Source organism: Eutrema salsugineum, unplaced genomic scaffold, assembly GCF_000478725.1.
Source record: "Eutrema salsugineum unplaced genomic scaffold, Eutsalg1_0 scaffold_23, whole genome shotgun sequence".
NCBI classification, from domain to species: Eukaryota; Viridiplantae; Streptophyta; class Magnoliopsida; order Brassicales; family Brassicaceae; genus Eutrema; species Eutrema salsugineum.
Genome location: NW_006256805.1, coordinates 656,602 through 728,690, shown reverse-complemented (window position 1 = coordinate 728,690; position 72,089 = coordinate 656,602). Strand labels below are relative to the sequence as shown.

Here is a 72,089-nt window from a genome sequence, read left to right as displayed (position 1 = left end):
ACTATGAGAGAAAACTGGTTTTGGCAAATACAATCCTACCTTCTCTAAAGTCTAACCTTGACTTTTGTTTATCGTCATTGCAAAAGTAAGCGATACTGGAAATTGTCTTTTTCGCATCTTGAAAGGGAATCTTGCATCTGCTGGAGTAACAAACATTCTTGGGATTAAAACCTTCTCATCTACATCACTATTAGATTTTCCTGTAATCACTCTTGCCTTGATAACATGATTTACTAACTGAGTGACAATAAGCCGTGTGCTATTGCAAAATCCTCCTTTTGGGTCAATGTTTCTAAGCAAGATAATAGAAGCTCTGATCTTCAAAACCAGTCTACGATTAGACAAGCCTGAAATTTTGATGCTGTTCAAGAATTCTTGTGTGTAGACAATATCTTTCGGGAAATCTTTGTCCAAAGTATCTATATCATCTTCTGGAATTACCACTCTTTCTGATGGGTCGATACTATCAGCGCTCAAATAAACTCTTTCCACACCTATAGAATTATACAATTAGAGTGTTCTGAGATATTCAAAATCTAAGTAGGAAGGCGTGTTAACATATATTGTATTGTCAAATAAATAATACTTGTTAATTGTTAAAGCATATACTCGTTAATTTTCTCGATATCCAGATTTGTTGGGGCCAAAATAGCTCGTTCTTTCAAAAACTTGGGGTCATCTCTATTAGCAAAGGATTCTCCATATATTTCCTTTAATATCGTTTTTACTGGATCATCACAGTCCTTAATTAATAAGTCTTCTGGAATCTCTATCTCAGTTTCTCCATCATTAGGCTCATTTATTTTCCCTTCTCCATGTTTCAGAATCCATTTTGAAAAAGAGCTTATATCATTTGCATCACTCTCACTTAGACTGGTGTGTAGTTGCATGATTTTGGTCAGCCGTAGAACCTTACATTTTTTCCAAAGCTTTGATGCATTCAAGTCTACTAAATGTGTACCATATTTCATCGAGCATGTTATGCTGTCATTGATATTTATGGGAATTCCAAACCTAGAATGGGCTGTCCTACCCCTTTGTAATAGCAATGAAGCAATTTTGCTTGATGCAACATTTAGGACTACTTCACCTTTTGATGCGGGTGTTTCATGTGTGTCGAGGGTTGTCAAGTTTTACCCTAAATGAAATCAATAGCCGCAGGTGCACAGCTGATCGATAGTAGTACTTAGGGATCAAATCCACAGGGAAGAAGGATCTTTCCTGCAAAAGCCTTCGAAAGAAATATGAAGTAAGGAAGTCTAGAACTAGGCGAGTTTTGTGAGGATTTTGGTGGTGTGTTTAAAATGTAAAAACGAATCCTAAAGAAAAAATACGTTAATTAAAATGACCTAATAACTAAACTTAACGAAAACGGGTAAAAACGAGAAAAACGGCTAACATAATTGCTTTAATGAAAATCGATTGAAAGAGTAAATAAACTAGACTAAAGCTTGAATGAAAATCGGTGTGAATCTATAAGAAAAGAGGCGCTGGGGTACAGGGAAGTTTTCTCAGGGGTACGAACGATTCAAAACATTGCTAGAGAGTAAATTTGATAAGATCTTAGCTTAAACTTTTCGAACTGGAGTCACGGACGTATGAATACGCCACTGTCGTGATCATAGACAACTATATCTCTCAACCCTGACCAGTAGGTTTCCACTCTGGCCCTGGAAAAGAAGAGATGCATTATATTTAAGACTCGTCAGCATTCACAAATCGCCCATAGGTAGGTTTCCACTCCTATGTTTGTTTTGCTCTCCCAAACTAGATCTGACACCGGATGAACAATTTCGTGTCATCAAGCATCTGGATCAGATTGTAGTTCATGACGCTACTCTCATGCAGTAAAAACGAATTCAGAAGAAAAAGTTCTAAGATTCGGCTCAAAAGCTCATGGAATCCTCATCGAACATAGATATCCCCATCGAAAATCCCTTAGACCCAACAATAAAACTACTCAGACATGATAAACGAAATCAAAAACATAGTATTAAAAAGTAGAATAGAAACCGAAATTGAAAAAGAAAGAACAAGGGTTCAAGAGATAGATCTCTCTCTCCCTAAAACCTAAAAACAAAGCTTAAAGTAAAATTTCTGTAAAGTATTTCATCTCTCTTCTTCTCTCTTAAAAAACGACCTAAATGACATGTAATTATAGTCTCCAATACTGTCTGGTGTCTAGGGTTCCGGAATTGAGGCTGGGAAAATGATACGGGCTTCAGAAATGGGCCTTCAAAGTCGGAGTTAGCTGGCCGCGGTCGGGATGTACGTGACCGCGGGAAATGGGTGGCTGGCCGCGGTCGGGATGGTTGTGACCGCGGGGATTGGTCTGTTGGCCGCGGGTGGAAACGCTCTCCGGCTGGTTTACAAGACATCTTGCTCTTCGCGTATCTTTTGATTGAACCGTTGGATTGCCAAGCTGTAAAGTGTGCTGGAAAGCTGATACTTCCATCTTTAAGATATCCAAATTTGAGCTGGATCAGATGGTGAGAAGGCCTTCAATCGGAGGTGAACTTCTGATGGTTTGACTCTGAGCTGAAATCTGGTTTTCTATCCATTTTGTTAAGCTTTTCCCAAAGTTACCTGAAAAGAGTCTTGGAACTACAGATACTAGAAAAACGTAATAAAAGTACTTAAAAGCAATTAAAAACATAGAAAAAGTATTTCAAAACGATCCATAAAAGTGGTCAAAATACGGTGTTATCAACTCCCCCAGACTTAAACCTTTGTTTGTCCTCAAACAAAGCAAAAGCCTAAAATGCTTAAGTGAAAACAAAAATAGGGAATCCACAAATCTCAGAGACATGAACTCCTAAACTAGGACCAAAGATAGTGCATCAATCCACAACTTAGTCTATAAAATTCTCACCAATACACAAGAGATACTAGTCCACAACAATCTAAATCTTGATTCCAGTCAACTAGCTCTCTACATTCATTAAGTTCAATAATGAGTTTTCATTAAAGACATCATCCAGGGTAGACGGCGTTTGGCATTAAAGGGCTGTTTAAATGGTGGAGTTAAAGTGTTTCGGGTTACCTGAAGATCTGGAGGATGCAAAATAATATGCAAAACCGCAAGAGAGATAAGGACCTGTTGATGACCACAATTTTCAGTCACTTCTTCTTGCCAAATGTTGTTGCATAATCCTTCCTCCTTTATTGTAAACAACTATTCCCCCAGACTTAGATTATTTCCGGGAATCAGAAAATGATCTCAAAAACTCCATAAAATCGAACTCCAGTTGCCTTGGGACTTAAAATTTGATCTCTCTAGACTCTCTAAGGCTTTTATTTCCTTTCTTTTCTTATTTTCGGATTTTTTTTTTTTCGGAAAGGAAATGCCTTTTAAAGAGAGAGAGACTAGAGGACGAGATTGTACCAAAATTTGAGATTCTTCTAAGGCAAACTGAGCTTCCTCTTGTGTTGAATCCTTTCGGGAACTTTTCCGGCAAATCGCAGTTCTCTGTCCTTGGTGACTGAAAACTGCGTCGTTCCTCTTTCTCTCCAACGTTTTTGCACTTGTCTGCATATAAGACAATAGAAAATAAGAGTGCATGTGGTTTGAAAGAGGATTGGTTAAGGTGGAGAACTAGCTAAAGATGAACTAGCCATTCAGGATCAACAAAGAGTGGTAAAAGGATAAAAGAGTCCTGAATGTATGATTCGTTTCCCTGGTCTAATGCTTCAATGAGAAAGTTAAGTCCAAATTAAGTCCAAATAAAACAGAGCTAGTGTATCCCTCCATCTAAATCGAAATCATTCAAATTCCTCTGGGGTACTTCGTTTCAAATGTGCTTAGCTACCGCCTAGTCTAATCCTAAATCATGAATGAGCATGTCACTAGGAACAGTCTAAAAGCACACAGTCAACTATCATTGATTCATGTTCACCATTCCCTTTTAAAACGTATTTTGTTTTGAAAACCGGTTTTGAAAAACTTTAAGGAAAATGCAGAAAGTGTAGATAATGCAAGACTCATGAAAGAAAAGTGGTTAGAAAGGGATGAAATCCTCCCCCAGACTTAAATCACACTGTCCTCAGTGTGAAACAAGTCAAGATTGGATGAGAAAAATGCATAGATAATCGAATTGGTAAGGCCAAAGAGAACTTACCTGGATCCGGGAAGCTGGTGGAGATGAACCGGATTCATTCGAAGAGGTTTGGGAAGGTGATAGGTGGTGATGAAGATGGTGGAGGGTGATGAATGAGGTGGAGTGGGGATTGGTGAGGTGGAATGAGGTGAAGTGGGTGGTTTGGGGTCGGGTTTGATCTCAACGACCATTTGCTGCGGTCAGGAGCCACGCGACCGCGGCAAACTGGTGCTCAGCCGCGGTCAGGAAGACGCGGCCGCGGTCGATCATGCGTTTCCCGCGGTCAAAGCATCTGCGACTGCAGGGGCTTATATCGCAGCCTGTTCATGCTTCTCCTTGGTTCCTGCTGGGTCGAGTAGTCAGGGACCATCCTTCTTTTTGGTTTTTTTTAGGTTTTTTGATTTTTTTGCCTTTTTGTTTTATAAGAAATACCTGAAACTAAGAAAAAGAAAAAGATCAATAGAAAAAGAAAGAAAAATTCTAAAGAAAACAATACTTAAATGGGTTGTCTCCCATTAAGCGCTTCTGTTTTAAGTCGTTTAGCTCGACTTTTGGTGTTGGACGTGGCTTAGTCCAATGAAGAAGACCTTGTCCTGAGACAAGTCTTTTTCGACATCTCCTTGCTTTGCCTAGCAGGTTCTTCGTCACTCCAAAGCTCTTCTTCAAATTCTTCTGTTGCAGAACGTTTTCCCGCTTTGCTGTTGTATGGGACAGCTTCTGTGAAGACATCTTTGTCGATATTAGCAAACGAAATCCTTCGGTTTGGCCAGTCCATTATAGTTCCGGAAGTTGTTAGAAAAGACCATCAGAGAATCACTGGATATGTTGAGTCTCTCGTTTCGACAATGTAGAAGTCGACAGGCACTATGCAATCTCCTATTCTCAAAGGAATTTCATGAGTTATTCCTTGAGGTGTTGCATTGGAATCATCAGCTAGACTAATCTTTGCTCTAGTCATGCGCATGTGTTTAATACCAAGTCTCAAAGCAATTGCTTTGGACATCATGTTAAGACAAGCTCCAGAATCACAAAGCACGTTTTTGAACATTTCTCCTCTAATATAACAAGAGATGAGAAACTGACCTGTAGTCTTGACCTTATGGAGAATTCGAACTTGCCTTTCTCTGTAGGTGTTGGCTGGTGTTTCAAACGCAGAATAGAATTCACAAAAGAAAGATGCAGCATCGTATTCAATGATTGAATCGATGTATGGCATCTTCATCTTGCTGCATATCAGGTCTTCTTGGATTGAAGAGTCAGCTGAGTCTTCAACACATTCCCTTGCCATCATACAAGATAATGATTCCAGCCAATCTGTTTCTTCATCTGAAACTTGGTTTTCTTCTTCCTGAGTTGCTTTTTTAGGTGCTGGAGGTTGAAGTTGGGACAGAAGATGTATTAATTTTCTCTCAAATCCCGGAGGTGAATCTGAACGACCAACTCCTGCGGTCAGAGGCATCGCGACCGCGGGAAAAGGGGCCTTGGCCGCGGTCGGGACGCTCGGACCCGCGGCTCTGGATATAATTCGCTAATAGTCCGTTTCTTCCTTCTTGTACTTGACACGAACTTCTCCAGCTTCTTTATTTGGTAGACCAATATCATATGAACTCATACCAGGGCGTTGTTGTGCATCTTCATCAGGATCTTTGGGAGATTTCTTAGAAAATCTCTCAATTTGCTCAATGTTGGGCATCTGTTCCATTCTTGCATCAATCTCCCGTGCTTTGAGCTCGAGTTTGTTCAGCCTGTGCTCGATCTCTTGCAACTCTTCGTCTGTCTTCTCTCTATACCAGGAGGCGGATTCTTTGACTTCTTTAATCTCCTGCTTTGATTCGACAATATCACTTGAATTCTGTATGATGTCATACCCTTGTCTTGTCTGCTCTGTTGCGACTTGGTGGATCATCCCAGCTAATGTTTGTGCGTCCTTGTGGGTTTGTTCTTCCAGAACTCCAACATGATTGGCCAGATCATCGAATTTTCTGTTGAACTCTTCAGAGATTGAATCAATTCTCTTGAGCAGGGTGTTTTCGGTGAGAATCTGCTGATCAAGGAACTGGTTTATCATTCCTTCGAGGCGTCCCAAACGTCTACTGATCCTCAAGTTGTCCTCTTGCTGATTAGGGTTCTGCGATGGAGGACTATAGGCGTGTGGCTCGAAGTAGATCGGAGGAGGACCATAAGGATCTTCTCGGCGTCGAACAGGCTCTCTGCGCCGGTGGTAAGGGTGGTTTGGCTGGCTGTATCGATCCATGTAGCTAAGGTCTCGGGCTTGGTGTTCTTCTCTGCGTCTGGTGGCTTGAGGAGTGTTGTAAAAACCTTCCTCATAGTGTGGATTTCGATTAATAGGATCCATATCTTCTGAAAGAGAAACAAAATAACCGAAATATGGAAATATGCAGAAAAGGGGTTCTAGAGTCGATTTACCAACTTTTCTTAGGATTTTGCGGAAAAGAAAACGCGTGCCTTCCCCGGCAACGGTGCCAAAAACTTGATGCGGGTGTGTCGTGTGTCGAGGGTTGTTAAGTTTTACCCTAAATGAAATCAATAGCCGCAAGTGCACAGCTGATCGATTGTAGTACTTAGGGATCGAATCCACAGGGAAGGAGGATCTTTCCTGCAAAAGCCTTCGAAAGAAATATGAAGTAAGGAAGTCTAGAACCAGACGAGTTTTGTGAGGGTTTTGGTGGTGTGTTTAAAATGTAAAAACGAATCCTAAAGAGAAAATACGATAATTAAAATGACCTAATAACTAAACTTAACGAAAACGGGTAAAAACGAGAAAAACGGCTAACCTAATTGCTTTAATGAAAATCGATTGAAAGAGTAAATAAACTAGACTAAAGCTTGAATGAAAATCGGTGTGAATCTATAAGAAAAGAGGTGTTGGGGTTCAGGGAAGTTTTCTCAGGGGTACGAACGATTCAAAACATTGCTAGAGAGTAAATTTGATAAGATCTTAGCTTAAACTTTTCGAACTGGAGTCACGGACGTTATGAATATGCCACTGTCGTGATCATAAACAACTATCTCTCTCAACCATGACCAGTAGGTTTCCACTCTGGCCCTGGAAAAGAAGAGATGCATTATGTTTAAGACTCGTCAGCATTCACAAATCGCCCATAGGTAGGTTTCCACTCCTATGTTTGTTTTGCTCTCCCAAACTAGATCTGACACCGGATGAACACTTTCGTGTCATCAAGCATCTGGATCAGATTGTAGTTCATGACGCTACTCTCATGCAGTAAAAACGAATTCAGAAGAAAAAGTTCTAAGATTCGGCTCAAAAGCTCATGGAATCCTCATCGAACATAGATATCCCCATCGAAAATTCCTTAGACCCAACAATAAAACTACTCAGACATGATAAACGAAATCAAAAACATAGTATTAAAAAGTAGAATAGAAACTGAAATTGAAAAAGAAAGAACAAGGGTTCAAGAGATAGATCTCTATCTCCCTAAAACCTAAAAACAAAGGTTAAAGTAAAATTTCTGTAAAGTATTTTGTCTCTCTTCTTTTCTCTTAAAAACCGACCTAAATGACATGTATTTATAGTCTACAATACTCTCTGGTGTCTAGGATTCCGGAATTGAGGCTGGGAAAATGATACGGGATTCAGAAATGGGCCTTCAAAGTCGGAGTTAGCTGGCCGCGGTCGGGATGTGCGCGACCGCGGGAATGGGTGGCTGGCCGCGGTCGGGATGGTTGTGACCGCGGGGATTGGTCTGTTGGCCGCGGGTGGAAACGCTTGCTGGCTGGTTTACAAGACATCTTGCTCTTCGCATATCTTTTGACTGAACCGTTGGATTGCCAAGCTGTAAAGTGTGCTGGAAAGCTGATACTTCCATCTTTAAGATCTCCAAATTTGAGCTGGATCAGACGGTGAGAAGGCCTTCAATCGGAGGTGAACTTCTGACGGTTTGACTCTGAGCTGAAATCTGGTTTTCTATCCATTTTGTTAAGCTTTTCCCAAAGTTACCTGAAAAGAGTGTTGGAACTACAAATACTAGAAAAACGTAATAAAAATACTTAAAAGCAATTAAAAACATAGAAAAAGTATTTTAAAACAATCCATAAAAGTGGTCAAAATACGGTGTTATCACCTTTAGATCTCAAAGTAACGCCTAGAACACTCCAAAGAAACGTCTTGCCTGTGCCTCCAAAGCCATAGACAAAGAAAACGCCGCCCCTATTACTCTGAAAAGCACTTAGAATTTCATTATAAACACCCAACTGCTCTTCTGTGATCATTGTCATGCATTTAATATGATCTTTGCGTAGTTGTTCCTGATCGTAACTCTTTTCGTCGCTGAGCAGTTAATTTTTGAATTTATCAATTTTGATATCGTCTAGCTTTGGCATATTGTCAAAATTTTCAAGAGTATTTCCATGAGAACGCATTCACTTTTTGATCTCAGAAAGAGTGAAATTCTTTATCTGTTCCTCTGTTAGCACAATATCTACCAAGAAATGTATAGTTGATTGTATCAGTTCGACTTACAGAATTTAAAGTCATTAATAAAGCAATATATTTTTTTGAGTTATTTAATTGTGAACATGTTAAGAGAAGTATATACCTTCTTTCTTCCGTATTTTCTTTTGTTGGTACAATATATCTTCGGAGAGTATTTCCCATGAAGCGCTCCAAACTCCAAGTACCAAACCTACACTATTTGAGAGCATCATGATAACACACAATTTGCGTGTATACCTAGCAGAACACCAGAAACTGGCCTCCTTTATTGCTTCAATATATTCTTTTTCATCGTCTAATAATTCGTGTGCATAGCAAGCATCTTTGAACGCCTCATAGACTACACCTTCGTAAGTTCTTATATCGTCAAAACACGTAGCGCCTTTAACTTTGTTAAGCAGTAGTCGTAAGTAATAGATTTGACCTAGTGTTTGAGATATGGACACAAGCCTTCCTATAAATTTTTTTTCCCTTTTCTTGTCCTTGGTTCCTAGGATCTTGTTTTTTGGTGCCAAATAAATTATGATGGGAGATCAGGGTATGTCAGGTCTGCTGCCTCCTTGTGATTTATATAAGGCTATATAGTATATGTTAATACTTGTTTAGAAAAACATTAGTTTATGTTTACCTGATAACTCCATGAGTTTTTAGTTAGAATGAAGAAGAAGGAAGAGGTACAGTTTTAAAAGTCGTAAGAGAAGTAGAAAAAAATAGCTGATATTTACACTGAACCATAAGAAATTGAAAACTCTATAAACATAAAAAATCGTAAACACTATAATAATTAGTGATATTCATCATAAATTTCTTTTTTTTTTGTCTTTGAAATGACATCCTATTACTTTTTAAATAGATTCTATTTTTTTGTTTCTTTTAACATTTTTGTTAGATTTTTTTATAAATTTCGGAAACATAAGAAATGGTAAACACTAAAAGATATATATTCTATTTTTTGTGTTAAAAAAAAACGTTTTTCTTTATTTTTTCTAATTGGTTTTATATAATTTTTAAAACGATTTGATTGACTACAGAATTAAGCATTAAATCATAATTTAGACGGGTTTGTTTTAAGTTTTTTTTACACATCATCATAAGAACCAATAAAAAAATGACACGTAACTGCAAAATAGGGCTAAATTGTTTATTTTGCAGCCGAAACTCATTATGAAGCTGACACGTAAGCGAAAGACTGAAACTCACTGTGAATGCGACACCTAAGCAAATCACTACACAAATAAGTATATATATTTTTGTTAGATTTTTTCTAAATTTTGGAAACATAAGAAATGGTAAACACTAAGAGATATAGATTCTATTTTTGTGTTTTAAAAAAAAAACGTTTTTGTTTAATTTTTCTAAATTTTGGTTTTATATAATTTTAAAAACAGTTTGATTGACTACAACATTAAGCATTAAACCATAATAATTTAAATCGGTTTGTTTTAAATTTTTTTTACACATCATCAGATAAGAATCAATACAAAAATGACATGTAACTGCCAAATGGGGCTAAACGGATTTTTGTAGCCGAAACTCATTCTGGAGCTGATACGTAAGCGAAAGGCTGTGAAACTTGCTATGAGCACGACATCTAAGCAAATCACTACACAAATAAGTATATATATAAGAAAGAGTGAATAAAAAAAAATTAATGACTAAATTGAATTAGTTTACATTAATGGTTTAAGTTTTTAATGACTAAATCGAATTATTTTATTTGAAAGATATCAAATTTTCAATTTTCTGTGATAAAAAGATCAATTTAACTTAATTATTTTATTAAAATAATATTTATTTATATTTATATCAATTAAATTAGATGAGATGTTTTGATTGGTTAAAAAACAAAGGGGTGAGTAAAAGAGTTCACCCCTATTGGCTAAACCCATCACCACTCAAAGATCCGAGTTGATTCCACCTTTCTAAGGAACGCATAGTTCACTTTATTTCGCTCGTTTTTCGATTTCTTTCTACTCTCTGATTAGCCACTTCATGGTTTTTTTCACCGTTTTCTGACTTGAACATCGGAGAGCTTTCGAAAAACACACTCCCATCGTGTTTTCCAGGCTTTCACGTATTTCTAGTTTTATAGGAGACTTGCCCCCGCAGAAGACTAAAAATCCCTAAACAACTAACATTTGAGATTTACAACTGCTGAAACGTTACCCCAAAATTTCTTCACATATCTATCAAATCTTTAAATTATATCGTTGCTAGAATCAAGCGTTTTGTCATAAACAAGAAAAATCTAAAGATTTCTACTATATGAATCTTGTGGAAGGAAAAGAAAAATTTTTTAATAAAGAAAAAAACGAATTAAGATATTATTTCATATCATTGAAATTTAGAAAATAGACTTTCAAAACAAAGTAATATCCGGAATAACAAATTGATTTCTTCAATTTTGATTTTTAAAGATTTTGAACGTTTGATATTTTGATTTTCAATGAGAGTATTATCAAGAATTTCGTGTAAAAAATTAGATTAGTAAATTGAGAAATTGATTTTAGATTTAAAGTAAAACTAATTCTATTTTTTTAGTTTTCACTGATTGATTATTTGTTTCAAAAAATAGATGACTTATGGCTAATCTCTGATTTATTGTCTAGTAAAATTTTTAACATTAGATTTTGGGTAATAGAAATTATCAATATAGAAATATTTCTTAAAAGTTTTCACTTCACATATTATCCAATGTTCATTAGCTTTAATACCACTAAAGCGTGCAAAAAACAAATACAAAAAGAAAAGTCATAGCAAAACAACAGGTCATAAATACCGTATACTACTATATAGTCTTATAAGAATTTACTTACTGAATTTAACTCTTTTACCTTTTGAAGTGAAAAGAGACAAGACAATGGACCGTGGGCGGATCCAGAGTTTCAGACCAAACATCACGTTTTTTGCTCACTCACTCACTTGTTGTACTACTATTTAACTCTTTTCTCTAGACTGTTTTACTGTTTTCTTTCGCTGCAAAAGCTTACACGTGCACCTGTCTCACCATTTGTTTTTTAGGAAAATGAAAAAAGAAAAAGAGAGAGATTATAGTTCAAATAGGAGACAGAAGTTCTTATAGTGGTTTAGTTTCAGGGACTTTTATTGTTCTCGATATTGTTTACCTCACGGATTCACACACATACAATTCACATTAAGAATGGCTTAAAACTCAAGCTCAAGCTATTTAGTTAGAGTCCGAACTTAGACAAGTTATTGTTAACACAATTGTAGATGAACTAATTAATTATATTATCACCTATGTGTTGTGGATGTTAATTTGTAGATGGAAAGAATTGAGGCGTTGATTATTAGTCTCATCAATTATATAACAGTGGTCCTTATCTTCCAACAAGTCTTTCATGATTCCGATAACAAAGACAAAACAAAGAATCGAAGAAAGAGACAATTGTGTTATTAATTATCAGTAAATTTATTATAAAAGACATAATATTTAAAACACTATTATATTCGGCGTAAATTGGCTCCATTATTTTTGATTTATTTTATTTTATTCTGCTTTCCCCCGTAGAACGAACATTCAACGTTTCCCACCAGGAAATTCCATGCAAATCCAGCCTAAAAAGCCAATACTTTTGAAAATCAAGAAAGAGATCCCTGTAATCTAAGATTATAACTAAAAGCCCCCAAATTTAATTCTTCTAAGTTCATATCCTTTTCTGTATTATTAATCATTTGCAATTTTCCATAGTCGATTAAAACATGCTAAATACATTTCGAGTGAAAAAGGTATTGTTAGAAGAATTTAAACACACAATTTTTCTTATAAAAAAATGCCGAAATCTAATCCAAACTATTTTCAAAACTCATAAAGCATTGGATATTTATATTATTTAATGCATTCATAGTAGTTGATCATGATTAAAATTTTGTGGAAAGGAAGAACAGTTACGTTCTAATCTTTCAACCACATAATAAATCTTTTAACCAATTAATCTCTATAAATTGGTTTTAATTTTTATGGCAAAAAATCATTGTTAATATATTATAAGATATTATGATACAAAATACTATGAATTATTATCTCATTATTCAATCATATGATTTTTTTTATGATAAACAAAATTATTATAACAAAAATGATCCGATTTTATTTTCAAACCTTTCATTCATTTTCAATGTATATATTAGAATAACCAACTATGGTACAAAAAAAAAATAGTAGCACATTGTTTATTCTGTTTGTGGCTGTTACCAACTAACCAGATTTTCAAATTTAGTCACGGATAGATTTTTAGTTATCCACAACTCTATTACATGGATATTTGACACGTAAGTTGTAACGCTTAGGAATTCTTAAGAAATGATTTGATTAATCAAAGAAAATAAGAAGAGTTTGGTCTAGGATTGTAAACCACTTGGCTGATGAGGAAACATATACATACAAATATAGATAAATATGAGATGAAAGAAAGAAAGTTCAAAAGCTAGGGGTTTAGAACAGAGATAACGAAATCCAGATGGAGTAAGTGTGACAATAGCTAAAAAACAAAATCAGTGATCATTTGGTGTAAAAATAGCAAATATTTTAATCTCTAGAACCAAACCTAGTGGAACTATAATTTTTATAAAAAACAATAAAAAAAAAAAAGTTAAAGCCTCTCGCTTTCTACTTGGCTGTTTCATCATCTTCCTCCTTCTCTCCAAAAGACAACAGTCAACACAAATTCATAGCCCCACCAAGAAAAAAAAAAGTTTCCCAGAATCCTCTTCTGAATTTTTTTTTCCTACATAAAATAGGAAAATCACAGATCAAAACGGGGTTTATTGGTGGTTTATAAGTAAAACATCAGTACAAGTTTGTTTGTTAGTTTATTCCATTTTCTTGCATAATTTATAATTTTATTAAGCAATGGAGCCCCACCAGAACGACATAGACCATCATCATAATCAAACCACTGGTTCAGCCCAGCTGGTTCCATTCATGGGACCCAACTCTGGTTCAATCTCAGCAACCACTACCACCACAACAAACGCAGTCTCCACCATCTCCGCCCCAAAAACCATCGTGAAGCGGCCGTCAAAAGACCGTCACATAAAAGTGGACGGACGTGGCCGGAGAATACGTATGCCGGCGATCTGTGCGGCGCGCGTCTTCCAGTTAACACGAGAATTACAGCACAAATCCGACGGCGAGACAATCGAGTGGCTGCTTCAACAGGCTGAGCCGGCGATCATCGCCGCCACGGGAACCGGAACCATACCGGCTAATTTCTCAACTCTCAACGTCTCTCTCCGAAGCACTGGCTCCACTCTCTCAGCTCCACCGTCGAAATCAGCTCCTCTTGCTTTCCTATACGACGGGACCCACAACAACACATCCTCTGATGATCCGAGGAAGTTCATCGGAAGGACAGCGGCTCAAAACGCTGCCGTTTTTGGTTTCCAGCAACAGCTGTACCCTCCTCAACACATCATGAATGAGTCTAATCCTCTCACTAAATCATTCCGTGAAGAAGCTCTCTTCAAAGATCCTAATTTACTCGATCAAGAACCCGGTTCAAGCTCGCCTAAACCTGAATCTGAAGCTCCTGATCAAGAATCCGATTTAACCCGGTCGAGAACACAGAACATGATACCGCCGATGTGGGCGGTGGCGGCGCCAACACCAGCTTCTACAAACGCTGGTAGTGCGTTTTGGATGTTACCGGTCGGAGGAAGAGGAGGAGGTTCGGCCATCACACAGGATCCGTCGCAGCATATGTGGGCGTTTAATCCGGGTCATTACCCGAGTCGAATCGGGTCGGTACAGCTAGGGTCTATGTTAGTACAACAAACAGTGGGAGGTCAACAAGTAGGGTTAGGTGTTGCGGAAAGTAACAATTTAGGGCTATTTTCCGGAGGAGGAGGAGGAGATGGTGGTTACGGAGGTGGAGGCGGAAGCGGTGGTTGTGTTGGCCTCGGGATGAGCCTCAAGCAAAAAGCTCAACGGCATCAACAGCATCAAGTGAGTGACACTACTGAAGACCAAAACCCTACTATTGCTGGTTCTCCTTGAAGTGTGACGTCATAATTTGTCTACTCTCATTTTTAGTAATTTTTTGTTGTTTTTGAAAAGTGTGAAGGTGTGTGATTTATTGCAACTTTTGTCGAGGATTCCGATGTTAATATGGTTTTTAGTTTTGGTTTTTGGGATTGCCAAATTGTTTATTTAAGAAAAAGATGGATTATTTTTGCTTGCGTAATTACTATTGATCTTGAATTAACCAAGATAAAGTGAGTTTTATAGCTCTCTTTTTCGACAAAAGCAAAATATATTAATGGACGAAAAATAGTAATAAATGGAAATCTTTTTTTCCGTTGTCTCTCTTAAATTTCAAAAATCAAAACCGCTAATATATTTGAAATATTTCGAATTGATTACGGTTCGTCAAAAAGTAAGGAATATGAATAAAATATATGGTGTAGGTAGAGATAAACTTTATTGGGTGCATGAGCACCACATGTTTGGATACAAATGGGCTTTTTTCAGATTATACTATTAATTTGAGAAAGCAAAAAAAACTTGTGTTTGTTTATCATAGCATACTATTGTAATATCTACAGAAAAATTGTCCACTTGTGGAGCAACATGGACACGTCAGAGAGAACTGTCCGAGAAATCATTCCAGTTTGTTCACACTTCAAACTAAACGTTGATATTCGTGAGACATGGTTTTGTGTGTTCCTTAGATTCTGTGAGCCCAAGTCCAAGTCGTGATCATTTATCGGATCATGCATATAGTCAATAAGATGAGATTCCAGATGGAGAGAGACGAACAAAAAGGTATAAATGTGAGTTTAGCAAGTGCATTGGGGTTACAATTACAATAAGACTTCTCTCTTAATAAAACTTCTGCCATGACCTTTGTGGCATACAATTATTTTTTTGACGCCGTGACGTACCAAATTTATTTGGGGAAGTTGAAAACTTTGTGACTTAAATAGATACAATCCTTATAAACTATGGTCTGAATGGTATACAGTATATGGTATGTAATGTTTTCATGTTTTCACATTTTGAAACCATAGTGTCGCTTATTACATACCATTCACAATTATAAGCACATAATGAAGACTAACAAGCTATTTTTAATCTATCTCGTATATTTTAAATGTATAACTAGTTCATACAAAATTTTATTCATCTAATATATAGTAGACTTTTGGTGTTTTTTAATTTTTCTTGCCCTATTGATTTTTTTATATTTTTTTATTCAACTATTCCAGTCAAGTCATATATTTTACGAAAGTATATATAGAGTTTGATTGGTAACTTTTACCACAGTGATAAATGGTATATCTTTTTGATCGTTATCAATCATAATTTAAAAAAAATGTCTGCACCAAAAATAGTATCATTTATCTCTTACTTATCACTGTGGTAAAACATATTTATGCTTTTTCTAAAATATTATATTGTGTATTATATACCGATATCTTGTTTGAGGAAATTTGATTAATATTCTAAAATTGCTATATATTTTGAAAATTAATGTCTGTTTTAATTTTTTTTGAAAACTAAAATTTAATTAATGTCTGTTACAAGCATGTTCGGCTGATTTCATGAACTTCTTGAGCTTAAACTCCCCCAAATGAGGATCTTTAATTACCGATGCTAGCGTATATCTCTATTACAGATAAAACATGCTTGTGCCAAAAATCATGTTACTGAAATTACCAGAAGATACAATAACATCGGTTATGTTAGAGGGAAGTGGTGGTGAATAACAACTGCTCATTTCCTTTCAATATAATCTGTAGAAGAATTTACACTCTATATTATATATTACACTAACGAAAAATTAATATAATCGTGTGCATGATACATTAAAGATAAGTAAGATATGTCATTTCTAAGTTCTAAACCTTGCATTTTTAGAACGCAGCCAAAGTAAAGATACATTGTAACATCGATTACGTTGGTATGAGAAATTTCAAATGATTAAATTAAAATAATAGATTTAAAACAATTTTTATGTGTTTAATATATCAGGGATATTTGGTCATTTTAAATTCAAAAGGTTAGTTTTCAATCTTTTTAAAACAGAGGTTAGCTTTCAAAATATATAAAATTTTCAAAATATTAAACCAAATCTCCCTTTTTTCTAGTTCCTCTTGTAGGATTTAAGAATATTAAACTAAATCTATTTGGTTGAAAAGAGCTATGCCAAAACAATCGTTTATGATGTGGATCTCGCAACTAGATAGACTTCCAACAAAGTTAAGATTGGCTTCATGAGGCATGTTGAACCCGACAACCTGCAGCTTCTGCTTGCTTCATGATAAAACCAGAGATCATTTCCTGTTTTGGTGTGACCTGAGTTCAACACTTACCCCATTTTGATGGTGGTTCACTCCGGTGTGTCTTTCAGCTCAATCATTCATTTTGCTTTTGCTTCTCATTTTTTTTGACCTTTTTAACTTTTGCTTAATGAGCCTATTTTATTGGACTCAGATTTACACGCCCACGATTAGTCGATTACATTACTGATAACTTTTACAATGACTGTGTTATTAAAATCAAATATCACAAAATTATTTCAAACCCTGCATAGGATTGAATTTAGTCCCTACATTAAAATGTTTTTTCTTAAATCAAAGATTTTATTGCAAAAGAATAGAAAATAATTACACAGTTGGCCCAATAGTTTTACAGGCCCGATAAGAAGAGCACAAATGGGAACCAAAATTGAATGAATCATTCACTTTTTTTTTTTCTGATAAACTCTTTAGGTTGATTTGGCCAGCCCCGGTAGAAACGTACCGAAGTGCTATAGAGCGGATTTCTTCCTGGTTCAACGGTTCAATGAACACCATGAACTTCGAGCGAACTCAAGTCAACGGGCCATGAGATCGATGAGATCCAAATGAGCCATCATTCTAGTTATCCCGAGTTTGAAATGTTTTCCGACTAATGCCAAAAGATAGCCAGATCACCTATTACTAGACTACCATGTAAACTACTTGGACCTTTGGCCTAAACCCAGATTTCTCAAGAGAAGATCGAACATGGATGGAGTATATACAATCTTTCTTACCATTAGACCACAATCATGCAAGCCAGATCACGAGTCATGCCTTTTCATATTTTAATAACTTTCCCTCGATGTTATTTCTAATACACTTAACATCCATTTAAGAAAAAAATGCTTTCTATTCTCTCTCTCGGTATATCTTATCTTATATATAAAAGACAATCAACTTTCTCCAGCTGAGTGACACATCAGCAATGAAGAGAGTGACATCTGTCAATTTAAAATATTAATAAATAAATAATTAATTAAATTTAAAGTAAATACATTAAAGAACATATAAATAAACATTAATATATATATTTATATATATATTACAATGAATTCAAATTGATTTTCAATATACAAATTTTATAAATATTATATAATACAAAACCTTTTAAATGCACCATTCTATTTTCTTTTTTAAGTGATTTAAACTTCATTTTCAAATTAAAAATATAATTGAAATTTTAATGCAAGTAAAAAAATAATAAAACTTAATAAGTTTTAAGTTTAAAATAATCTTTTATAAAACTCCAACTAATAAAATTATAAACACACAAAAAAATTAAATAAATGATTAAAAAGTTATTAAAAATAATAGTAAAAAGAAGGGCGTCTACATAAAAATATCATACATGCTTTTTTAAATTAAAAAAAGTTGGAATCAATAATATATATAACCAAAAAATTCAAAATATCAAATTAAGAAAGTTAACAAATATTATATTAGTAAAATTTACAAGAATAAAAAAATATGAGAATCGAATAACAAATAAATATTTATCTCTGATATTCAACATATATTTTTAAGTGAACGATTACGTTTTTATACAAAAATTAAAATATTAGTTTTTTAATTCCTTATTATCTTGTAAGAAAAATTATACTATTTAGCACATTAGGTGTAAAAGAGATTACAAATAATATATCTTCAAGAAAAAAAAAGAAGAAAATATAATATTTTAAATACAAACATTGATTATAAACATAAAATTCAATAAAAATTATAAAAATATATTATTTAAAATATAAATTAAAACAAGATCCGCGCATATATGCGTGGGTTCTCTCCTAGTATATATAAAAGTTGCTCAACTTTCTCCTTATGAGTGACACATCAGCATTTGAGAATTGATATGGGAATGACATGTGTTATTTTTTAATTTAAAATTATAGTTTTTAAAGAAAATTAATTAATAAATTTTAATATGAAGTGTTAAACCACTCAAAGAAAATGCAAAGTCTTTTTATTAATTGATTCTTAAATAACATTTATGTAAATATTAAACAAAAATTTATGTTATAATTAATTAAAAATTAATATTTTTAATAACTTTTTGTTTTTAATAGTATTATATTTTAAATTAATTGATTTATAATAATATACTAACAAATAACAAATGATGATCATACTTAAAAAAAATACAAAATATATAAATTTGAAATAGTTGAAGAAAAAACTTATTTAAAATTACAGTTTTAAAAAGGAAAATTAATTAATAAATTTTAATATTAAATTTTAAACCACTCAAAAATAAGAAAAAAAATCTATTAATTGATTTTTAAATAACATTTATGTAAATATTAAACATGAATTTATGTTATAAACTCTTGATTTTTAATGATATTACATTTTAAATTGATTGATTTATAATAATATACTAACACATAATAAATAATAATTATATTTTTTCAAATAATGGATCCATCGAAACTGGTTTGAAACGATGGCGACTCTGGAGATTTAGCATGCGATCCAGCAAGGAAGTTTACTCACGGTTGATCTCGGTAATTTTGGCACTTATACGGACCATATGGGTATGTCATAATCTCTGTAATGTAAGGACCCGATGGAGAAAAGTTTTTTTGGGAATGGGATCTGTGATTCCCAGATCGGACAGGAAAGAGGAATCTCTTCAGAAGATGTGGAGAGATCCACAATTAAAAGTCAGCATCCCAAATCACAAAGGATCAGCGCAGGAAGAGATTCGGGTAACACATGATTTCTCGGTATATGATTGCCGGATCTGCAATGGAACTAAATCGATTACTTTGACTATGTATAGAAGCCGGAATCTCGATCAGATACAGACGGTGTGTCGCAATCGGAATACTAAGTGGAATATTTGGGAACAATCTGGGATCTATGTTTGGAATACACTATCAAATCGAGGATTTGGCTCCACCTATGAGATTTGCTTTGTGCAAGCGAAGGGATATAAGAGCAGGGGGAGATCGTAATGATTTACATCACACAAACTCCTCCAAACATTTTTCTCTTTTCTCTCTAACACACGGTTTTTCAATAGCGGTTAAGGCAATGTCTCAAAGCAATTTGCTTAAACACCAAGGGTCGGGATCAAAAAGTTCGGTCTCTCAGAAGAGAATGAGAATCACGGTGCCACATTTCGACAACACCAAGTTGATCGAAGCCTATGCAAAAACACTGATTGGTCGATGCATGAATCCCCAAATGCAAGATATGAAAGCACTCTTGTACATGCTACCATGGATATGGAAGATGGAGGATAGAGTTGCGGGTGCTGACCTGGGTCTTCGTCGATTTCAATTTGATTTCGACAGAGAGGAGGACATCAAAGAGGTTATGAAGATGGAGCCATTTCATTTTGACTATTGGATGCTGTCATTAGTGAGGTGGTCACCCATTGTGGATCCAAGTTACCCATCGCAGATCAAGTTCTGGGTCAGGGTCATCGGAGTTCCACTTCATTTCTGGGCGGATCTAACTTTTCGCACCATTGGGAAAGGGATTGGGGATGTCAAAGCAGTGAACCTAGATGAAGGGAAAATTCAGGTTGTCATCGATGGCTTCAAGCCATTGTGCTTTGAGACACTGGTGGAATTCCATAGCGGTGAAGAGACAACAGTCTACTTGAGGTATGAAAGGCTATTTGGATATTGTCGGACATGCTTCAGTTTATGTCATGACCAGCAAAAGTGCCCTACAAATGCGGTTTTTGGCGAACAAAAATCAGGAGAGGATCGATTTGATGACCCACGGCAAGGGACTGGTGGAGCATCTTACAAAACGGCGGTGACCTATGGAAGTAAAGGAACTAAGGATGCAGGCAAAAATGGAAGTTACGGGGTTTCTAGCTACAATCAGTACAAAGGAAAAGGGAAGAACTATGAGGCCAAAGAAGAGGAAAAATCAAATCATGCGGAAGAGGGAAATACACAAAGGAAAGGGAGAATGGAGTGGAGGTATAATGAGGGACATAACCGATCGTACAAGGCATCAGGATATGTTCCCACAGGAGAAAGGAATGCAACACAAGCGGCGTCATCATCAATGCCGGGTACAGAGAAACCAGCGGAAGTGGTACAGGAGATTGCTGATACCAAGAAGTCATCCCACGCAGATGCGATCGAGGATTCTCTGGAGGATGGAGAGGTGGTTAAGCAGATGGAGAAAGAGATGACTGACGGTGGTGGAAAACCAAACAAGATGGTGAGGAAAAGTTTAACGTTTGAGGATGAAACCTTAGTGGAGCATGAAGCGATGGTCAATACTCTTAGAGACCAGCGGGAAGGAGTTACAGCCGATATGACTGGTGCAGCCGATATGATAAATGAGCTAATGACGGATGCTGATATTGAGGTTACAAATCTTGGTCTTACGGACAATATTTTGGAGATGGAAGGAACACAAATGCAGGAACTGTTCTTGGATATGGAATTGGAGGCATCGCAACAGATGCTAAGTGATGAACATTTCTTGGTGGAAAAGGGAGAGTGCGCCGTCCTTCGCATTCTTCGGAGCTCATCGGGTCGGTCCAAGACGGCAGCGAGACAGGGGTTTCTTCCGAAGTTATGGCGGAAGCAAATAAGGCAGAGGGGAAGAAGAAGATACTCAAAAAAACCACCAACCAGTTAGTTGGCGGCTCTAAGAAGCGCCTGGTGCAGGCACTGGTATCTCCTCGGAAGAAACATGTGGGTAAATGATAGCAGGAATTTTTCAATCCTTGATCAATTCCTCAACTACTCATGTCATTGTAGCACTTGAGGTATCAATCCAAATGGAGAGATTCTAGACACTAGAACTATGAGGAGCTATCTTAATTCAAGTCTAACAAGCGGATGAGTTGGTAACAAGGTGATCTAAAATATAAAGTAAACAAAAAAACAAGCAGTAATTTAAGAACAAGCAACAAGACAACAAAACAAAGACTCAGATTCAAAACAAAGAGAAAGCTAAACCTCTAGATGTGATCATTGATTAGGGTGCTTTAGAGATTTATTCATGATGCTAAGAACAATAATGCAATGCAAGTTACTCTTTAGTCTAGACTTCAAAAGCAGATTAATTCATTCCCATGACAATAAACTCTTTGTAAATCACTTAATCAAGATTAATTCACCTTAAGCAAGATCAAGCAATCAACAAGCATAAAGTATCAAGTCTAATAATGACCAAACGGTTTCTATTTCAAGGAGACCGAATCTTACACAGAAAGCAGCAACAAGCAATCACATGATCTCAAAACCAATTAACTTAGAACTCAAATCTAGACTAATCTTCTCATGAAGGCATTAATCTCTACACTAATCCACTTTCAAACCAAATCATCATTTGTGAAATATGAATCAGTGAGCATTAAGAAACAGTTCTAATATGTCATTCATGCATTTAACAAATCATTCCCATGATGAAAAAGGCATAAACCCTTAGCTTAGCTCATTCAGACATTTCATCAAACACCTTGTGGGTGGAGAAATGACTAAGGTCTAGATCAGAGTGATGTGCAAAGATCTAGCATTAAGAGCAGCTAACTAAGGAAAGGAGATGAGAATCTAGAACCTAAACATCATAAACTGATCATCTAAGCACCCTAATCTACACACCTAGAAGCTTAAAAGATAACTACTCACTAATCATGATTAACACACCATTTCCTTTGCAAGAGGTGGTGTTAATCATGATTAGAAGCAGAGATGAGATGATTAGATGATAAGAAATAGCTTTAAGATGATTAAATCTGCTAGATATCTCTTGATCAAACTCGTTTTTACACTAAGAAGCAGAGAAAAAACAAAAAGAGGCAGATTAGAGGATAAGATAAAGCATAACTAGGGTTTTAGTCTCTAAAAACTATTTATATAAAAGGGTGTGGGCCGGGTCAGCCCAGGACAAACTGGGTACTGACCCGCCCTTTCTGGGTTGCTGGAGCCACCCCTCGCCATCTGAAGAAGTCTCACACCGAGGGCCATACACCAGGGGGTCATGTGCTGGGTTGAAACTTTGATGAACACTTGAAGAACATGCATGAGACTTGGCATTTGATCCGGTTAAAGCTTTGAAACGTGAAGAGGATTTGTTTGTGATCTGGGTTGGAGAGATGAGGACCTCGGCATACATGCCGAGGTGCCTGGTACCTGAGGTTTGTGTAACATAGGAGCTCGGCATAACATGCTGAAGGGTTCACACCAAGGTCTGCTTCAACACTTAGTCGTTTGGGGATCATTTTGGTGATCAAGGGAGCCTCGGCGTTGAAAGACCGAAGTCCTACCTCGAGGTATAGTTCCAAGGCTTCGTAAACATGCCTCCTCGGCATACATGCCGAGGTATTCACGCCGAGGTAGGACACAACACTTAGCTTACAGTCGCATCTCTTAAAACCCGAATTGAGCAGCTTCTCTTCTGTTCAGTGTAACTTTCAGCTCGTAACTCCAAATGACCTGAAACCAGTTCCATGAGAAAGATAACTCATTCAGCTCAATCTTTGGTGAAGAAACTATCGGCGCTTGGGAAGTGGAAGGCTTCCTGGAGGGCTCATCTTCGCAATGCATTTACACGATCAGAGAAAGGCGTCTAGACATGTGTCCATTCCGGAGACGTTAAATTATTGCTCATACATTTGAATTGGATGATCTTGGACGTTCTGGAAAGAGGACTCAAACATCTCTGATTCTTATGAAGACCCCGGAAACTGAATCTGCCTGGAAGTGCGCCGTCCTTCGCATTCTTCGGAGCTCATCGGGTCGGTCCAAGACGGCAGCGAGACAGGGGTTTCTTCCGACGAGCTCAACTTTCTGCTCACGCGTCCGAATTCCATTATTCCACTTGCTATGGAACCATGATCCAATCGTCTCCAACTTTGATGAATCCCCCGACAACTGAATCGGACCGGAAGGCTCCCCGGACAGGCGATCATTCAGGAGTAGGAATTTTTCAATCCTTGATCAATTCCTCAACTACTCATGTCATTGCAGCACTTGAGGTATCAATCCAAATGGAGAGATTCTGTTATGAACTCTTGACTCAGTTATCTCCAACTTTTATGAAGAATCCGACAGCTGAATCGGCCGGCAAGATCTTCCGGTGACGCGATTTCGGAAATGTATCTGCACCCAGGTTTTTTGGCCGAGAGACTTGACCGCGGTACGTGTTTTTGGCCGAGAAAGCTACCCGCGGGAAGGATTTTGGCCGAGGATCTTCGACTTTCAGTACAGCATTTTGCCGAGAAACCCAAAATTGCTCCTTTTTACCATTTTTGATCATTCCAACTCCATTTCTTCATCTGAATCACATCCTCCACTCCAAATTGGCTCCAAAAGCACCTGTTTAACACTCCAAAACATGCAAAACTCTCTTGGACCTAATGTAATCTCCTAAGTCCTAAAACAATGCTTAAAGACCTAAAATGCATGAGATAAGACATGATTTGGACTAAAATATGTACACCTAATGATGCAATTTATGAATATATCAACTCCCCCACACTTATCCTTTGCTTGTCCTCAAGCAAAAAGAACAAATGAGAGAGAGAGGTTGAATGCATTGGGAGTTCATATTTCCTTTTAGAGAGAAGTGATCACAATGAGAATTCAAGTTCATACTCAATTATGCAATACAAAGCCATACTCAGATATATTTCAACTCAACAAGGAATCTCCACAAGTTCTCCTCTCTCTCAACTCTTTCACATTCAATAAGCTTTTATCAGGTGAATCAAATGATGCAATGTTCAAATAGGCTGGCTTGGCTAGGGTAAGGTCATGAGATAAAAATGATCTCATCAATATTCAAGCGGGTGCAATGCAACAAGGATCTCTCTATGAACGACCAAACTTCGGCAGAATGCTAAAGGTAAAAAGCAACCGATGCATACAAGGGCAAGACTCATCACACCCCACACTCCACTCAAAGCGTTTCTCACTTGCTCACCCTCTCAGAATCCTCACTCTTCCCAATCGTTTTCTTTTCACTAGGGGACTCGCCTTTTTCTTTCATTTTCAAGCCTTGGTTTTCACTTATTCACACAGCTCTTTTCTTTCATAGCATATAGCCTCTTTTAGACACTTGAGCCTTTGGCTTCTTTTCATTTCAGAGACTATACTTTACTTTTTAGAACAACAGAGCTTATCTTTTCCAATTCAAGACTCGATTCTTTTTCTTTCATTCCCCTAGCTATCTCCACACTCTCTTTTCCACTCAGCTCACCTTTTTCCACTCACCAATAGATCTTTTCCCCCACACTTATTTCTCACCAATACTCTTGGTTCCTTGATGTTGGAACATATCACTCAATGAGCCAAGCCCTTGTCGCTCTAAACCTAACACTTTCTGCCAAGTTCAGTCCAAGGTGGCCTTACAATTCACACACGAACATTGGCTCGAAAGAAAGATGGGTTCAAGGTGAGGGAACTGATCCATGATGCGGATTCAGCTGCTTGAGCTAAGGAAGGAGGGTGGTAAAAGCAACGATTCTAGCTCAAGTATGTATGTCGGTATCCACAAGCCTATTCAAGCAATGCATCAAAAGATATTTACATTTCAAGTTCAGGGTTATCACTTAGCTAGAGTTGAGTTCAATTCAAACTTGCTTCTTAGATTCAAATCGTTTCAGACTTTGCAAGCACAGAAAAAGATTCACAAGCATATTCAGTTCAAGTTTTCAAAGTGATGTACTCTCTAGAAAACCTATCATTACTCCCAGCAAGATGCAACCTATATGATGCAACTAGACTCGATCCTAAAAATGTGAATGCAACTAGAATGAACATTTTTTTGTGAAAATTTTCTGATTAGATGCAACTACATGAGACTCAAGACTCAAAGTGGAAAATAAGATCAAAGAAAACATGATTAGTAAACACTAAACTCCTCCCCCACACTTAAATAACACAGTCCTCTGTGTTATAAAAGCATAAGAGAGAAGTGAAAGGAAAAAGCAAGAAAAATGCAAATGAAAAATTAAGAACTAGATGCATATGTACCATGAGTTTGGAGAGTTACCAGACTTGTTCATGATAGAATGGAGGCATTGGACATGGAGGAGGATGCTGGTGCTTTGAACCCTCTGCTTGGACTCAAGTCTCTCAAGCGTCCCTTTTTGTTCATGCTCGTTCAGGGACCCCTCTGCCTAGCCATGCCGAGGCTTCTATACCGAGGTGGACAAGTTTCTGTGTAAGTGGCAAGGGCACCTCGGTATTAGCTCAAGAACACCTCGGCTTTGGCTCTCCAAGGCTTCTCACAGCACTTTATTCCGTGAAGATCAAACATGAGACCTCGGTAATGATCATCTCGAGGTGCTTGGCCGAGGTGTCGGGTTCACTGCTCCTTTGAATCATAAGGCCGCCACCTTTAAGCTCCTCTCTGCACTTGTTCCTTCAAACCATTGAGCAAGAACGCTTTCTAGAACCTGAGATCACTTAGCAAACCCATCAAAACATTCTGAAAGACTAAAGAAGAGATTAAAAAGACTATATACAAGGATACGCTTGGGGTGTCTCCCAAGAGCACTTTGTTTAAAGTCACTAAGTTTGACTTTGTAAAACCTTTCTTAATGAGGGAGAGGAGGAGCTTTGATGCTCCTTGTCATGTCCATGAATTCAAGCATGAGGTCCTTGTTCATCAGCTCTTGGACACCACCAGATCCCTTGTCTATGAGTTCTTGTGTGAGGATAGCTCTGACTTTGGCAAATGGTCTTGATCTCACATTGCCTTTAACTTTGTATTCCACAGCTCCACCATCAAACTTCCATGGAGTGAGAGCTAAGACTTGAGAAGAAGAAGACCCAAGAGTGAATGGTTTAATGCTTGTTGGGCGCTTGTCTTGGGACTCTGAACCATTGCTTTTGTTGCTGCTGATCTCTTTCTCACCTGGTGTAGGAGGTGGAGATTCCAAGCAATCCTCATCATCACTAAAGAACTTCTCACCATCAATGAACTCAAGATCAAGCTCTCTTTGGTGTTCTTTCTTTTTCTCACAAGCAGCAAACGGCTGATCCTTCTCTTTCATTCCACAAGTCCCCACATACGTCATCTCAAAGTTTTGAAACTCATCACAGAGACTTACAGACACATAAGCTGGCGGTTCAATAGCTTTTTCTTCTTTCTGAAGCTGTTGTTCGGCCTTTTCTTCAGCAGTAATCTGAACTTTGTCTCTAGAAGCTCCATGGATGTCTTTTATAGCGAAAACTTCAGTTCCAAGGGTCACCTCTCCACTGAGTTGCTCAATGTCCTCATTGTCTTGTGAAGAAAGACCTCTAAGAGCAATGTCTTCTTGTGGACAAAAGAGTACACGTTCTATCTCCTTTACAGCAGCTTCATGATCTTTGCTCTCCATGTGATTCACTTGAGAGGTTAAACTCTCTATTTTGTTGTGGAGATCATTGTATGAACGCTTTACTCTTGTTGTGAGCTCATCTTGTCCCTTCAGAAGTTGTTGGAACATGCTGTTCAGCTCCATTTCTTGAGTCTTTGAAGCAGCTTGCTCTTGTGGAACAGACTCTTGCTGAAAACGAAGCTCCACCTCAGTTTTACCATCTTGACAATATTCAGTATCAAGCTCTTTGTATCTTTCATTGCTCTTGGCCAAATTCTCAACAAGTAACTCTCCTTGTTCTATGGTAAGAGTCGCAAAACGCCCATTGCTAGCTGCATCCAATGTCCATTTATGCTCTCTATCAACTCCCCAATAGAAGATACTAAGAATAGCTTCTTGTTGGAACCCATGATGGGGACAATCTCTAGTGTTGCTTCATCAAAGGTCTCATGGATTCTTTGTTTGAAGCCCAAGATGTCTTTCCTAGCTTGGATAGTCCTTTGTATGGGATAAAACCTTTGGAGGAAGATCATCTTGCAATCATACCAAGAATTTACCAAGTGGGATGGTAATGCTCTCTCCCATTTGCTTGCCTTTTCTCCAAGTGAAAATGGAAACAAGATGAGCTTGATACTGTCGTGGGGCACTCCTCCAGTCCTAAATGTGTCACACAACCTCTCAAAGCAGTCCAAATGATCATATGGATTCTCCATACCAGACCCCAAGAACTTAGTTTCTTGAATCAACTTAACCAAGCTTGCTTTGATCTCATAGGCCGCAGCTTCAATTGGAGGAGGGTGGATGCCATACCTCTTTCCATGACTACAAGGAGTGTCACAGCTTCCAACTGTTGGCGTTTTCTTTGGAGCTTGGGTCAGTGCTGGAGGTTGTGGCTGTTGTTGCGGTTTTGGGACTGGAATAATGCTCTTGTGGACGTCCATCTCCAACAGCTCAATAGAACGTGTCTTTCCATTTCTCTTCTTGTGAATTTGGTACCTTTCAAAGCTCAAGAGAATCAAGGAAGACAAGTTAGTAACAATGAAAAAGAGAAAATTCATCATCTCAAAGAGATGCATGCTCTTAGTGATATACATTAACATGGTGAAAATAAAAGCTTAGTAAAACAAAAGAAAACAATGACTTGATCTCAAGAAGATCCAAAGTTCTAATGCTAGAATGAACTCTCCAATTGGCAACGGCGCCAAATTGATAGCAGGAATTTTTCAATCCTTGATCAATTCCTCAACTACTCATGTCATTGTAGCACTTGAGGTATCAATCCAAATGGAGAGATTCTAGACACTAGAACTATGAGGAGCTATCTTAATTCAAGTCTAACAAGCGGATGAGTTGGTAACAAGGTGATCTAAAATATAAAGTAAACAAAAAAACAAGCAGTAATTTAAGAACAAGCAACAAGACAACAAAACAAAGACTCAGATTCAAAACAAAGAGAAAGCTAAATCTCTAGATGTGATCATTGATTAGGGTGCTTTAGAGATTTATTCATGATGCTAAGAACAATAATGCAATGCAAGTTACTCTTTAGTCTAGACTTCAAAAGCAGATTAATTCATTCCCATGACAATAAACTCTTTGTAAATCACTTAATCAAGATTAATTCACCTTAAGCAAGATCAAGCAATCAACAAGCATAAAGTATCAAGTCTAATAATGACCAAACGGTTTCTATTTCAAAGAGACCGAATCTTACACAGAAAGCAGCAACAAGCAATCACATGATCTCAAAACCAATTAACTTAGAACTCAAATCTAGACTAATCTTCTCATGAAGGCATTAATCTCTACACTAATCCACTTTCAAACCAAATCATCATTTGTGAAATATGAATCAGTGAGCATTAAGAAACAGTTCTAATATGTCATTCATGCATTTAACAAATCATTCCCATGATGAAAAAGGCATAAACCCTTAGCTTAGCTCATTCAGACATTTCATCAAACACCTTGTGGGTGGAGAAATGACTAAGGTCTAGATCAGAGTGATGTGCAAAGATCTAGCATTAAGAGCAGCTAACTAAGGAAAGGAGATGAGAATCTAGAACCTAAACATCATAAACCGATCATCTAAGCACCCTAATCTACACACCTAGAAGCTTAAAAGATAACTACTCACTAATCATGATTAACACACCATTTCCTTTGCAAGAGGTGGTGTTAATCATGATTAGAAGCAGAGATGAGATGATTAGATGATAAGAAATAGCTTTAAGATGATTAAATCTGCTAGATATCTCTTGATCAAACTCGTTTTTACACTAAGAAGCAGAGAAAAAACAAAAAGAGGCAGATTAGAGGATAAGATAAAGCATAACTAGGGTTTTAGTCTCTAAAAACTATTTATATAAAAGGGTGTGGGCCGGGTCAGCCCAGGACAAACTGGGTACTGACCCGCCCTTTCTGGGTTGCTGGAGCCACCCCTCGCCATCTGAAGAAGTCTCACACCGAGGGCCATACACCAGGGGGTCATGTGCTGGGTTGAAACTTTGATGAACACTTGAAGAACATGCATGAGACTTGGCATTTGATCCGGTTAAAGCTTTGAAACGTGAAGAGGATTTGTTTGTGATCTGGGTTGGAGAGATGAGGACCTCGGCATACATGCCGAGGTGCCTGGTACCCGAGGTTTGTGTAACATAGGAGCTCGGCATAGCATGCTGAAGGGTTCACACCAAGGTCTGCTTCAACACTTAGTCGTTTGGGGATCATTTTGGTGATCAAGGGAGCCTCGGTGTTGAAAAGCCGAAGTCCTACCTCGAGGTATAGTCCCAAGGCTTCGTAAACATGCCTCCTCGGCATACATGCCGAGGTATTCACGCCGAGGTAGGACACAGCACTTAGCTTACAGTTGCATCTCTTAAAACCCGAATTGAGCAGCTTCTCTTCTGTTCAGTGTAACTTTCAGCTCGTAACTCCAAATGACCTGAAACCAGTTCCATGAGAAAGATAACTCATTCATCTCGATCTTTGGTGAAGAAACTATCGGCGCTTGGGAAGTGGAAGGCTTCCTGGAGGGCTCATCTTCGCAATGCATTTACACGATCAGAGAAAGGCGTCTAGACATGTGTCCATTCCGGAGACGTTAACTTCTTGCTCATACATTTGAATTGGATGATCTTGGACGTTCTGGAAAGAGGACTCAAACATCTCTGATTCTTATGAAGACCCCGGAAACTGAATCTGCCTGGAAGTGCGCCGTCCTTCGCATTCTTCGGAGCTCATCGGGTCGGTCCAAGACGGCAGCGAGACAGGGGTTTCTTCCGACGAGCTCAACTTTCTGCTCACGCGTCCGAATTCCATTATTCAACTTGCTATGGAACCATGATCCAATCGTCTCCAACTTTGATGAAGCCCCCGACAACTGAATCGGACCGGAAGGTTCCCCGGACAGGCGATCAAATTGATAGCAGGAATTTTTCAATCCTTGATCAATTCCTCAACTACTCATGTCATTGCAGCACTTGAGGTATCAATCTGCTTTGATTCCAACTGTTCTGAACTCTTGACTCAGTTATCTCCAACTTTTATGAAGACTCCGACAGCTGAATCGGCCGGCAAGATCTTCCGGTGACGCGATTTCGGAAATGTATCTGCACCCGGGATTTTTGGCCGAGAGACTTGACCGCGGTACGTGTTTTTGGCAGAGAAAGCTACCCGCGGGAAGGATTTTGGCCGAGGATCTTCGACTTTCAGTACAGCATTTTGCCGAGAAACCCAAAATTGCTCCTTTTTACCATTTTTGATCATTCCAACTCCATTTCTTCATCTGAATCACATCCTCCACTCCAAATTGGCTCCAAAAGCACCTGTTTAACACTCCAAAACATGCAAAACTCTCTTGGACCTAATGTAATCTCCTAAGTCCTAAAACAATGCTTAAAGACCTAAAATGCATGAGATAAGACATGATTTAGACTAAAATATGTACACCTAATGATGCAATTTATGAATATATCAGTAAAAACATTAACCGGAAAGGGGAAGGAGCAACAACAACTGCTTTTAAGGGACCATCACTCCCGAGTATGGAGCAGAAGCCAACACCGTAGGTAGTAGATGAGAGTACTTAGCTGGAACTGCCAAGGGGTCGGAAGTCATTGGACAATAAGCTACCTTAGGGAGATTTGGAAGAAACACCGACCTGAATTCTTATTTCTTTCAGAAACAAAAAAGGATTTTTCTTTTATGCAAAAGTTTCAATTTCATTTTGGTTATAATAAATTGTACACGGTGGAACCGAATGGTACAAGTGGTGGTCTTGCTTTATACTATGATAATTCTTTTAATGTCAACATTTTATTCTCAAATAATAGGATAATTGATATTGAGGCAATGGTACAAGGAAAAAATGTGTTTTTGACTTTTATTTATGGAGATCCGGTGCCAAAATCAAGGGATCAGGTTTGGGAACGCCTGACTCGGATAAGCCTAACTAGGACAGAACCATGGTTTATTATTGGAGATCTAAATGAAATTTGTGGCAATCATGAAAAACAAGGAGGAAATCTTCGAAGTGCCTCTACTTTTGTGTCCTTTAACCAAATGATAAGGGACTGTGGTTTTATAGAATTCCCATGTTTAGGAAACCAAATGTAATGGAGGGGAAGACGGAATTCCAAGATTGTCAGGTGCAGACTAGACCGGGTACTAGCAAATGAACATTGGCATGATCTTTTTACACAATCGTATGTGGAATATCTAGCAATGATTGGCTCAGACCATAGACCAATAGTTGCTACAATCGAAGACAAAATAACGATGGATTGGTTGCGATGGCTTTATGGACTCAATTTCAAAGGGATGGGACATACCCCTGTCAGGAATCAATTTCAAAGGGATGGGACATACCCCTGTCAGGACGCAATGGGGCAGTGGTGGAAAAACTCATCAATTGTCGCCGAGAAATCTCCAAATGGAGGAAAAATACTTTACCATTTGGTAAAGAAAAATTAAATAATCTCCAAAAGGACCTAGAGGAACTACAAACTGATGATAACCGAACAGAGGAGGAATTAACGGAAGTAATAAAGAAACTAAAGGAGGCATATCGAGAAGAAGACATATATTGGCAGCAAAAAAGTAGAAACCAATGGGCAACAATAGGTGATAGAAACACAAAATTTTATCACGTGCAGGTTAAACAGCGACGGGCAGCAAACAGGATAATTGGTCTCTACAATGATGGAGGAGATTGGGTTTTAACAGAAAAAGGGGTTGAGCAAATTGCGGTTAAATATTTTGAACGATTATTCACTACGACTAATCCGACGGATTTTGATCAGTCTCTCCAGGAAATTACACCAATGATCACTGAACAACAAAATGAAATGCTAACAGCAAAGGCTACAGAGGAGGAAGTAAAAGCAGCAGTTTTTATGATGAATCCAGAGAAAGCGCCAGGTCCAGATGGAATGACTGCACTCTTTTTTCAAAAGGCCTGGCACATAGTAAAGACGGATATAGTACATTTGGTAAATGAATTTCTAGAGACGGGGAGTTTTGACAAGAGGTTGAATGTGACAAACATATGTCTAATCCCAAAAAAGGAGCGACCTACGCGGATGACAGAATTGCGACCCATAAGCTTGTGCAATGTCAGCTACAAAATTATCTCAAAGGTTTTATGCCAAAGACTTAAGAGATTGTTGCCTAAGGTTATCTCGGAAACACAATCGGCTTTTGTGGCGGGGCGGTTGATCTCAGATAATATCTTGATAGCGCAGGAGATGTTCCATGGTTTACGAACCAATAACTCATGTAAAGGAAAATATATGGCAATAAAAACAGATATGAGTAAGGCGTATGATAGGGTTGAGTGGTCATTCGTTGAGAATTTACTGAGGAAAATGGGCTTCGCGGAGAAATGGATTACTTGGATGATGTGGTGTATTACTTCGGTACAATATAAGGTCCTTCTGAATGGTCAACCTAGAGGTCAGATACAACCACAAAGGGGATTACGCCAGGGTGATCCGCTATCTCCTTATGTTTTCATCCTTTGCACGGAAGGTCTAATCTCAAATATAAAAAAAGCAGAAATGGACAAAACTCTAACCGGATTAAAAATAGCAAGAGCAAGCCCAGCTATTACACATCTACTGTTTGCGGATGATAGTTTATTTTTCTGCAAAGCAAATACGGAAGAATGCCAAAAAATTCTACAAATACTTAAACAGTATGAATCGGTTTCTGGACAACAGATAAATTTTGAAAAATCTTCAATTCAATTTGGCCATACAGTCCCAGTAGCAATTCAAGATGAGCTAAGATGGCTTACAGGAATTGATAACATCGGAGGAATGGGAAAATATTTAGGCCTCCCTGAAAGCTTGGGGGGAGCCAAAACAAAAATTTTCAATTTTGTTGCGGAAAAACAACAAGACAGAGTAAATGGTTGGACAGCAAAACTCTTATCTAAAGGGGGAAAGGAGGTATTGATAAAGTCAGTGGCATCTGCAATGCCTACATTTGTCATGTCATGTTTTCGATTACCGAAATCCATAACAACGAAACTTATAAGTGCAGCAGCCCGATATTGGTGGAGCTCGAACGGCCAACAAAAAGGAATACATTGGTTAGCCTGGAAGAAAATGTGTCGACATAAGACCGCAGGGAGTATGGGTTTTCGATCAATAGAGGACTTTAATACGGCACTACTCGCAAAGCAACTCTGGCGATTATTGGACAAACCGGACTCTTTATTTGCAAGGGTCTTCAAAGAAAGATATTATCGAAACGGAAATCCACTGGATAATATTCGCTCTTACACCCCTTCTTATGGGTGGCGGAGCATGATATCGGCTAGACCTCTGGTTCAAACAGGACTAATCAAAAGAGTTGGCTCAGGGTGTTCGATCTCAATATGGAATGACCCTTGGATACCAGCTTCTCGCCCGAGGCCAGCCACATGTAAAGGGTTTAACTACTACCCAAATCTAATGGTCAATCATCTGGTTGACCCGGTTACTCAAACTTGGAACCTAGGATTGCTTAGTGCCATCATTGATCCAGTAGATGTGGAAATCATTCGTGGAATACCCACGAGTCGTGTCTATCGACCCGATACACTAGGATGGCACTTCACGAAATCAGGTAGATATACGGTTAAATCTGGATACCAGGTAGAACAACAAAAATCAGAGGGCAGTATGGAAATTTACTATGGTCCAGAGATAAAGCCACTACAGGCACACATCTGGAAACTACGGTGCTCACCAAAATTGAAACATTTCATTTGGCAAGCACTATCGGGCTGTTTACCAGTACTGGCAAACATAAAGAAGCGAGGAATAAACTATGACACTTTGTGCGCTCGTTGTGGAACGGAAGAAGAAACCACAAATCATGTTCCATTTGAATGCCCTCCGGCAAGGCAGATCTGGGCTCTCTCAAAGATCCCAACACCCTTGGATGTCTTTCCAATCTCATCGGTTTATGCAAATTTTGATCATCTATTTTGGAGAATTCCCAGGAATACAAAACAACAGATTTTGCATGGATCTTGTGGTACATTTGGAAAGCAAGAAATGATAAGGTTTATTCAAATATTGACAGAGATGCACAAATAACTTTGAAGATTGCGGAAACAGAAGCAAGTATCTGGAACGAAGCACAAAAGGAGGAGAAACATGTTGGAAATAATATCGGAATTATGGATCGAGTTATCACGCAGTATGCAGGATGGAGATGTTTTACTGATGGATCCTGGACGGAAACAGAAAAAGCTTCCGGTTTAGGTTGGTATTCGTGCAAAGAAGGCGATGCAGAGGTCGTTATGGGTGCAAGAAATGTCAGGCGAAGCTTATCTCCGCTACATGCAGAGCTGGAAGCCCTCATTTGGGCGATGCATTGTATGATAGCAAACTACAAGATGGAGGTAGCGTTCGTCACAGACTGCTCCGAGTTGGTGAAGATGGTGTCTATACCAGAGGAGTGGCCAGCGTTTGGATTACACCTAGAAGAATTTGAGAGGAGTAAAGGAGTTTTCACTTCCTTCTCTATATCTCTTATTCCACGAGCGAAGAACAGATCTCCTAGCACGCAGTGTTCGAGTCTACCCTCAAGACATGATCTATGTAAACTCAGTACCTCCAAACTGGACTTCTATGTCCTCGTAGGTACTTAGGCTGTTGACAAAAAAAAAAAATAATTATATTTTTTCAAGAAAATACAAAATATATAATAAATTTGAAATAATTGATGAAAAAAATCCGCACTTTATGTGCGGGTATTCACCTAGTATATATAATATATGTCAACAATCTTCCCAACGAGTTACAACACAGTTTCGGATTGTGGATTTTGTCGATCAAACCGAAGAGGATAAGGGGGGTCTGGGCTCGGGTCAACGGGTCTTTGGCAGGTCATAGTTTTTTTATATTGGGGTTCCGCCCGCAAGTGTTTACAAAGGAAGTAGAAATCGGTTTGAGCTTGGTTTAAGCCCATTTTCATACCAAAAGGTATATAAGCAATAAATTAATGCATAGGAGAGAAGATAACTTACAGAGAGACACGGTCAAGAGTATGTCTTCTTCCTTCAGCTTGTGATTTCATCTTCTGCGTTCGTCGTCATGTTCACGTCTCAGAAGTAAGGTTGTTAGTTTTTGTTCTTTCTTCTTATTGTACCTGAAGATAGAGAAACACGTGATGTTGAGAGACAAGGAGATATCTTTATTGTAAACACTTGACTGTTTTCTAGTGGATCATTGAGAGGACAGTCTCTACCAAAAGGAAACTAGATTAACAAATTTCTTGTGTCTTACTTGAATCAACAACAAACAAACGTATCACGCTCAATTGATCGAAGTAGTTCAGGTTTAAGAGTTAAGATTAGAGGTTGAATTCAATATTAAAACCTCACATGGATTAAAAGAAAAGTCGTTTTTGGTTACAGTAATGTGTTCAAGCGTGTCTTCAACAACCCTGAAGAGCTGGAGAGAACGTCCTCCATCTTCATATTCACTAAAGATCCAAAACTTCTCCTAACTCCAGAAATCAACAATCTTCTCTAATGGGAAATATCAATCCCGTTGTTTTTCCTCTGGTGGATACAACTGGTACGTACCACAGATTCATTTAGTGCCACTAGTCCCTAAATAGTCTAATTTTATCTTTTATTGTCGTTAAGTTTTGAAAAAGAGTGTTTCAGCCTCACTTATGCAATATTGTTTGTAAATAAGATCAGGAGAATGATCATATACCCAAAAAGGAACGACAAGGTCGATGGAAGTGGGTTTATATCAATGTATGTGGAAATAGATAGCACAAGCCTCATGTCAACAGCGAGGTGTTTGCAGATCTCCGCTTTTTCGTCTTTAACCAAAAAGAAAATAAGTTCTTTACTATCCGTACGTATGTACATGTCTTATAGTTCATACATATTTACTAATTCTACATTTTTTAATCTTTAATATTTTTGTATATAGATGTAGAATCCAAGCCGTTTAAGAGCATGTACATTAGTAAACCCTTCTTTGGGGTTCATAAAAATATAAAAGTAATTTTTTTGGGATATATGAACAGAGAAGAATCTGTGTGAATTTTGTGTCTCCATTAGTGAACCTGGTTCACAGATTCTAAAAAAATGCTGGGACTCGAATAATAGTCGAGAGAAAATTGTGGAAGAAGAGAGAGAAAGTGAAAAATTTGTTTGAGAACAAACAAATTAGTAACCTACACGTATTTTAAAAGCCCCTTAGAATGAGGTTCATAAAATCCTTCTCTAAGAGACAGGTTCACAAGAAAATGACATTTTTTTTATTTATTTCACTTTGCCTATGTTTTTGTGCCAAAAATCCCCCTTGAACCTTTAATGCATATGGTCTAATACATGAATAACATTGTGGGAATTTTTGCAAGTACTTCGGCTAGATACATTCAAGGACCTTAAAAATGGATATATCTTCGAGGGAGATGTTATCGTTGCTCCACCCCCAACAAATTGGGAAATTGATATGATGCGAAGAATATATGTGAGGAAGAAGAAATCGAATAAAACTGAGGAGAAGAAGGATTAGTCAACATTGCAAGTTGACCAAGAAAGACTCTTTGATGAAAAGAGGGTTTACGTTTATAGATAGTATAAATATAGACTTCTGTATGTTCTTCTTCCTTATACATTTTCTTGTTGTAACAAACTCAGACGCTATAAGTCTTGATTGGGATTCGATCGTGATGAGATCAATCCAGTGAATGTATCTGACTCTTCTTAAATTCAATCAGATATATACTTTTACAGAGAGTTCCGAGTTACAAACTTAACAAATTGGTGCGTTGTGACGTCTTGAATTGTCGCGATTCAAGGTGGGAAATGGAAGAACCTATAGCTCAATTACCGGAGAATGAGAGCTCGATGGAGATGCAAGCTGATATTGAGTTTATCAAAGAAGGCTGGGAAAACAATGCGAAGAAGTTCGACGAACTGAGTCAGCGGATTACGTTTCTCGATCGACGATTGCAAACTCAAGAAGCGGAGATGCACGCTCAATCACAGATGTTGACGACGATAATGTCGAAGCTTGATAAGCTAAATCCGTCGCATCGGAGGGAGCGTGAGTTGTCAAAGTCGGTTGCGACAACGTTAGGGCATGTGCTGGTCACCCGTTTTGCTGGGGTCAGTTAATATTTCTTAATGACTCTTCTCATTAGATAATATGTAGCGCACTTGAATGCAACAACATAGAAATCGTTTCTTCTGACAATTTCAAAAGGAAAAACTAATCCTTTTCTTTTGTTCTCATTTGTGTGTATGAGTTTACATATGCAGAAATAAGCTCACGTTAATAATATATCTCGGCTGTTTACAATCATTTTGACATATTTAGTTTTTGTGGATATAGGTGTCTGCCATAACCGGTTGGTTGATCCTGCAAAATAAAGCAATGGTAAACGACATTCTTTGTATCTTTTGTAAACTGTGGGCCAAATTTCTCTTCTCTTATATAAACTTTATATTTTGTGTATAGAACAACAGGATCAGAGATAAAGAGTGGCGGCTAATGGAACCACTACAAGAAACTCGCTGGTTAACGTCACTAAATTATATTCTCTAAACCGATTTTAACCTTTTTAAAGAGACGGATTTTAACGTCATTTAACAAAACGACATTAACATGTGACGTTAATTGATCCTTGCACCGCCCATGTCTGTGTAAAACCTTTAACAAGAATTAGGTCTAGGGGTTAATTTAGTTCCATATTCTAAGTTTTGTAACTGTAATTAACATAAAATAATAGGACCAAATTAATGTAACCCGTATCTTGTAGATTTCCATTGTTCCCCACAGCCATAGACCATTCCACTTTATAGTTACCCTCGAACACTTTCATGAACATTATTTTCTCTTTCTTATATTTTGCTTGTCCACAATAAGCAAGAGAAACCCGAGTTAAGTTCCACCCATACAAAACAAAAGTATTGATTATTGTGAGGGATCGACGAATCAAATTGTTAACACGTCAGCAGAGGGCGATAGCAAAGGCGACAGCAAAGGCGAATTAGTGTTTTCGGTTTCCTGCCCAAGCTAGGGCTCGGGCGGCATGGAAGCGCAGGAACAGGAGGTTCCGGCGTCACCGGCGAATGAACGGACGGAGGTAGGAGTGGCGGAGGGGAACAAATCGATGGAGATAGCGTTGGAAAGCAGAGATGAGGCGGGCCAGTCAGGAGACCAAGCTTTACAAAGGGGAAACTCTCAGGTGGATGAGGTGATTCCGGTCGAATCATCTGATCGTGGTACGGTGTTGTTAGGCAAAGATGGAGACGTCTTAAAGCCAGCTGAAAATCCAGGCAAATCGTGGACTGATGTTGTTTGCAAAACAGAGGTTCTGCAGCGATTTGATTTGGATGAGGAGGAAGTGGATGGTGTTAAGGCTTTCCGGGTTCCGGAATCCCTGTTGAATGAAGCCCCTTTGTGGACTGATTGTATTGTGGGAAAATTTCTCAAAACTGCACCACATGTGGGATCAATCCACATGATCGTGAACAAAATCTGGTCCACGGGAGATAAACAGAGTAAGATCGATGTTTACGTCGTGAATGCTACTACTGTCAAGTTCAGGATCAAGGATCGAAGTATGAGGGAAAGAGTTCTGCGACGAAGGATGTGGAATATCAAGGATATCCCAATGATAGTGTCTCGCTGGAGTCCAGTTGCAGAGGAGGCACAACCGGTGTTAAAATCAATACCGTTATGGGTCGTCTTGAAAAAGATACCAAGGAAAATGGATCACTGGAAAGGTCTCAGTTTCTTGGCCAGTCCAGTGGGTACACCAAAGCAGTTGCACTCTGACACAATATGGGTGAAACAATTTGATGTTGCTCGCATACTGGTGAAAGTTGACCTAACGAAGCCATTGCCGAGCTCTCATTGCTTTAACTTGGAAGGAACGCAGGTGGAGGTTGAGTACGAGTTTCCATGGTTGCCGCCGTTCTGCTCCTTGTGTGGAGGATGGGGTCATGTTGGAGATGAATGTAGGGCTAAGCATAGCCCTAAAAAAATTTGCAAAGGCCAGCAGATGTCTCGTCTAGGGAAGATGCAAGCCAACACTTAGGTGCAACTCATAAAAAAGCAGCACAAACAAAAGAAGCAGACACCGTAAGGGTAGAGACAGTGTTGAAATCCCTGTTGTCGTCGGTGACTAAAACGAAGAGCAGTAGCAGGAAAGAGCATTCTGTTCTTATGGAAGTGGCCAGTAGTTTGCCTCTGATCACTAATACTGATGAGAAACATGTGGAAGAAGAACCCACTAAAGAAAACGAGTGGCAGTCACCCCAAAAAACGTATCAAAGTCCTAAAAGAGACACCTGCTATAACAGAGGTAGTATCTTCTGGATCGCGATACTCAGCTTTAATGGACACGAATGAGGAGGAAGGTGAAATACGTTCTGAGAATGAGATTGAAAATTCAGTGGATAACCCAATCCATGAACGTGGGGACACATGAGGTGGGGTTCCGATGTTGAGTAAGGCCCAGTTGACGCAAGCTGAAGTTCCTGCAGAGGGACATCGGCCACCGCTTACGCGTGCAGCTAAATCTGCTCATAGATACCTTTCTGTTCCTGGTGATCCACGACCCATTTCAGGTCAGACTTCAGTGGGAAAGAGAGGAAAGAAGGCCAATAAATCTACATCTCAATAATGAGTGGAATTTTTTGGAACATACGAGGTTTTAACAAACGTTCAAAACATACAGTAGTAAGAGATTGGATGAAAGGAAATGATTTCTGTTTTGGCTGTATTTTGGAGACTCGAGTGACAGAATACAAAAGCCAAAAGATCGTTTCTTATGTATTTCTGGGGTGGTCGTATGTTTCAAATTATGAGCATAATCGTCTAGGCTGGATTTGGTTTGTGTGGAATGAGGATGTGAAGGTGACTGTGATTCATAAGAGTGCGCAAATGATCTCTGTTCTGGTGGCGATGGAGGATCAGGATGAAGATATTGTTTGTAGTGCAGTTTATGCGTCGAATTTTGGGTCAGAAAGATTGAGTTTGTGGAAAGATATACAGCTTTTGCACTCCACTGTTTGCAAAAACAAGCGATGGGTAATATGTGGGGACTTTAATGAGGTATTGACTAGTGACGACCATTCTCTTGCTTCTGCTGTGGACTAGTCAGGTAGCAGGGATTTTCAGGAAATGGTTAGGCAATGTAACTTGATTGATATGGGTTACCATGGTCCTTGGTTCACATGGTGCAACAAGAGGCAAGAAGGACTGATACACAAAAAGTTGGATCGAGTTTTAGTGAATGAGGAATGGCTCCTTAATCATCCTTATTCCTATTCAGTTTTCAAAGCAGGAGGTGTCTCAGATCATCTTCGTGGAAGGTTTTACTTGTCTCACAATGATCAGCGCACCAAAAAGTCTTTCAAGTTTCTCAATGCTCTCGCCAAGATGCCAGAGTTTTTGCCAGCGATGGAGAGTTTTTGCCAGCGATGGAGAGTTTTTGCCAGCGATGGAGGAGCACTGGGGGAAATCTCAGGTACTTTTTCATTCGACATCAGCTATGCACCGTCTCACCAAAAAGTTAAAGAGCTTGAAACTGATTCTAAGGTCTCTTTCGAAAAAAAGATTTGATGATTTATCGAAAAGAACTAAAAAGGCATTTGAGGAACTGTGTAAGAAGCAAGAAGCAAATGCAACCAATCCCAGCCAGGAGGCTTTAGCAGCAGCATTAACTAAGTGGGAACATCTTTATGAGCTGGAGGAAGCTTATCTCAAACAAAAATCCAAGTTACATTGGATAAATGTTGGAGATAAAAGCAATAAGATCTTCTTTAGGGCTGTATGTGTTCGGGAATCTCAAAACCTGATTAAGAAAATTGTCGACAAGAATGGGAATGTTCTAAAGGATCCAGTCGATATCAAAGCTGAGGCAGAGAAGCATTTTAGTGATTTTCTTACTGATACGCCAAAGGATTTCCAGGGGATTGAGACTGAGGACCTCGAAAATCTCCTGGACATAAAGTGCAATACATTTCAATGCGAGCAGCTGACTAGGGAGGTGACTGAAGACGAGATTAAGCAGGTGCTCTTTCATATGCCAAATAATAAGTCGCCTGGGCCAGACGGGTTTACCACAGAATTTTAAATTAGAAGGTGCTCTTTCATATGCCAAAGTTTTTTTTTGTCTTCTTATACCAGTTTTTATTCTTCTAATTCTCTTCCTCTCTCTTCTTCTTCATGATCATCTTTGTTTTTCCCATATTTTTATCTTTCCATATTTTTATTCTTCCATTCGACAAATCAATTAGCTTTTATTCTTCCATTAAACAAATCAATTAGCTTTTCCATCCGAACATCAACCATCTTTACAATTCCAAACAAACTTAGAAGGTGTTTCTGAATAATGGAGACATATAAGCTTTGGGAAACACACGATTACACTCCCGCCAAGAAAAAAAATTGCTCGGTCGATTATGACTATCCAAATATATATGTATAGTTAGAAAATAAAACCAACATTTAAGGAAGATGGTACAGCAGAATATGAAAACCCTAAAAAGATGAAAGCAAATTAGCCGCATCAAAGAAAATGAACCACATACCATTACACGTGTAACATTGAAACAACTAAATGGACCTTCACTATGTTCTTATTCTTCTTTAGCTTCATGAAAGGTAAATGTAGCCGGAGAAGTGACACAAAGCAAAGACCATTTCATAGATACATGTGTTTCACATACTTACTAATACTTACATAATTCGCTAAGTGCCCCTCATAATATGATATCCATTTTTGTTTGCTGCTGAAAACATCAGATCCTTTCATAATTTTTAACAATAAAAAAAAAAAGTTAACTCCAAATGTGATTTACGTCACAAATATTCCAACTTTCGTTTTCCACAATAAGCCTATAGCTTCATATGAACAAAATTGTTTCATTTGAAGTTGAGCACTTTTAATATATTTTCATCAAGTTCTAGGAGTATTATGTTTGTGACGTAATAAAATGATATGCGGAGTTTAAACATCAATATCGACGTTAATTGATGTATCTCTTCTCTCCGTTACATTTGAGATTATGTCCCTATGTCATACAACTAGTATAGGAGTATAATGCCCACTGTATGTTCTTATAGTGAAATTTTGTAATGAATGCGATAAAGATGATCTCTTTATGATGTCTTTTATGTGATGTTGTTATAGTAGGATTGAGAAAATTTTGAGGCTCAAATGGGGAGTAAGATCCATTTTCAAGATTTTTCTATGTTTTTTTCCTTAAAAATTTGAAAAACAAAATGTGATTACTTTCAATGTGCAATGGAACATCTGCTATAGATGAAAGACCATATTCTTTTTGATAATTCAACTGTTGGATTAAATGCTCAACAATATCTTTTGTGCTTCTTTTTTGAAAACTCGGCTTTTCTGGAGTTCTAGACTCAACTATAGTCTTTTCTTCACTGTCTTTTTCCTTGTTCCTCTTTTCCTTAGATATAGTTCTCAATCAGGTAGTAGTAGGAGTTTTTGGTTTTTTCTCATCTTCCATAATCTGAGGTCTATGAAATCTTTTTTTTTGTTTTAATATATTTTTGGAAATTTTCCTTTTACCTTTCTCTTTCACTATCACATAAACAAACACAGAAAAATAAATAACAACAAGATAATAATGTCACGCGTCTATTACAACATCCAAAAAAATAAACTAACCATAAATTATGTCATTTTAAGTATCTACGACTAACAACTTAACCATTTCTAATATATAAACATACAAAAATTGCATGTGTTAAATATAGTGGAAATAGTTCACATAAAAATTTATAAAATGAGTTAAGTACCTTTTACTGTGTAGATGTAGAACTTTTGCACTTGTAGTAGATTTAAAAATAAAATAATTCAAACTATGTGATTTGAATAATAATAAATTTGCAAATAAACTGAAATTGATAGAAATGTTTTTTTGTTACAGTGATTTATCTTGAGACTTTTTAACATATTTTTCTTTTTTTGAATTTTTCTTCTCCTCTTTTCGATGAGCACCTAGTGAATCATCTTTTCCACCAAATAAAAATAAAAATAAAGTACATAATTATTGACTATGCCATACATACATTGAAACTCAACAAAAATTCAAATTATTTGAACTGGTTTGTTACCTTTAAAAGGGTCAATTAAGTGAATAACCAATTTTCGATAATAAATGAAGAATATATCCATACATATCTGATAATTAAGCAAGTAACATTGTTGATGCTTTTTGAACGATTTTAACCTTAATAAAGAAAAAAATAGACCATCTATAATACTTATTCTGACACCAACATTTTTACCCCGAAGAATTTATTTTTTTGCATAACTTACATACTATTGACTGCTTCAACCATATATTAGTACCACAAAAATACTGATTTTATTTCAAGTCTCATGACTTTAATTTCAAAAAACAAAACCATATTTTTTTCATATGTCAATAATGACACTAATAACATAGAAAGTCTATATTTAATCAATAATATAACAGGTCTATTTATAAAAAAATACTAGAGAGTCAAAATATATTTTTAACTGATTTTGGAGAGTCAAAATATTTTTAACTATTAACAAAATCAGTTAATCTACTTATTTGTATTTTATATTAATTTTTTTCTATATCAACATCTTCAGTGGTCCAAAAGAGAGAAAATTATGTTGCATGTAGAACATGCCTAAATTAATATAGACAATCTATGTGTTTTATATATATACAGACTTTTTCAATACATTATATATTAGGATTTGAATTGAAAATTATAAATATTTACATTGATCAACATACAAACAATTCTAAAATAGTATGAATTTGATAAGTATAATATACGGGGAGAGGAGATGAGTACAGTAAGAAAAGAAAATTTAATAGATTACACCAATATTAAAAACTAGTCATACTATATCGTTTATTCCAGTGGCCTGAAGCCTTTTGGTTCTGTAAAAAGCATCGTTGACGGAAAAAATATAAGGAACATGATAACCACTGATTAGTAGTGATTCATCAATGGAAGAAGTATAGGGTGTTGTAATAGATCGGAGAGATTCGTGATGACGACATATCCGGCTGATATCACAGTCAAAGAAAAGATAAAAAAAAGTAAGCTGCTTCTTCCATTGATTCAATGACATGATAACTTAACTAATCACGGACAATGTTCTATACACCAAAAATAAACTTTCTATACATAAAAATAGAATTTCTATACAAAATATTTTTCAGTTGCTTCTTAACAGCTAATACTACTTGTCTGAATCTCAGATCCACCTACAATTCAATTCAATTCAATCTCTACATCCATATTTGAAGGTTCAACAATTTAAGAATCACCAATTGCATAACGAAAGTTCTATAAGAGGATTAATGTTTTTGTCGATGGAAGGAATCAATAGAAAACAAAGCCGTGAACGAGTTAAGGATTATTAAAGGTGGAGAAAGTTGAGATAGATGATGGATTTTTGCTGGAGGAGGATCAATGAATTTAATAAATAAGAAGAAAAATAGTTTGAAGGTGGAATCCCACATATACAGAAGGAATTGGCTTGATTGGGATTTTGGGTTTAGGGGATGAAGGAGCTGCCTGACAATAAACCTTGCACCACCCATGTCTGTGTAAAGAGAGAAAAATATAACAGAAGAGATGAAAGATAATAAGGGTATATAAATGGTTAAGGTTAAAGTTAGTATAAATACATCATATATAAAGAATATTTGTTTTAGTTTATTTTTTTGGTTAGTTTGTTAATTCTAATTTGTTTGATTAATATTTGATGCAATTTCCTTAAAAATTTATGATTCTTCACTCTTTTTACTAATACTAGGAGAGAATCCGCGCATATGCGCATGTTTTGTTTTAATTTATATTTGTAAAAATTACTATTGAATTTTATGTTTACTATTAATATTTTATGTTTAAAATATTGATATTTTCTTTGATTTCTTTTTGATGATACAATATTTGTAATTTTCTCTACACCAGTTGTGTCAAATAGTCTAATTTTTCTCCCAAGATAATAAAGGACTAAAAAACTACTATTTTAATGTTTGTATAAAAACATAATACAGTTCACTTAAAAATATTAGAAATTATATATGACATTTTTATGTGGTCATAAATTATTTATTTATTTATTTATTAGAAAAAAATATTTATTTATTCTTCGATCTTCATATTCTTTTGATTATTGTAAATCTTACTATTATAATCCTTGTTAATTTTGTTTATTTACCATTTTGAATTTTTTTGGTTATATATAGTTTAATGATTTTATATTTTTAAAAATTTTAAAAATTATATATGACATTTTTATGTGGATACTTTTCTTTTTACTATTATTTTTAATCATTTATTTTATTTAATTGTTATTAAATATGTTTTTATAATATTATTAGTTGAAGTTTTATACAAGATTATTTGAAACTTTTTAACTTAATTAGTCTCATAATTTTTTTTTTATTTGCATAAAAATTTAATTATATTTTTATTTGAAAATGAAATTTAAAAAAAATATAGACTTAGAAGACATATTGGTGTGCTGAAGACACAAATTTAATTTATGCTTATTAATACCCATGAGAATTTTTTAAAAGTAGGTATTTTGGTTTGTCCCACATCGACAAACTTGGATAATTGAGAAGGGGAAGCTGCACTATAAAGAAGAGTCTTCATCCTCATTAATAATTCCCAACAAGGTCGTGGCCCATATCCAATAGTGAGTGACAGTTTTAGAATAGTAGACTTTTTAGTTTGTCCCACATCGACAAAATTGGATAGTTGAGAAGGGGAAGGACGGAAAGTGGACTATAAATAAGTGTCTTCATCTTCAGTAATATTTCTCATCCAAGCTGTGGTCCCTATCGAAATAGTGAGTTCGATACCTTCCTGTTGGGTGTAATTGGGCCCGATTTTACTTAAGTTGAGTTAATTAAGAAATCGGTTTAAGGTGGTATAAAATCGGTTAGGCGGTCAATTTTTTAAACTCAGGGACACGTGTCAACTTCACTCTTTCAGAATAGAACTGATTCCGAGAGACGTTATCTACCATTCCTAGCGAAGTCGTGAAAGAGTGAGGATTTGAAAAAACTTAGTCGAATCTAATCTATTCTGAATTTTCAGAAAATCAAGTGATTCTCCGAAATGGGTTTCGAGGTTCCGTTCCGGATCTTTCGAGATTTCATTTTGTTTTTTGATTGTTTCGATTTTGTTTACGCTTGAAGTTCGATTGGGAAGCAGCAGTCAGAGAAATCGACTTGGCTTGCCTGAAAAGAGCATCAAACACATCTTCTTCTTCGAACCATTTCACTCCTTCTGCTCATCAACCAATTACGAAGGACAATGGCACTAAGCTCTAGTTTAAACTTTTTAGAGAATTAGGTTAATAAAAGCTTCTCCTTTTATTGATTTAGAAAACTAACTCAAAAACTAAAGCTCCCAAAACTCATAAGTGAAACCACATTTTTGGTAACTACTTATAAGGGATGATTTAGATAACTCCTAAACCTAAAGGAATTAGACAACTCCTAATTTCCTTTTTTCTAATCCTAACTCTTTTAGGAAAACTTCACTTAAAGAATAATCTAGAAGCTTGCTCTTCAAGCTTACTTCCAACAATCTCCCCCTTAAGCTTGAAGTACATCTTTAACACCTATGAGCTTTCTCATTTCCTTGAACTTGATCCTACCAAGTGCCTTTGTCAAGATGTCTGCCTTTTGTTCTGTTCCGGGAACATGCTCTACATTCACTTGCTCGTTTTCGACGCATTCTCTGATAAAATGATATCTTCGGTGTATATGCTTGCTGCGACCATGGAATACCGGGTTCTTGGTGAGGGCAATTGCTGATTTGTTATCAATCCGGATTGTCACCTTCTCACAAGGTTTGCCTGCGACTTCACTCAAGAGTTCCTGTAACCATATCGCCTGTTTTGCAGCCTCTGTTCCAGCCATAAACTCGGCCTCACAAGATGATAGCGCCACAGTTTCCTGTTTCTGGGAACACCAAGTAATTGGGCAACCATTCAAGTAAAAGATATGGCCTGTTGTGCTTTTACCATCATCTATGTCTACATTGTGGCTACTATCGCAGTAGTCGACAATATCGTCTCCTGAAGTCTCCATTCGCTTGAATGTAAGCCCGTGACTTGTGCTCCCTCGTATGTACCTTAAAACTTGCTTTAGAGCCGCTCCATGTGACTCTTTAGGATCCTGCATATACCGACTGAGTACTCCTACACAGAAAGAGAGATCAGGTCTTGTGTGTAGTAAGTATCGGAGACATCCAATGTTTCTTCTATACTCCTTTTCATCGATGCTTTTCTCATCTGCAGCTTTGGAGAGTTTTAATCCTGAATCCATTGGAGCATGTACTGCATTACATTCTCCCATACCGGTTTCTGAAAGTATTTTTTCTGCATATCTTCTTTGGTTCAAAGTAATACCCTCCTTATGTTGAAGCACTTCGATGCCTAAGTAATAAGTCAGCTTTCCTAAGTCGCTCATTTCGAACTTCTTTGCCATTCCCTTCTTGAATTCCAAAATTAAGTCCTGACTCGATCCTGTGACGAGTAAATCGTCTACATACACGGCAACCAGAAGCAGGTGCTTCCTCTCTTCCTTTCGATATAAAGAAGGTTCTTTGGAGCATCTTGAGAACTGTAATTCAACCAAAATCTTATTTAACTTCTCATTCCAGGCTCTAGGCGCTTGCCTAAGTCCATACAAAGCTTTGTGAAGCTTATATACTTTCCCCTCCTTTCCTTTGATCAAAAAACCTTCTGGCTGAGAAACGTAAACATCTTCCTTTAGTTCTCCGTGTAAGAACGCGGTTTTGACGTCCAGATGGTGTATTTCCCATCCATTCGAAGCTGATAAAGCGATGATGAATCTGATTGTCTCGATTCGAGCTACAGGGGCGAATACCTCGTCAAAATCAATGCCATGCCTTTGTATGTAACCTTTAGCCACAAGTCTGGCTTTGTATTTGTTTATGCTGCCGTCGGAGTTTCGTTTTATCTTAAAAACCCACTTTAGCCCGATAGCTTTTGCTCCTGTAGGTAGATCGACGAGACTCCAAGTCTTATTCTTAGCAATGGATGTCATCTCTTCATTACATGCATCAGTCCATACTTTTAGCTCTTTTGCTTCATTATAATTCCATGGTTCTTCATCCATGGCTAGTAGGAGACGTTCTCCTTCCATCTCGGAGATCATCACAAAATCCTCTAAATAACTTGGCTTCTTCCTTGGTCTTGTTGATCTTCGCAGAGATGGTTCGACCTGTGCTTCCGACTCGAAGCTTTCTGTGTCGAATTCCGGATTATTGTCTTCTTCGGTGTTACCTTCATCGTTAACTTCTTCTTCTCCTCTGTCTTGTAGTTCCTCTGTTTCACTTGTTTCGAGATCTCTGAATCCGAAACTGAAGGTACCACCAACGTCTTCTGTTCTTGCGGTATTCCACTTCCAGCTTTTGTTTTCGTCGAAAGTAACATCCCTACTGACCACTATCCTTTTATTCGATGGATTTAACAGTCGATATGCCTTGGAACCAGGTTCTGTTCCCAAGTGTACCAGTATTTGCGATCTATCATCCAATTTCTTCAGGTGGGGATTTGTTATTTTCGCATAACAGACGCCACCGAAAATCTTTAGGTGTTCGATATTCGGCTTTCTTCCTTTGAACGCTTCATACGGAGTCTGCGAAATCAGGCTTCTAATCGCAACTCTGTTTATCAGGTATGTGGCATGTCTCACGGCATCTCCCCATAAGAAATTTGGAATTTTTAATGTGCTTCATGATACTCCTAGTCATCTCCAAAAGTGTCCTATTTCTCCTTTCTACGACTCCGTTTTGTTGAGGAGAGTAAGGGGCGGTTAAATGTCTTGTAATGCCAGAGTTTTCGCAAAATTCCTGAAATTCTTTAGATGTGAACTCTCCTCCACGATCTGTTCTGAATGTTTTTATGATTGTTCCTGTCTCTTGCTCAACAAGTCTCTTGAATTTCTTGAATCTGCAAAAAGCTTCGCCCTTCTCTCTCAACAGAATGGACCACATATACCTTGAATAATCATCGATTAAAACAAATATGTATCTGTTTTCTGCAGCTGTTGGAGGTGTAATGGGACCACAAAGATCCCCATGAACAAGCTCAAGTACACGTGTAGCTCGGAATACTGTTGCTTGAGGGAAACTTTTCCTTACTTGTTTTCCGAGTAAACAAGAAGAGCATGTTTCCTTTTCCACTGTAATATTTGGTATACCCGAAACTAATTCCTTCTTGATCATCGTTTTGATAGCTTCACTGCCAATGTGTCCCAATCGTGCGTGCCATTTAGCAAAGTCACTTAGCGTCATGAGCTGTAGGCATTTGATCTTTTCTACCTCCATCTTAACTTTGTATAAACGGTTTCTTGATCTATTTGCTTTCACCAGCAATCTTCCATCTCGGTCATACAAAGTTAAATAGTCTTCTTTCATTCTAACATCGCACCCCGACTCAGTTGCCTGTCCAAGACTGATGATGTTGCTTTTTAGATCAGGTATGAAGTAAACGTCCGCTAACACCTTGCGTTTACCATCCTTACTAAGAAACAGTATTGACTCTTTCCCCTTAATGTCAATTCGTGAGTCATCACCAAATCGGACCTTTCCTATGATGGTTTCATCGATCTTAGAGAAGTAATTGCGGTTCCCTGTCATATGGTTACTCGCCCCATTATCTAAGTACCACACATTATCTTCTTCGGAGGATGTTTCAAACTGGCCTGGCTTCACGTGTTTCTCGTTAAGGAACACTATTTCATGCATCATTAGTTGTTCGGCTTCTTGAGTTTCTTCGTCAGTAGTCTCCTGTGTTTCCTGGAGTTTGAGTAGCCTGTCTGGACAATTAGATGCGTAATGTCCAGTTTTGTCGCACCGATAACAAATAACTTTTGACATATCCCTTGGCTCATAAGATCTTCCACGACCTCTTCCTCTGCTATAGAAGCGTCCTCCGCAACCTCTGCCTCTATTTTCACCATTGTAACCTCGGTTTGGTTGAGATTCTGTATTTGCGTACATCAATTTGCTTTGATCTTCTGGAGTTTCTTCTTCTTCTCCATGTATACGATCTTCGTATGCTTTCAGGCGTCCAACTATCTCCTCGAAGCTAGTTGTATTTAGGTCCAACACTTGCTCTAATGATGCTACAATGTGAATATATTTCTTTCTGGGAACGCTTTTTAGAAACTTCTTAACTACTTTGGTTTCTTCGATACTTGTTCCCAAAGCAGCAGCTTTTGAGCAGAGTTCAGAGAGCTTTCCGCTGAAATCATCGATGGTTTCAGTGTCCTTCATTGTTAATCGATCAAACTCAGTCATTAATGTTTGCAACCTTGCTTCTCTGACTCTCTCAGCTCCGACATGCCGTGTTTTGATGGCGTTCCAGACTTTCGTGGCTGTATCTAAGTTACCGATTTGCAGGGTCAGAACTTCGGGTATCGATTGGAAAATCAAACCCATTGCCAAGTCGCTCTTTTCTCCTTCGTCGGATTCTGTTTCGACAGCGTCCCATACCTTGTGGATCTTGAGTAGAACCTTCATTCTCATTGCCCATACTGTGTAGTTTGTGGAATTCAACATGGGACATTGTATCGATGAGGAACTTAGCTCCTTTGTTCGGATTGCAGGAACAATATCTCCCATGACTTAATCTTTAATTATCTTCGTGTGTCTCGGATCGGTAAGCAAAGCTCTGCTACCAAATCTAGTTTAAACTCTTTAGAGAATTAGGTTAATAAAAGCTTCTCCTTTTATTGCTTTAGAAAACTAACTCAAAAACTAAAGCTCCCAAAACTCATAAGTGAAACCACATCTTTGGTAACTACTTATAGGGGATGATTTAGATAACTCTTAAACCTAAAGGAATTAGACAACTCCTAATTTCCTTTTTTCTAATCCTAACTCTTTCAGAAAAACTTCACTTAAAGAATAATCTAGAAGCTTGCTCTTCAAGCTTACTTCCAACATAAGCCTCCTCCTGCTAAAAGACAATCTACTAAGCAGCCCCACAGGCAAACCAGCCCCACAGGCAAACCATGTTCATCCAGCCCCACAGCCTCCTCCTGCTCATCGAAAGGACCGAACACAAACCAGCCCCACAGGCAAACCATGTTGTTTCCGACCCGAATCTCGATGAATTCGAGTGTGGTAATAACGACAAGAGCCTCTGCGTTGGCATTGATCCTGAGACAGCTAAAACTTGGATATATCCAGGTTTGAGGAGTTTTTGATTGTGCCCTTTTTAAGGTCGCTAGAGATTGACATAACTTATGGTTGGTTTTTGTACTTTTTGTTTTAGTGAATGTTCCTCTTAGAGATTATCAGTTTGCTATAACGAAGACTGCTTTGTTTTCAAACACATTGGTGGCTTTGCCAACGGGACTTGGTAAAACGCTTATAGCAGCAGTTGTAATGTATAATTACTTCAGATGGTTTTCAGAAGGTAAAAGAATGCCTCTGATATTCTTCTGTCTCCATGAAATAGCTTGTGGAAATCTCTAGTTTAGAGGCTGTTCTTATTGTTTGCTAGGTAAAATTGTCTTTGCCGCACCTTCTCGGCCTCTTGTGATGCAGCAGATTGAGGCGTGTCATAATATCGTAGGGATACCACAAGTATGTGATCTCTCTTCGAACTCTCCATAAGCAAACTGTTGTGTTTATCGCCTTCAGAGATTGAAAATTTGTTTACTGATCAGATTTTTATATATTTTTTTTATAATTGACTGTAGGAATGGACAATTGACTTGACGGGTCAGACTTGCCCTTCGAAAAGAGCTTTTTTGTGGAAAAGCAAGCGGGTTTTCTTTGTCACTCCGCAAGTGCTAGAGAAAGATATACAGTCAGGTGATGCTCGGGTTATTTCTATCAAAACTCTGAGCTGAAAACCTCTTAATGTATTAGTACTTATCACAAAAACCGTCCCTTTCAGGAACGTGTCTTACTAGTTACTTGGTTTGCTTGGTGATTGACGAGGCACATCGAGCTCTAGGGAATTACTCTTATTGTGTTGTTGTTCGTGAGGTTTGTTGTTCTTTTACATGCTTAGACTTTTTAGTAACTTGCCTATGCTTATATCTGGGAGCATCTCTATGTGTTTCTTTCTCATTCATACATGGTAAAGGTACCAACTAATGCCCTTTAACTTTTAGTTGATGGCGGTACCAGTACAATTGAGAATACTGGCTCTTACTGCAACTCCTGGATGTAAGTTATTTAAATATAAAATCTCCTGCATGTAAGCTATTATACTTCCTCACTCATTAACCTTAGATGTTATTTTCAGTAAAAACACAGGCCATCCAGGGTATCATTGATAATTTGCAGATATCAACACTTGAATATCGAAACGAGAGTGACCATGATGTTTGCCCTTATGTCCATGACAGAAAAGTAGAACTTATCGAGGTTCGAGCTGGTTTCTTGCATTTTCCAAATTTTTTGCTCTCCAGATTCACCTCTAATAATTGTAGCATCTTTATGGCATAGCAGGTTCCCTTGGGTCAAGATGCAGATGAGGTATCTAAACGCCTGTTAGATGTTATACATCCATATACAGCCAGGCTTAAAAAATTCGGGGTCAATCTAAGCAGGGACTATCAAACTGTATGTGTCTCGATCCTTATATCTATTTTTCACCACTAGCGTCAATGCTCACATTTTCTTATCCACGCACACGTCAACTCATGTTTGACAGTTAAGTCCGCACGAATTACTTATGGCAAAGGATAAGTTTCGTGAAGCACCTTTGCCAGGCCTTCCACATATAAGTCATGGAGATGTAGAATCTTGCTTTTCAGTTCTTATCACTCTTTATCACATTCGTAAGCTCCTGTCTAGTCATGGAATAAGGCCAGCATATGAGATGCTAGAAGAGAAATTGCAGTCAGGGTATACTCTTACTTTCTGCTGTTGAACTGATTTTATGTGGTGTCTGATAGCATTTCATTGGGTTTAGGTATTACAGCTTTCAATATCAAAGGGCATGTCAAATAAGTTTTTTTTAAAACTATCACCTTTTTGCAGGCCATTCGCTAGGTTGATGAGTAAGAATGAAGATATTAGGATGACGAAGCTTTTGATGCAACAAAGGTTGTCGAATGGAGCACCAAGCCCAAAATTGTCGAAGATGTTAGAAATACTAGTTGATCATTACAGTATGTTTTCTTTTTAAATTTTGATGTGGGGTTGATGTTAGTTCTCTGCTGCTAGTTGACAATTGAACATTGATGTGATCTTATTCTATGGCTGCAGAAATGAAAGATCCAAGGACATCACGGGTCATTATTTTCTCAAATTTCAGAGGAAGCGTAAGGTCTGTATAATTGGTGTTGTGTTCCTTTGTTTACTCGCCCGTCACGTCTTTTGTTTTGCATTCATCTGACCTCATTCATCTTCAGAGACATTATGGACGCATTAAATAATGTTGGAGATGTGGTCAAAGCAACTGAGTTTATTGGTCAAAGTTCAGGTTTGTTGCTCTGATGTTTACATCTGAAATTTTCTGGTACAGAGAAGTATCATCTAAATTTATTACAATGTATGTTTCTTGCAGGTAAGACACTGAAAGGGCAGTCGCAAAAAGCTCAGCAGGCTGTTTTGGAGGTATGTATGTTTCCCTTATATGAAAAGTTTACCTTTCTTTGTTCTTTTTTTTTTCTTAAAACCATCTCTTGCATGATTTATTCCTACAGAAATTTCGATCTGGTGGGTTCAATGTTATTGTTGCAACATCTATTGGCGAAGAAGGCTTGGATATCATGGAAGTCGACCTAGTTATATGTTTTGATGCTAATGTGTCCCCTCTGAGGATGATTCAACGCATGGGAAGAACCGGAAGGAAAAATAATGGTCGAGTTGATATCCTTTAGCTCACTTGATATATGCAGTTCTCATTGGTCCTTCCTTTACATATCATTGCGGTGCCACTTTTTTCATTGGAATTTAATTATGCCATTCCTTGACTAGCCTTTACTAGTTCTTGCTTGTGAAGGGTCAGAAAAAAACAGCTACATGCGGAAGCAAGCAAATGGCCGGGCCATTAATAAACACATGCGGAATGGAGGAATGAATAGTTTTAATTTTCATCCTAGTCCAAGGATGGTAAGATCTGTTCAAACTCTTTCTTGATTAAAATTCACTTTCCTTTGTTGCTTGAGTTTCAACTTCTTTTTACATCATAATTCATATACCCCTGTCATGTGCTATTATAGGTTCCCCATGTTTATAAACCAGAAGTTCAACATGTTACGTTTTCTATTGAGCAATTCATTCCACGTGGAAAGAAACTATTAGATGAACCTGCCATTGAGACTCCAGCTTTCAAGAAAAAGCTTACAACTGCAGAAACAGATATGCTCGCCAAGTATTACAAGCCCAACGAGGAAAAGTGGCGAGTGTCCTTGATTGCGTTCCCTCACTTCCAGACATTGCCATCTAAAGTGCACAAAGTAATTCATTCGCGTCAAACAAGCATATTAATTAACGCTATGCAGCATTTGCAAGAGACAACCTTTTCAGAGCAAAATGAAAATCTCTTCACTGAGGTGTGGATCATAATCCTTATATATAATTTGGTATTTCCTTGCTATTTGTTAGTTCATTTTTCACTTACGTGGGATCACTTGCTCCAATAGGTTGGAGCTCCTTTGGGTGGAAGAGAGGATCTTGATATAGGTCCGAGGGTTGGTGATGATCCGAAAGGTAAAAATAGTCTCACTCATCTCGCCGAAGTAACAATTCTAACCTGCCACATGGATATAATTTAATCTTTAACCAGCTAGTAGGAGGTTTATAGCTTATAAGCTATTAGCTAGTACTAGTACTTATAAGGCTTATAAGCTATTAATCCATATACATGATAACAATGACCAAATGAGCCTACTTTGGGATCTGCTCTCTGCTTTGTATATAGTATGACCATATTTTCTTTAGATCCATGTCACTTCTCAGAGACCCAAATGAAACTGTCACTATTGTTATAGGATTTAGATGTTTATAGACCTCAATCAAAAAACTTATGGTCGCCAGTGGGGGACTAATAACAGCACTCTGACGCTTGCCCCTGCAGTATGAAATTATAAGAAGTTTCAAACTTATTTCTTAATATCTATCTCATATGTATTGCATATATGTTTTACATAAGCTCTACCTTGCCGTATTACTAACCTGTTATTTCTGTCTCCACTTAAGCATGTGTCAAAGAATAATCGAAGTGCTACTTTTAATGTATCTTTTGCATTTCATACTTCTGAACAATCAGGACTTTCAGTGTAGTGTTGAAATACATTCATTATATTGTATTAATGTGCAGATCTATACCCTCTCGGTGATTTGGATGTCAACACATCACAGATAAAGGCAAAACAAGTTATTGAGTCTCCTACAAGCACCTTAGAGACTACAGAGAAAGATTTCGAAAAATCTTCACCCACACACGATTATCTTTTCGGTTCAGACTGTGCATCCGTTGATACTCTGGGGAAGGTTTTTGTATTGCCTGTTCCTCTTTCATTCTCTTCTAATGTGCCAAGGTCAGACTATATGCTTGAAACAGAAAAACAACATTCTTGCCCAGAAAGATCCCCCATTGAATTTCCTCCGATAGGTACTTCCACAAAACATGAGGAAGATAACATATCATGCAAGTTAAAGCAAGGATTCTCGCTAGAGAATGCCGACGAGATACTAGAGACTCAAAGCCTTGTGACAAGACACTCAACTGGTTTAGGTAAAGGAGATGTAGCTAATTTTGTTGGAGAGATTATGTTATCATCGGATGAAGATGACTGTGAGGACTTGGAGCTTAGCCCAAGGCTCACTAACTTCATCAAGAGTGGTGTTGTTCCAGATTCACCTATCTATGACCAAGGTTAGTGTTATCTGATATCTCTTGAACATTTAGTATAGGTTAAAGCTGGAATTGTAACTAGATAAGAATAAATGAATAGCATATCTAGTTGAGTGTATTTGCATTCAGTACACATAGAATGCATCACATCATAGTGTTTGGGGTTGCGGTTGCTGTTGCAATTGGCTGTAACCACACAAAGTTGGTATTAGATAATAACAACATATACATTTTATTTATATGAAGAAGAGAAATATGGACTGTTGTTATTGAGCCATACTATATATTCTGTTATTTCAGACGAGAATATGACTCACAAAACAATGAAACATCTAGAGTTGGAACCTGTGTTTTAAAAATTCAGAAACATATTTACTTTGACACATCTATAATGCTCTTGTAATCCTATTTACTTCGTGCTGATTATACGTTTGAATCCACCATTTTTGCAAACAAAGACTTGGAACTTATCATGTTCTGATAACGTCTTTAACGCTGCAGGAGTTGCAAAAGAAGCGAACAGAGAAGAAGACCTTGATCTTCCTAAGCTTTCTTCCCCTATGAGATTCAGTAATGTGGCAGAAGAGCCTTATAGCCCTGAGACAAAGATTCAACATAAATGCAGCGATGATCACATTACTTCAACAAACAATGAATTCAGAACTCCTCAGAAGGAGGAAAGTTTGGCCAACGGAACAGAAAGCTTGGTTGTTTCACCCATGCCTGAGCAGTGGAGAACTCCCTTGGCAAATCTCGAAAACAGAAACAGCAGCGCTAGCAAAGATTGGCGGCTGAGTTTTGGAGAAAAGTCAGAAACTCTTCAACAACCTCGCAAGTTGAAGAGATTACGTAAACTTGGAGATTGCTCGAGTGCTGTAAAGGAGAATACTCCTGATATTGCAAAGGCAGACCATAACAGATCTTGCTATCGCAGTGATAAGCACATTAGAGGTAACTGGTTCTGTGTGTTTCTTGTACTAAAACTTAAGTACTAGAGATTTGACAGACCGAAATTTATGGATTTTGCTGTTGCTTTTACATTATTGAGAGAAAAAGTAGAATTTCAATGTAAGAATAACAATTTTTCCTATATTGTAAAAGTCTTGATGTCCTGAACAAGTTAAAATACTTGTCACATTGACCTTCTTGAGTGATTGCTGCTTGATTGCTCTGTGATTGAAGGTAAGAGGAAGATGAGTGTGGATAATGATGCTCGAATCTTCATTGACGCGGAAGCTGAGTAAGTTCTTATCTAATATATAAATCATCATCTGATGGTCTTTCTAGCTTTCAGAAAACAAGGAGAGACAACATAACAATTGTAGTTTTCCTAGATACAGAGTTGATGTTTAGTTGTTAAAACCTCTCTATTTTGTCCAGAGTTTCTTCGGAAGCAGAAATGTCTGCTGATGAGAACGAAGATGTGACTGGTGATTCATTCGAAGATAGTTTCATAGATGATGGGACAATACCTACAGCAAATACTCAAGCCGAGTCTGGTAAAGTTGATATGATGACTGTTTACAGGTAAATAGTATCAAAAGAATCTTTCTTCTATTGTGAGTAAAAATGGTCAGTCAATGAGCTTACTAAAAATCACAAGGTATCCTTCCACAGACGTTCTTTACTCAGCCAATCACCATTACCAGCAAGATTTCGTGATTTAGCCGCATCAAGTCCAAGTCCCTATTCTTCTGGTCCCTTGAAGACTATAATCGAGAGCAGAAGCGACTTAGATAGATCATTGTCTTCTCTCAGAACACCACAGACAACGAACTCTGAGTCAAACAAGGAAACAATGGTCACTGGAGATTTTTCGGTAGTACAAATTTCAGCAGAGAATCGGAAAAGGAAATTTGGCTTATGCAACTCGGGGAATGTCCCCGTGATTAACTTGGAAAATAAGTTCACAGCTGATGCACAAGTCATGGAGAAGGAAAGCCGTGAAGTCGTGAGAAGCAATGCAGGTGCATTACAGTACAATGATGATGGTGATGATGACGACGATGATGCATTCTACGCGACACTAGACTTTGATGCCATGGAAGCACATGCCACATTGTTATTGTCGAAACAGAGGTCAGAGTCGAAAAAGAAAGAAGATGCACCGGTTAGACCTCATCCGGGCAATCAAAGGAGTAATGGTTTGGAGGAAGATGCACCATCTTTTGATCTTGGTTTGTGGTGATTCTTCTGCTACTAAGTTATGTGTATACATTGACATTTGGTTGTATGTTAGGTGTATTAAGTTTTGATAATATCTTCTCAAGTTAATAGCATCAATGATTAAACCAAAGCACATAGTGAATCAAAGATGATGCCTCTAATCGTTGAATTGTTAGTAATGAACAATCTGGTTATCGAATGAGCCTTAACTTCCAGCTAAAGGCCCAAGAACTGGCAATGTAATGGGATTAAAAATTGAAGCTCAAAGATCTTCAGCTCTTAAGTCTTTGGCATTTTTGAACTTCATTGTTACATTTGGATTAAAGAAGTTGGTCAATCATGAAGAGACTGTTCTACTTGCGTTTTCTCATTACAAATAGGCTCCAACACACTTTTCACTCGCTTGGTCTCAAGTCTGTGATCCCATGTTAGTGTAGCCACCAGATCTACAAAAACAGAGTTTCTAAACTGCGTTCTAATGCATAAAAGAACTTGTGCGCAGCAAACTTTTGTTAATTTTTATATTTTGCAGATTTTGTTGTAAGAGACAATCTCAATCCTGAACAATTGATGTTGAACTTTACTGATTGGGATATATATGTTTGAATTTTGAATTTTTTTTTTTTTTGGCAAGTGTTTGTCAAAGTCCTATGTCTCTTACCGATAATTCAAAAAAAGATAAGTGTATTCCAAAGTTTTGTGGACTAATGTTATATGTAGCTGAATGCATCACCATGTATACTCTTTTAGATAATTATGTTGTGATCTGTTTGTGTTGCATTCAGTTACATATAACGTTGTCGTGTAGTTCGGAATACATTAACTATATATCATGTACTTCTAGGTACATTAATTATATAGCCGAAATACATCGATTGTTCCATGATTTTATACATGAATTTAATTGATACATGTAGTCATATAGATCATATAGTGGAAATTTGGCTTTTTCCGACCCAATCTTTCTAAAAATGTTAAACTTATGTCTAAAAAATTTTTATGGCCTAAACAAATTTAATCGTTAAAACAATTTGAATTTCAGCTTTAATGTATATTTTTTGTGCATAAACTTACTTTTGGAGAAATGCTGTTAATTTGTCGTCAAACATTGTGTACGTGGACTCCACGTAAGCTATGACGTCGTATGGGTTGTGAATTAGATCATCATAAAAGAGACAAAACGAGGTCGTTTTCCTCCCTAAATCGTGGGGAAATATTTTTAACAAAATGACGATGTTTAGTTAAGTTTTTTTTTTTATTGTCATCTTTGTCTTCAAGCTCTCGACTTTTCCTTTCACCGAGTCTCGATTTTTGGTTTTGAAAAATCTAGTTCTTCAACCTCTCGATTCTTCGATGTCGATGTTTTCTTCGAGCAGTTCTGGTTAGTAGTTTTGGTTTTCCCTTTTTCTGTGTTCCTTAGTTTCTAATTACTGTCTTCTTACCCTGTATTTCATGAAGGAATTACATTCAAGCGGCACGAGACTGAGCAACAGAGAGGGATACTATCGAAATATCGATGTGGTGCAGAATTGATAATCAGAATGTCGGTTGCTTTCAAGTTTCCCCGAAACATTTTTTGTGATCTGATAAGACCCAGAAAAAACGACGTCGTTTTGTCATTATTTTTTACAGGCTTCGACAGCCCAAAACGAAGTCATGGCTTATACGTGGAATCCACGTAGACAGTGCTTGACAGCGACTTAATACCCATTGGACGGAAGTAGATTTATGCACAAAAACATACATTAAGACTGAAATTCATTTTTTTTAACGATTAAGTATGTTTAGGCCAAAAAATTTGTTTAAGCATAAGTTTAACATTTTCGGAAAGATGAGGTCGGAAAAATCCAATTTTCCATCATATAGTTCATGTAGTTAGATATATATTAATTTAGTTTGCATGTGTAGCCACGTGATGAAGTATAGTTCTTGTTGTTGACTATCAATTTTTCTTCATTATTGAGCTATTCTCTTCGTAGTTTTGTGTATTCTTCATCTGTTTTGCTGCGTTTGAGCTATTTTGTTTTTTGGGATATATGTGTGAGATTATTATTCTAGCATTCTTTGTTTGACTCAATTTCCCAAAAAATGTTGATTACGTTGATTGTAAGCTATATGTTTTTATATCTTCTACGCTTCTCCAAAATAGTCTCTCTGAAAGTTCTGTTTTCAAGTTTGTTGTTATGCAGAAGAGTTTCTACAAAAAGTTAACAAATGGTTGATAGAGAGATTTTGAAACAGACTCATTTCAAAGGCTTGAGGAAAGATAGGATTAGCGAATAACCTGATCCTTTGAACTATCAGATACTTTCTCATATACACCAGATGGAGGAGCCTCTGGCTTTGTGTTCTTTGTTTGGAACACCAAAGAATTCCCAGATTTACATTTGTGAGTTTTGGTGATAGGATTTTTGATTCGAATAGGGCTTCATGCATAGAAAAACTCAAGTTATGTATTGATACTGGAATTGAAGACAATGTACGCAAGATCTGTTTGTTTTGTGTTCATTACAAGAGGCTTATGAGATCCTCCCCACCAAGTCTTTATACCTGTGAGCAAGACCGGCCCAAAGTCATATGACGCCTAAAGCGTACGTTAAAAATGATGCCATTAATTGGAAAAAAAAAATTTATGTCATATATTTTTCTGTCCAAAACTGATTTTTTTTTTAACCTAAAATCAAATTTTTTTTAGTCTGAAATCGTTTTTTAAGCCTGAAATCTATTTTTTTAAAAAATTGTTGAATTATAATCAAGCTCAATAATAAGCCTACATTTTCTATGAGAATAAAAAGTGGATAATGACTCTTATTTATAATGCAACTTTTCCTTTCCATATTTTTGACTTGGTCAATATGGGACAAAGTTCAATACACATTTTTAGAAAAACAATTGTGGAATTTTTTTGCTGCCAAAAAAATATTGATTTCTGAGCTGCCCTAAAATCCTTGCTTCATGAACTTTAGCCTAGGACCGGCCCTGTCTGTGAGAAACTGGTATCCTTAAAACTTTGTCTGGTTGCTTTGGCTAATGCCAAGTTTGTTTCCTTGCCTAAAGACTATGCATTTAGGGTTTATCAGATTTTCCAATGAGGCCACTTTTGAGAGACTTGTCTCATCCTGCCATGTCCTAAAGGAGTTAGAGATTAGGGGAGAGCTTAATTCGGATACAAAAGTCTTTCCGTGCTCTCTAGGTCATTGAGGAGCCTCACTATAAGTAAAAATTGGTATGTTCGTGGTTCAGGAGTTGTGATTGATGCTCCTCAACTATGCTTTTTGAGCATTCGATCCAAAAAAATCTTACTACAAAGCTTTATAATAGCCAATATGGATCCCAGTCTCAAGTTATATAATTATGGATAAAGCAAACGTTTCATTAGAGAGAAAAAGTCTCCTCAGTTTTCTCCCTAAGATTTTCAACCGTCACTGATATGACAATATATATCGAAAGAAACTTTCGAAGTACATTGATAGGAATATAAATCGTTTATAAAGAATGCGTACCTCTTATCTCTTTCTTTACACTCTCATGACAAATGTAACAGAAAGGATAATAAGCTCATATCACTTCATTAAAACACACAATCAACATAATCCTCCTCTAAACCTGATTAATCTATTTATACTAATGTGAATATTCTCACCCTCCTCCACACGCCCGTGAGATACACTTGAGGTTCACAGCTTCATTTTCCCTCTTAATTCTTCAACCTTTGTCTTGTGTAGACTTTCAAATTCTTAGCTCTCCTATCATACATATGTAAATTCCAGTATTAGACATGTACAATTTTCTATCATGAAATTTTCTGACCCTTATTGTTTTCCTGTCTGATTCTAGCTCTTCTACCAATACTCGAAATTTCAATCGCTGCCTCAGTTTGGTAATGTGCCCCGCCAGCATGTCACTCTAGTATCCTATTTGATATGGTTACCAACCTTTCTTGATAGCTGCCCGAACTTGAAATCCCTCACCGTGGTGATGTTCTGCTGAACTCTATGAGTTTTTTCAATCTCTATGAAGATTCTTTGTATCTTTCTAATTCATTTTAACCCTCTTTTTATTCATCAGGCATGCAGTGATTGTTATGGGGAAATAAATGAAATCAGCTTTTCATATGTGCCTGACTGTTTGTTATTATCTCTCGAGTTTGTTGATTTCAAAGATCCGATCCAAGAGTTTGTTGAAATAAAGCTAATAAGATACTTTCTCACACTAAAAAAAGTAAATATTGTTACAAAAAATTATGATTAATTGTTATGTAACAATTTTGTGACGATTTTATGAAAATCGTGACAGAAATTTCTTAGTCATAAAAACGTTACTATTTATGCATAATATTATAACTTGAAGATAGGAAATTTCTGTCACTATATATATATATTCATAACGTAACTGCTACAAAATATATAGTCTCAAATATTATTATGAATTTGTGACTAAACTTAAGTCACTCATAGTTTCATAGTTACAAATATTTTGTAAGTACATCATAATTAATGATTATATTAGTGATTTTGGTGTTTTAGTTGGTCATAAATCCTGATGTTGTTATTATTGTTGTGTGATAAAATAAAAATCAGTAAATTCAAAAAAAAATAGTTTTAATTCTGGAAAGAAAATTCAAAATACATAATAACTTGAAAAGAGTATAAATGATATAATAAAATGTAAAAAATATTTTATCAATATTTGTGATCTTGACTCTAGTTTTTGATATGTATGTGACCATATAAATTGAACAAAAAAAAATGAATTAGTCAGAAGTTATCAATACGAAAAACAAATCAAGACAAGAAAATCAATTATCTCTGCGCATATAAAGACGGAAAACATAAAAAAAAAGTTCCAGGTTCCAGATATGGAGAAAAAATAACGACATCAATTCAAAAACCACAACACGAATCCAGAATTTTATCAAACGAAAAAATTTAGCAAGGAGTAAAAAGATAGTGAAAATAGAGAAGCTCACTCTGTGTTTTGATTGATCAAGAATTCGATTATCCTCAAGAAACTCACTCTGTGTTTTGATTCTTCTTCAACAAAAGATGACAACGTGAAGGAACTCCTCAAAATCCCAAGGGGCTCTACCAAATGTGAAGTCGTTATCCTCTTATTGGTAAAGAGTAGATGGAAACATAGTGAGGTTGTCTTTCGGTTGATATAGGTGTAGGCTTTCATATGTTCTTCACCATTTCATATGTTGTATTTTTGTATTTCTCTTAGAACTATTAGGGTTTGTTTGGGTAAAGACAATGTGGACAAGTATAGCAAGATGCATTCCGGTTATAAAAAAAAAAAGAAAAACAATTTGAAAACGGACTGGCGGATTTTGGGAGGGAATGCCAAGAGCCTTCACTGTGATTAGCGGATGGAATCAATAAGACGATGATCGTCTTCTGTGGTCCATGCTCCTCTGTTTGTGTACGCTTTCTCGCAGCAAGGTGATCTTCTCATGATGATGACAACACATGTGCAAGAGACAAGAGTGTGTCTAAAAGGAGATGACTATGACCAATTGGTAAACGTGGGTGAAGGAGATTTGGTAGGTAGTCTTTCTTAATCTTAGATTTTGTCTTTTTATTTTTTAATAAATTTATACAGAGAGAGGGGGTTGGTGGTTAATTAGTAAATGTTTTGAATTCTTTTTTGTTACATGGATGCAATTTATTTAGAAGTTCTTTTGTGATGATTCTTTGGGTTTAAAAAGAAAATATTATAGAAGGAAAGAGGGTGGTGAAAAAACAGAGAAACAGATTCGACAGAGTTCCCTCAGCCAAGGCATCTCTGAAGACTTGTTGCTCACTCAGCAATATAATGTTTATGGAGAGAGAGGAATCAGAGATTGCACAATGAAATCTCTTCTTCTCCGGCCGCTATTTTCCGGTTCTTAGATAGCAATATCAGAGACACTATTCTCACCAAAAGGAAAACTAATGAAGCAACGGATAGCTTAAACTCCAAGTATCGATGATCATCCTGAGATTAGAGAACCTAGAGACGATTCAGAATTGAGTTATTTCTGAGAATTCAAAGGCGAAGTCAATTTCTAAAAGAGATACTCTCTTAAAAATTTATTAAATCAAAAGCTACCATACAAAGATGAAATAGCTAACCTATTTATAATAAGAGATGAGACGCTAACACCAAACCCTAGTCTCATTAAGTTATAAAATAAAAAAGGAAATAATAAAACCAGCAAAAAAGTTGCGTAAAACTTAAGTAAAAGAAGCAATGTTATGCTGCATCAGGTCGCCCGGGGTGAAGAAAAATCCGACCTCGAATTTGTAGTGGTGTCATCAGGCAAATAAGGAACCAAGTGTTTGACGTTAAAGATGTCCGCAGTATGCATATGAGGGGGAAGGCGAAGACGGTAAACATTGTTATTAATCTTCTCAAGAACCTTCAAAGGACCGATCTTACGAGCTTTAAGCTTATTGTAATCACCAGACGAAAACCTGTCCTTAATCAAAACCGCCCAAACCAAATCAACAACTTCGAATTGAAGATCCCTGCGATGACTATCAACTGCTGCTTTATATTTCACTGTGGAACGTTTTAAATTCTCTTTCACCTTGTCATGTAACGCAGTAAAGTCCTCCACAACATCACAAGCCCGAGCATGAAAACGAGTGCGATCAGGTGCCAATGACAAATCAACTGGTGCTCGAGGAATGATACCATAAAAAACTCGAAAAGGACTGTATCCTGTGCTGCGATTGAGAGCATGATTATGCGCAAACTCAGCCTGACACAGAACTTTATCCCACGGACGAATGTTATCACCCATCAAGCAATGAAGCAAATCACCTAGTGCACGATTAGTGACTTCCGTTTGTCCATCCGTTTGAGGGTGATAAACCGAACTAATATCCATGAAGTCTATAAATCTCTCGAAAAAAAAGATAGCAACCTGTACCGCATCAGTTGTCTCCTTGCAAGGTATAAAGTGGGCTATCTTCGAGAAACGATCAACAACGACAAAAATAGAGTCATGTCCCTGTTACGTTTGCGGTAAACCAAGTATGAAATCCATGCTTATATCAGTCCATGGTTGCATAGGAATACGTAAAGGTAAGTATAAACCTGCGTTTGTAGCATGACCCTTGGAATTTTGACAAACCCCACAGCGAAGGACGAACCGCTCAACATCCCGATGTAACGTAAGCCAAAAATAAGACGTAGAGATGAGCTGTAACATGCGGTCTCTCCCCACATGGCCTTCTCCATGAATCTCACGAATCAGCTGAAGACGAAGGCTACATTCCGGAATACCTAGCCGGTTACCACAAAAAAGGAAACCATCCATGATGAAGTAATCGGAGCTCACATCTTAGGTAGCATCGCGCCAAATGTTACCACAGAATGGGTCGGAAGGGTACAAATCGATGAGAACTCCAAAGCCTGGCACCAAAACATGTAATGTCGCCAAGAGAGAATGACGACGGCTTAACGCATCCACAACTTTGTTTAAGTTCTGCCTTGTGCTTAATCACGAAAGTAAATTGCTGAAGGTAAGCAAACCAAGAAGTGTGACGTGCTGAAATCTTATCCTGGGAACCCATATGTTTTAACGCATCATGATCAGTATAGAGAACAAATACCTGATGAAACAAATAATTTCTCCAATGTTTAACTACCTGGACAATAACGTATAATTCCACATCATACGTACTATATCGACCTCTCGAACCAGCAATCTTCTCGTCGAAAAACGCAACTGGTTTTCCCAACTGACTCAAAACCGCCCCTATGCCGAGCTTGGACACGTCGCAATGTAACTCAAAAGCAACAGAGAAATTCGGAAGGACAAGGACCGGAGCAGAAGAGAGTTTGGTCTTGATTAATTCAAAGGCTTGCACAGCATCGGGTGACCAAAAAAATGGCGACGACTTGGTGCAATCTGTAATAGGCGACATCAAGCTGCTGAACTGGGGAACTAAACGTCTGTAAAAAGACGCTAAACCATGAAAGCTGTGCACATATGTTACTGTATTTGGTGTTGGCCAAGACTGAATAGAAGCTACCTTTGCGGGATCAGTGATGGGCTTGCGGGCCTAGGGTTGTTTTTTAACAAGCCCGTTGGTCCTCCAAAAGTTTTAAATTTATAAAACCCTAGTGTCTGCAAGTGCACAAATGTACGTTGTAGGACTTAGGGTGTCGATCCACAGGGAGGATGTCTAATCTGCAAGAAACAACAAACTGGGAAGTAAGCAAACTCATAAACCAATAAAAGATATGGGGTTTTTAGTTAAGATCCTAAACTAAACCTAATCTAATATTCACAAGAGATGCAATGCATGATGAATTGTTAAAAGAACATCTAAAACATATCGACTCAAACTAGAGACTCTTAAACTCATAGGTGGCGATTTAGACTTCTCCGGTTTACTCTAATTGATGTATGGTGGCATTTCCAATTAGCTTCCGGGTGATTTATCTTCATCTGTTTCTGGGAATCTACATGGAACTAGAATAGACACATGTATGATTAACCAACTGTCGTTACCTTAATCAACTAATCTCTTAGATCTAGCAATTAACTCTCGTTCTCATGCTAAACTTAAGATCATGCATTGGACACTGAGTTCGTCTGCTCATATCTTCTTTATAGGTAGCTTTCGACTCCTATAGCGACTATGTTCTTCTGAAGCTAGGTACGGATGATCTGATACAACACTCTCGTGGCTCTGATCGATCCTAGGCTCAGAGAATAGGTCATGAATCTACTCTCATGCTTTACGAATGACTTAGAAGAGATGAGATCCAGAATATGGCTAAGAACAATAGAAATCCTAATCGATATATATGCTTGTCGATATTTTCAAACAACTTGACTCTCTGGGACTAATCTACATGATGCAATGAATGATAAAAGACCTAGAAGAATGCAAAAGAATGAAACAGAAAAGTTAATAAGATAAAAAGGAGGAAGAACAATGGATCTGGGGAAGAATCCCCATCGCCTAACCCTAGAAAAACAAAGTTTGGTGGCTCAAAATCTCATTACAGGAGCACACTGCCGTTTAGGACTGCTAAACAATGTATTTATAGGTCCTAAAGTCTTTCAGGTCTCATTTAGGGCTTCTCTGAAGAGGAATGGCGAAGTGGGCTTTGATGTTGGGCCTTGTGACTCGTCCTCAGGTCCACCGGGGGTGAGAGTCTTCCAGGACAGGTAAAACATGCTTTTGCCGCGGGTGAGAGTCTTCCGGGACTGGTGAACTAGGTCAACTTGTTCTCCATGTATATTTTGATTGCACCGTTAGATCTTTGTGATGTAAAGTGCTATGGAAAGCTAGTTGTCTCCTCTTGATTGTCTCCAAAGTTGAGCTAGATCGGACGGTGAGAAAGTCTTTATTTGAGGCTAAACTTCTGACGGTCTGACTCTGAGCTAAAAATGTCGATTTCTTCTATTTTGCCATCATATTCCGTAAGTTTCCTGAAAAGAGCCTTGAAACTACAAATACATGGAAATCATAATAAAAGTTCCTAAAACTAAGTAAAACCTTTGAAAAAACATTTGAAATCAATTGTGAAAAGTGGTCAAAATCAGGTGTTATCAACTCCCCCAGACTTAAGACTTTGTTTGTCCTCAAACAAAACAAGATCTAATCTGGAAAAATATCATTCAACAAAAATGCGAGGGAACTCAAAAATATCAGCAACCATACTTCTAGACCTTAATTATAGACAATGCATCAATCAGATCAAGTCTAGAAAATTCTCACCAAAATACAAACATAACTAGTCCGTTAATCCGTCATGCGAAAATCCACACACTTAGAACTAACTTCCAGTCAACTAGCTCTTAATATTCATTAAAGGTTTCAGTGGTTCTCATCAAAAAGACATTAAACAAGGCATTCAAGGTTAGGTATCAAAAAGGCTTTTTAATGGTAAGACTGATGTGTTTAAGGTTACCTTTTTCTAGAGAGACATGATATTATGCAAAACAGCAAGAGAGGATGGAACTGATAAATGCCCCCACAGTTTCAGTGACACTCTTCTTGCTTTGAGATTTCTGATCTCCTTTCTTCAGGTTCTCCTTATAGTTCCCCCAGACTTAGATTTTTGTCCAGGTTGTGAATCCATAACTCCTTAAGTTAATACCTATTGCCTTGGCTCAAATGATTTCGGCTTCTAAGATTCTTTACGCTTTTAGTTTCCTTTCCTTTCTTTCTTTTTCTCCTTTTTCGTTTTTTTTTCGAAAGGGAAAACTGTCTTTTGACTTGGAGTCTTAGGCAACACGAAAATTGCCTTTAAGAATGAGTTTTTCTGAGGCATCAAAAGATTTCTGGCACACTCCCTTCTGGTCTGTTTTAGTCTTTCTCTTGAGTGACTGAAAACTATGTTGTTCCTCCCTCTCCGGCGTTTTTGCACATATCTGTCGATATAAACTTAAGAGAGAATGCATGAGGTTTGAACATAAAGGTTTGGGTTAAGGGTGTGGTACAAGCTAAAGATGAACTGGCCATCTAGGACAACAAAGAGTGGTATCAATAAGGAAAAGATGTCCTAGATGTATATCATGATGCCTTCTTAAAACCAATGATGAGAAATTTAAATGTCAAGATTAAGTCCAAGTAAAATGAGCTAGTATATCCTGGCAGAAAAGATCTTCATGAATAGAAGTCCTCTGGTGAGATTTAGTAGTGTAAGTACTCTAGCTACCATCTAGTCTAGTACTAAACCTTGAAAGAGCTTTTATGAGTGATTGGTGTAGAAGCAAACAGGTTGGTTATCATCATCGATTTTGTCATTATTCCCTCAAAATGTTTTTGACCTTTGAAAACACTTTTTGAAACTCAAAAGACTTTGAAAAGGTTTTAATAAAAATCAAAAAATTTGAAAAAATTTAAAGAAAATGCAGAAAGCAATGGCTCATGAAAGAAAAAGTGGTTAGAAAGGGATGAAATCCTCCCCCATACTTGAATCACACTGCCTCTAGTGTGAAATAAATTAGGCAACGATGAGGAATAGAGTATGTGAAAGATTTAAAAAAAAAATTAAGGAAAAGAAAACTTACCTGGTGGTGGTGATGCTTGATCAAACTTGGATGCTAGGGATCCAAAACTGGTTTGAACAAGGTAGTGGTGGTGGTGAGAGTGGCCAAGGTTGAAATGGAGGTGGCCAAGGGTGGATGGAAGTGACCAAGGTGGCCGGATGTGCTGGTCGCGGGTCGGAGCTTCGAGGCCGCGGTAGGGCACGTGCCGGCCGCGGTTGAGGACGTCGCGGCCACGGTAAAACTCAGGCTGGCCGCGGCCGAACCTCTTTTGGCCGCGGTCAGCTCCTTCTCTTTTTCTTCTATTTTTTTTTTTTATATATGGCATACTAAGGCCTGTCTAGAATAAGAAAAACAAAACTTTTAATAGAAAAGAAAGCTTAAACAAAAACAAATAAGTACCTAAAATGGGTTGCCTCCCATCAAGCGCTTTGATTTATAGTCTTTAGCTAGACTTTGCAAAGAAAAAGACTTAGTTCAAATAGGATCTTGTCCTAAGACAAGTCCTTTTTGAAATCCTCCTGTTCTGTCTTGCAGGTTCTTCATCACTTCAGAGTTCTTCTGGTTCAAATGCATGGGCTATTTGCTCTCCTCTTTTGCTTTTAAGTGGTGTAGCTTCATAGAAGATGTCCTTGTCGATATTGGCAAAGGAAACTCGCCTGTTGGGCCAATCCATATGGCTCCAGCAGTTGCTAAGAAAGGCCATCCAAGAATAATTGGATAAGAGTCATCTTTGGTCTTCACTATGTATAAATCGACAGGTGCAATGCAATCCCCAATCCTTAGAGGAATGTCTCGGGCTATCCCTCTTGGTGTTTCACTTGAATCATCTGCTAAGCTAATCTTTGTCCTGGTACTTGAGATGTGCTTAATACCAAGTCTCAAAGCAGTTGCTTTAGACATCATGTTAATGCGAGCTCCAGAATCACAAAGAATATTGAGGAATCTTTCACCTCTAATGTCACAAGAGATAAGAAATTGACCTTTGTCTTGAACTTTGTGCAGAGTTCGAACTGGTCTACCTTCTTGGGCGTGTGTATACAAGTCTTTCATCTCTTGGATTGATTCCTTGCTGTCACAAAAGAAGTGGCCTATCATGTAGTCTCTACATGCTTTGGCAAACAAAATTCCTTCTGGCAGGGTCTGAACTACTTGGTTGAACTCTTCAAGTGCTTCTTTGATGATCTTGTTTGTGTAATCACTGGCTTCTTGGGGATCTTTGAGATGGATCCTGTAAACAGCTGCATCAAGTGATGATCTAGGAAAAGATAGATACTTGGCTCTTCTGAAATATGTAGAGATGTTCTCCTTAGTCTCCTTGCTGTATCTAAAGAAGACTTGAAGACAGCCTTGCTTCCAGACATCATCGAATGCGAGATAAAGAGGAATGGACTTCATAAACTTGTTGAATTCGATCACTCTCTCTCTGGATATGCTCTTGGTTATTGATTCTGTGTTGTCATCAGATGAATCATCCCCAGGGTTTGGATCTTTTACAAACAAACCATACTCTTCATCTTCTGAGAATTGCTCTTGAAGCTCATTGTCACAAGTGTAAACGATGTTGCAAGATGCATAAGTGTTGGATTCTTCCTTTTCCTTTGATGCTTGTGCAGTGATTGAGAAGACAGCCTGATCAAACAAACTAGGTCTGGTCACATGAGGTCGGTTTTCTGATGAACAGGCTTCAGAAAGAGGTTGAAAGTTCTCCCAGTCTGAGAAGTCGTGCTCCACTGCGGGTGAGGAACTCGGAGCCGCGGTGGGAGTGGCTCTGGCCGCGGGTGAAGAGCTCGCAGCCGCGGTCAGCTCCCTCTAGCTCTCCATGCTTGCTTCTTCAATCTCTTCTTCTCCATTGTTTTTCTCTTGCTTCCAGTGGTTGTCACGCATATCTTGGGTATCCAAATCATTGATTCCAGAGTTCAGATCACACTCCTTATGATCTTTAGAAAGTTTTTCAACTTTCTCTTATACTTCATCCAAAGCATAGACAACTTTGTCTAAAGTAGCATCAAGCTCTTCTGTCTTGTTTGTGATCTTTTCCATCTCTTCACTCATCTCTATCTTGTCTCCATCAGAGTACCACTTGCTATCTTTGAAATCTCTCTCCAAATCTTCAATCAGGACATTGCAGCCTCTCTGCTCCTTAAGTGCTTAACAAAGGCCGATGGTGTTCCCAGCCTCGCCTTCTTCGATGTCTTTAAGTCTCTTCTCTAGAACTGCATCATCTTTGAGCTTTTGTGTTTCTAGAGTCTTCATTCGGTCAGAGAGACACTCAAACTTCCTTCTAAAACCAGAGAACATTGATTCCAATTTTATACAAAGGTTAGATTCAGCAATGGCTTGTAGATCAAGAAACTCATTCAGTGTAGTGTCCAA

The 72,089-nt window shown here is 37.5% G+C and overlaps 3 protein-coding genes and 2 pseudogenes across 4 annotated transcripts; all 5 read left to right on the top strand.

Annotated features, from left to right (window-relative positions):
• The first annotated feature begins 12,993 nt into the window (after nt 1-12,993).
• LOC18015417 (transcription factor TCP23) lies at nt 12,994-14,774 on the top strand. Its single transcript, XM_006397397.2, has one exon. The coding sequence runs from the start codon at nt 13,448-13,450 to the stop codon at nt 14,591-14,593; it is 1,146 nt and encodes a 381-aa protein (XP_006397460.1). The 5' UTR covers nt 12,994-13,447; the 3' UTR covers nt 14,594-14,774.
• Nucleotides 14,775-36,082: 21,308 nt separating this feature from the next.
• LOC112086115 lies at nt 36,083-37,203 on the top strand (annotated as a pseudogene).
• A 3,621-nt stretch (nt 37,204-40,824) lies between these two features.
• Nucleotides 40,825-47,015, top strand: LOC112086114. The gene is made up of 3 exons (XM_024154891.1): nt 40,825-41,241; nt 41,291-41,716; nt 46,881-47,015. Exons 1-3 carry the CDS (start codon nt 40,825-40,827, stop codon nt 47,013-47,015), a joined length of 978 nt encoding a protein of 325 aa, XP_024010659.1.
• LOC18015416 (DEAD-box ATP-dependent RNA helicase FANCM) lies at nt 46,367-58,827 on the top strand. Of its 2 annotated transcripts, none has more exons than XM_024154865.1 (23): nt 46,367-46,528; nt 51,613-51,915; nt 52,001-52,144; nt 52,232-52,314; nt 52,431-52,545; nt 52,631-52,722; nt 52,851-52,905; nt 52,985-53,106; nt 53,191-53,304; nt 53,396-53,589; nt 53,725-53,855; nt 53,953-54,013; nt 54,099-54,169; nt 54,254-54,303; nt 54,393-54,558; nt 54,674-54,801; nt 54,912-55,244; nt 55,335-55,401; nt 56,012-56,569; nt 57,050-57,499; nt 57,731-57,788; nt 57,929-58,075; nt 58,166-58,827. In XM_024154865.1, the coding sequence occupies exons 2-23, from the start codon at nt 51,738-51,740 to the stop codon at nt 58,734-58,736; spliced, it is 3,888 nt and encodes a 1,295-aa protein (XP_024010633.1). In that variant the 5' UTR covers nt 46,367-46,528; nt 51,613-51,737; the 3' UTR covers nt 58,737-58,827. The 2 variants fall into 2 exon arrangements, with proteins under 2 accessions (XP_024010633.1, XP_024010634.1); XM_024154866.1 differs by lacking the exon at nt 46,367-46,528 and adding an exon at nt 51,283-51,382.
• A 1,718-nt stretch (nt 58,828-60,545) lies between these two features.
• LOC112086113 lies at nt 60,546-64,274 on the top strand (annotated as a pseudogene).
• The last annotated feature ends 7,815 nt before the right edge of the window (nt 64,275-72,089 follow it).

Coding starts and splice junctions, on each gene's coding strand:
- LOC18015417 (XM_006397397.2), top strand. CDS start 13,448: ATGGAGCCCCACCAGAACGACATAGACCATCATCATAATCAAACCACT.
- LOC112086114 (XM_024154891.1), top strand. CDS start 40,825: ATGGTTAGGCAATGTAACTTGATTGATATGGGTTACCATGGTCCTTGG. Junction 41,242..41,290: donor AGCTTGAAACTGATTCTAAG/GTCTCTTTCGAA, acceptor AGAACTAAAAAG/GCATTTGAGGAACTGTGTAA. Junction 41,717..46,880: donor CTGAAGACGAGATTAAGCAG/GTGCTCTTTCAT, acceptor TTACGCTTGAAG/TTCGATTGGGAAGCAGCAGT.
- LOC18015416 (XM_024154865.1), top strand. CDS start 51,738: ATGTTCATCCAGCCCCACAGCCTCCTCCTGCTCATCGAAAGGACCGAA. Junction 51,916..52,000: donor TAAAACTTGGATATATCCAG/GTTTGAGGAGTT, acceptor TTTTTGTTTTAG/TGAATGTTCCTCTTAGAGAT. Junction 53,590..53,724: donor GAAGAGAAATTGCAGTCAGG/GTATACTCTTAC, acceptor ACCTTTTTGCAG/GCCATTCGCTAGGTTGATGA.